Raw genomic sequence first — 72,089 nt, 5'->3', positions numbered from 1 at the left:
TCCAAGGAACCAAGGTGTCACAAAAGGAAAAAGCAAAAAGAGAGGAAGTATCACTTGATCCGAGATATCATTGAAAGAGGAGACACAGTGGTTGCCAAGATAGCATCAGATGAGAACCTTGCTGACCCTTTTACTAAGAGTTTGCCTGAACGTGTGTTCGAGAGGCATGTTACATCTATGGGTCTTAGGAGGATTCCATATTTTCTATAGCTTTAGGAGTTAATTTTTCTCTTTTGTACTTTTTGAGCAAGACATTATTGCATTGTTATTTTTCTGGATGTTATAAATGAGGTATTTTTCATTTATTTCGCATACTATTTACAAACACTAAGGTCCGGATCAATTGTGGAGTATATGACTATGTGGATACATTCATGGAGGACATGGTTATTGGTTCTCACAATTGATGAATAAGTTCACAGCCGTTGATAAAGTTGGGCACTTTATTTAGGCTGCAATATTTTACGAAATGGCTTTGTCCGAATCATTGTAAAATATTTATGTGAATTAATACTCACATTGAAAGGATCAAGGAGAGATTTGATTAAAGTTGTTCTTCTGTCATAAGGAATCAAGTCTCTAGTTAACTGAAGTTATGTAATCGCTCTAATTTCTGAGTTTATTTTAAATAGGTAATTAAATAGTCTTCATTCTTTGATTTACCAACGGGTGAGGTTCGATCAATTGACGGCCAATAACTCAGTATTTTGGTATTGAGATTATCTGGTTATCAGAATTTATGAGATAAACAACAAGGAGTTTATCGGAAATGTCCTCTTAATATGTTTCAGTACTTGGATATTAAAGACACTAGCCAGTGCAATTAATCCATTGGAGAAACTATCATAGTCAAGTGAATAAATAATTGATTGGGTTACAGAAAATTAATCAATCAATTATAGACATTCTGTAAAGGGGCAATGCATATTCATGTTATAAAGGTCATTAATCTTGGAGTTCACGTTCGGGCTTTTAGTGGAGTAGCGCCAAATTAGATAATCTTTCAAAGATTATCAGGAGCCTTGATGAGTGACAAATGGTAGATCCCCGGGCTAGCTTGAGATAAGGGATGGGTTGTATAATCAGATGATGATGGCTTATGGGCTACATAGTCTTAGGTTTATGAACTCAAGTTTGTGTCCAAAAGAGCAAGTGGGAGATTGTTGGGTTTAGTATGCTCGTTTCACTTAAGCCCAATAGCTTTAGTGAGAGTGAGCCCAAAGTCTAATTTTAACCCATGAAGCTTAGGGTTAGTTTTGGATTGGGCAGGGTATATAAACTATCTTTTCTCTCTAGTGCCTCCAAGGGCTATAGACATCAGAAACACACCAAAGAGGCAGACGTTCATCATCTGAACGGTTGCCTACACGACCCCCTGATCCCCTTGAGTCATAGCCTGGAAGATCAACCATAGAGCAGAATTGCGACCGTTCGTGATGCGTTTCTGCAGATCGTGTGGCTTAAGAAAGGGAACTGAACGTGAGAAATTGTCACGCTCGCTACTCCACCCCAGGTAATCAAAACGATGTCTCTCTTCTTCATCACAACGGTACGATGCGCTTCCGAGTTTCTGATGATAAACCTTCACATTGTCGATGAAGTTTGAGTGTACTTTTAATGAGATTATAGAAGTTTGAATATTTTGTAATCCTACTATTTTATAGTGGAAGATTTTTCTGGATTAGGTCACGTGATTTTTACTCCTTTGCATTAGAGGAGATTTTCCACATTAGATTTTGCTGTGTGATTTTCTCTCCATCTCTTATTTAATTTTGTCATGAAAACTCAAAATGTTCACGTAATTGTATATAATTATTATATGATTATACGAGTTGTGTTAACGTAACACCCCGTATATATCCGGTTTGTTAACATATAATCATATTAAGCTGCGCTTAATTAAAAATGCGAAATATCTTTTTCTTTTCAATTATGACGTCATTATACTTAGCCAAGTTGATTACTTAATCATTTTCCAAAATATTGCTTGTATGTAAATTACAAAAGACAGCTAACTGAAATACCTCAATATATAAATAACATCAACATGTCTCTAGTCACAGAACTACAACACGTAGACCGGACAACCCTGATAGATAATACAACTCAAGCTAAAAGTGATAACATCAATGTGGCATAGACAAACCCCATGCTCATCAAATAAGGAAGCAAAGCCCACAAAGAGTCTCAGCTCAAATATCAATAAAAAGGCAAAAAACATAAACAGCATCCAAATACTGTCATGTCAGCAAACAGTATAAATATATCAACTGAGCTCTGGCCTCTTGCCGCCAGAGGCATCAGCCCCCATGTTGCCTGAACCTGAAATAAGCGTCCCCAAACGTGGGGTGAGATCTCTAAACAAGAAATCTCAGTAAGATAAGGGGTCCTCAAGGATCTTTCACCCCAAGCTCACTTACATGTGCAATATAAATTCAAAAGCAGTTTAAACAATATAAGTTCCCAAAACTATGCAGTGCAACAGATATTCATTTCATGTGTGTTATCACTATTCTACTGGCCAGAGAAATGCAGGAACACGTCTATTACCTACAGTTAGTACAAGGAACACCGCTTGCACCTCACCCACAGCCTCACCATTTTGTATGTACCACATACTCAGACTTACCGTATAGGTGGAACACCACATGCATATCATAAAGGCACTCGCATATAACAACTCCACAGCATTTCACAAATCAGTATGTCATGAAAATAACATCATGCTTATAACCATCCCCCCATGGGACATGGCGGAACCAACAATGGCTAAACCGAGGACACGAAAGCTTATCTTGCAAGCTAGCTATCCAAGCCAAGATTCCACAAAATCTCAAAGTCCAAACACAACAGAATCACAATATGTTTCGGACCAACAATATATCAATAGTCATACTTAACAAGCATACTACACAAAGACAACGCTTTTCCTTTACGTTTTACGTCTTTATGCTTCTCACAAGCCACAAGCCCTTAATCACTTAGTTTCTGACTTAGATTAATAATAACATAAGTCCCCTTGGACCAAACATGGATCCACAAACCGAGAATACCATTTTGTATGAACAGTACCTTTATTGTCCACGAAAACCCAGAATATTCAGATATTCCTCGGGACATCTCCGGATATCCATATCCGGATATTCCTCGGGGACATATCCGGATATCAATATCCGAATATTTTCACACCTCATATCCGGATATCCATATTCGGATATCCAGAAACCCATATCCGGATATCGATATTCGGATATCCATATCTCGATATCCATATCCGGATATTTCTATCCAAATATCCGGATATTTTGTGACAGAATGCAGTTTTGCATTTTCGCAAAGATATCTCTTCAAGGTTGCATTTTTACCGATTACAGAAGCTTAAACATGCATTTCTAGGTGTGTTTAACATTACCCAACCTTAGGTTATCATCTTACGTTCATTACATGCATCAAGGCTCCATTTTTAACTAAGAAAACTCAAGTACAAAGGTGGTGATCATACCACAAGCTCAAAACAAAGCAAGAAGGTGCTCTTGGAGCTCTCCCTTCTGCTCCAAAGATGCTGACTTGCTAGTGCACGAAAATGGTACACCACCAAGGCTCCTCCTAACCAACAATGGCTTCTTGGCCAACACCAACAAGACACAAGCTCACAACCAACTCAAACAAAGAAGTCAACCTCACCACTCTACACACAGCAGCTGCACAACCAGGAAAAGGCTACCTCTCACCCTCAGAATGCTACACACAAGTGTTTACAAGGAGAAAGTGTGAAGAATCAAGCAAAAGATGGCAACTTGGCTCACAAGAGGTGGAAGAAGACAATGGAACAGTGTTTTCTGGTCAGCCACCCAAGGAGTCTCACGTAGGAATACAAGGTGCCTAGGGTTTTGGGCCAAACTTGCGTATATATAGCAACTTAAGAATTAAACACACAGTATTATCATTAATTTCTAAGCTTAGCATTTTAATCCCAAACTTAGAATTCTGAACCTACACATTTTTCTAAGATTTATCATATTTTTATTTTATTTTTCGCAGCACCTTTCCGGTACGCGCTTTTCATAGCCTTTATCAGTTCTTGCACTCAATTCTCATTATTTTAACTTGAAACTTGTTTTACAAGTCCTATATAATATTCTAAGAATATTCATGCACTTATTATAATTTTCTAGGATACTTTATCGGTACGCATTTATACCGAGTAGCAGAACCAGTATCTGCACTTTTCGTCAGAAAAGCGACTTTCAGCATTATAAATCACTTACCATAATTATTTAAGCCTCATAATAATTATTAGGGTCAATTATGGAATTATTTCCTTTTTCTCACATTAATTAATTAATTTCCTTAATTAACGGTACAGGTTCTTACATTCACCCCACCTTTTTAGGTTTTTGTCCTCAAAATCAGAAACATACCTATCTCGGAAGTCGGGATACTGCCGGAGAAGCTCGTCCTCACGCTCCCAAGTGCACTCCTCAGGAGTTCTCCCAGTCCACTGCACCTTGACCATCGGAATGATCTTGCTCCTCAGCTGCTTCTCGCCACGATTGAGAATCTTAAGTGGTCCGATGGGAGTTTTCAAGTTTTCCCGAACTTCCTCACTCCGAGTGCCCGACCAAGCCCGGTAACAGGTGAAAGTCTCACAAATACGTGCTCACCCTCACTGAATTCTAGTGGACGATGCTTGACATCATAGTAACTCTTCTGATGATTCTGCGTCTGCTTCAGCTTCTCCCTGATCATCTGGATCTGCTGGGTGGTATCTTGGACAAAGTCCAAGCCAAAAAGCTCCTTATCTCCAACCTTCGACCAACAGGTAGGAATCCGACACCTCCTACCATACAGTGCCTCGTAAGGCGCCATGCCCAGGCTAGCATGAAAGCTGTTGTTGTACGAAAACTTAACCAATGGCAGGAACCTATCCCATGTCGAGCCCTGCTCCAAGGTGCAAGCCCTCAACATGTCCTCCAAGGTCTGGACGGTCCTCTTAGTCTGTCCATCAGTCTGAGGGTGATAGGCTATACTCAGTCTCAACTGCGTACCAAAAGCTCCCTGCAGCGCCTCCCAGAACCGAGATGTGAACTTCGGGTCCCTATCACTAATGATACTCTCGGGAACCCCGTGAAGCCTCATAATCTCGCGAACATAAATCTTGGCCAACTGCTCTGTAGTGAAGCTCACCTTAACTGGAAGAAAATGGGCAGATTTTGTCAATCTGTCCACAATGACCCAGATAGAGTCACAACCCGCCTGAGTCTTAGGCAATCCCACCACGAAGTCCATGGAAATACTTTCCCACTTCCACTGCGGTACCTCAAGAGGTTGAAGCTTACCAGATGCCTTCTGATGTTCAATCTTCACCTTCTGGCAAGTCTAACACTTAGACACAAAAACGACAACATCCTTCTTCATGTCCGGCCACCAGAAATTCTTCTTCAAGTCTATATACATCTTAGTAGCACCAGGGTGGATAGAAAACAGGCCCTTATGAGCCTCTGCCATAACCTTGTCGGTCAACGGACCTCGAGGAACCACGATCCTCTTTTGAAACAACAGAAGTCCATCCTCATTCCAGAACATACCGTCTTGGTTCTTCACATAATCCAGGCACTCTCTCTGCACTTGTGCCTCTTTGATCTTTTCCACTAGCTCATTAACAACATCTGCGACTTCCATCTCAAGAAGTGTACCCCCACACGAAGAGGTCACTGCCAGGTTTCGAAATTTCTCGATCACACCAAAGTTATCAATCAACAAACTAGATAGGCTCCCGGATTTCTGACTCAAAGCATCATCTACCACATTGGCCTTTCCAGGGTGGTACTTCAACTCAAAGTCGTAGTCCTTCAGTAACTCCATCCATCTCCTCTGCCTCATGTTCACCTCTTTCTGATCAAACAAATACTTCAAACTCTTGTGGTCACTGAACACCGCAAACTTCATACCATAAAGATAATGCCTCCAAATCTTGAAAGAAAAAACAATGGCCGCCAACTCCGGATCATGAGTCGGGTAGTTCTCCTCATGAGGCTTCAACTGCCTCGAAGCATAAGCAACAGCATGGCCTAACTGCATCTAAACGAAGCCTAGCCCTTTTCCAGAGGCATCATAATACAATTTGAACTGCTCCACAGGATCAGGAAGGATCAACACTGATGCGGTAGTCAATCTCTCCTTCAACTCCTGGAAACACTCCTCACATTCGTGAGTCCACACAAATGGAGTCTCCTTCCGGGTAAGGCGAGTCAACGGCAAGACCATCTTGGAGAATCCCTCAATGAACCTCCTGTAGTACCCGGCCAAACCCAAGAAACTCCTAACTTCTGTAACGGTTTTGGGTCTCGTCCAATCCATCATTGTCTCGATCTTGTTGGGATCCACTGCAACTCCTTCAGCAGAAATCACCTGCCCAAGGAACTTTACCGACCTGAGCCAAAACTCACACTTTGACGGCTTCGCATAAAGCTTCTTCTCTTTCAACACTTGCAACACAATCCTCAGATGCCTCGCATGCTCCTCCTCTGTCTTGGAGTAAATCAAAATATCGTCAATGAAAACGATCACAAACTGATCCAGGTACGGCTGGAAAATTTGGTTCATGTACTCCATGAACACTACAGGTGCATTGGTGAGACCGAACGGAATCACCAGATACTCAAAGTGACCGTATCTCGAACGAAATGCGGTATTAGGGATATCCTCCGGCTTCACCCGAATCTGATGGTATCCGGACCAGAGATCAATCTTCGAATACAAGCAAGCACCCCTGAGCTGATCCAACAGATCATCAATACGCGGAAGGGGATACTTGTTCTTGATTGTCACCTTATTCAGCTACCTATAGTCGGTGCATAACCGCATTGTCCCATCTTTCTTCTTTATAAAGATGACTGGTGCTCCCTAAGGAGACACACTCGGTCGAATGAAATCTTTTGCTGAAAGATCCTCAATGTGCTTCTTCAGCTCGGCCAACTCTGGTGGCGACATTCGATATGGAGCTAATGAAATAGGCCCCACACCAGGCAACATATCTATGGAGAACTCTATCTCCCTCTGTGGCGGAAACTCAAGAATCTCCTCAGGAAACACATCGAGGAATTCCCTCACCACAGGAATGCCAGTGATATCCTCCTGTGTCCCGCTCACCAAACCTCCCAACATAACATAGCCAAATACCCCTGCTCTCAAGGCTCTCCTAGCCTGTAGGACTGAAATATATGGCGAGGAACTGGCTGAGGAATCACACAGAGACATCACCACGCACTTGGCACAACAATCAATCGATGCACAATTTCTGGACAACCAATCCATGCCCAGAATAATCTCCAAGTTAGCCATCGGCAATCCTATCAGATCTACCAAATACTCACGGCCATCCCACTGAAACACGACATCTTGATGTACAGTGGTAGAATCACACTTTTCTCCGGTGGCGGTGGTCACTCGCAAAGATGGAGAAAGCACATACATGGGCAACTCAAGCCCCACAGCAATCGGGGTTGCAATAAAGGAATGCGTAGTCCCAGAGTCAAACAATACATCAACAAAGGATCCACCAATGGTAACAGTACCTCTGACAAGGTTCGGAGCTCGGTTCGACTACTGGTGATCCAACATGTACACACGTCCAGAAGCAGGTGGCACTACAGGTGCCGCTGTAGGTGGAAGGGGGACCATCTGAAGTAGAACTGCTTGAACTGTTGCAGCTCTCGCCGTCGACGATGGACAATCTCTAGAGTAATGGCCCTCCTTGCCACACTGGAAACAATCCAACTTGCCAAAATGAGTCTTCCCACATCTCGAACATCTGGGGGCGGGAGGTCTTGTTGTACTCCCCAGAGTAGAAGTCCTCTTAAACTGATGTAGCGCTTGCCGAGCCGCCAACTGCTTTCCCTTGCCTTTGCTCCCAACCTTCCTGTCCCTCCAGGAAGTGGAACTACTCGTTCTCTTCATATAAGCAATCTTGGCCCTCTTGTCCTTACTCGAGTTGCAGAAATCCTCAATGTCTCGACACTGCTGCACCAGTGTCCCGAAGTCTCTCGAAGCAGAACCAGCGAGGTAACCAGCAATATCCTCATTAAGTCCCATGCAGAACTTAGCAGCCAAGAAGATCAGAGTAGCCCTCTCCATCCGTAAGTGAGCGAACTTAACCAGCTCATCGAACTTGGTCAGGTACTCGTCAACAGACAACGAGCCCTGTACCAACCTGTTGAACTCCCCCTGCTTCCTCTCATGAGCATCATAGGGAAAGTACCGACCTAGAAAACAATCCTCGAAGAATTGTCATGTCATAACATGACCCTGCATCTCAAAAGCGTGAGCGGTGTTCGTCCACCACTCATGGGCATCACCCTCCAGCATAAAGGTAGCAAACATCAGCTTCTGTGGATCTGTACACTGCATGACCCGGAAGATCTTATCCAGCGCATGTAGCCATCTCGCCGCGGCAATAGGATCATAAGACCCATCAAAGGGAGGTGGCTTATGCTTGCGGAAAGCATTAAGCCGGCGATCAATCACATCACGGTCTTCAGCGGGCTCAAGATAGGGCTCCATCACCCTAGTAACATGACCAGTGCCCTCAATATGGCTCTGGCTCTCATCCTGCAGACTAGGTGGAGGTGGAGATGGAGGTGGCGGTGGCGGTGGCGGTGGAGGTGGTGGCAGAGGGAACTGACCCACAGCAGGACCAGCCCTCATCTCCTCCAACATGACCCTCATCATGGTCATGTTCGCCAGGCGGTTCGCTTCCAAAACATCCTTAGTGGCCTTCTGGTTCGCCTCACGAACGGCATCCATCATTACCACGTTGGCCAATCTAGTGGCCTCCTGCATCTCAGCCAATGCAGTCAGGATCGGGTCGGGTTGACCCTAAGCAGTCTCACGAGTTCTCCTGGGTATTACCATGACTCTGCACAAGTTACACAAATTATGAGTTGATCAGGCCTACGCAATGTGATCACATATGCATTATCATAATAACACTCAACGGAGCAAATACACAAGACAACACTCAACCAAGCATCCTAGTTATTGCAATCCATACAGGCTTTCCCTCGAACCATTGCTTTGATACCATAAAATGTAACACCCCGTATATATCCGGTTTGTTAACAAATAATCATATTAAGCTGCGCTTAATTAAAAATGCGAAATATCTTTTTCTTTTCAATTATAACGTCATTATACTTAGCCAAGTTGATTACTTAATCATTTTCCAAAATATTGCTTGCACCAAACATGGGTCCACAAACCCAGAATACCATTCTGTATGAACAGTACCTTTACTGTCCACGAAAACCCAGAATATCCGGATATTTCTCAGGGACATATCCGGATATCAATATTCGGATATCTCCACACCCCATATCTGGATATCCATATCCGGATATCCAGAAACCCATATCCGGATATCGATATCCGGATATCGATATCCGGATATCAATATCCAGATATCCATATCCAGATATTTCTATCGAAATATCGAGATATTTCGCGATAGAATGCAGTTTTGCATTTTCTCGAAGATATCCCTTCATGGTTCCATTTTTACCGATTACAGAAGCTTAAACATGCATTTCTAGGGGTGTTTAACATTACCCAACCTTAGGTTATCATCTTACGTTCTTTACATGCATCGAGGCTCCTTTTTTAACTAAGAAAACTCAAGTACAAAGGTGGTGATCATACCACAAGCTCAAAACAGAGAAAGAAGGTGCTCTTGGAGCTCTCCCTTCAGCTCCAAAGATGCTGACTTGCTAGTGCACAAAAATGGCACACCACCAAGGATCCTCCTCACCAACAATGGCTTCTTAGGTCAAAACCAACAAGACACAAGCTCACAACCAACTCAAACAAAGAAGTCATCCCCACCACTCTACACACAGGAGCTGCACAACTAGGAAAAGGCTACCTCTCACCCTCACAGTGCTACACACAAGTGTTTACAAGGAGAAAGTGTGAAGAATCAAGCAAAAGATGGCAACTTGGCTCACAAGAGGTGGAAGAAGACAATGGAACGGTGTTTTCTGGTCTGCCACCCAAGGAGTCTCACGTAAGAATGCAAGGTGCCTAGGGTTTTGGGCCAAACTTGCGTTTATATAGCCACTTAAGAATTAAACACTCAATATTATCATTAATTGCTACGCTTAGCATTTTAATCCCAAACTTAGGATTATGAACCTACTCATTTTTCTAAGATTAATCATATTTTTATTTTATTTTTCGCAACACCTTTCTGGTATGCGCTTTTCATAGCCAATATCAGTTCTGGCACCCAATTCTCATTATTTTAACTTGAAACTTGTTTTACAAATCCTATATAATATTCTAAGAATATTCATGCACTTATTATAATTTTTTGGGATACTTCATCGGTACGCATTTATACCGAGTAGCAGAACCGGTATTTGCACTTTTCGTCAGAAAAGCGACTTTCAGCATTATAAATCACTTACCATAATTATTTAAACCTCATAATAATTATTAGGGTCAATTATGGAATTATTTCCTATTTCTCACATTAATTAATTAATTTTCTTAGTTAACGGTGCGGGTTCTTACATGTTATACAACTGCTCTAGTGTCAACATTAAGCTATTTTGGAACTTTTATATTTATTTTTTAATTTCATTTATATTCTATATCTTAAAAAATTATTCTATAACAAATTATTTCATCTTTGACTCCCACCATGCAAATATATTTTCAGAGCAGGGCGAGGAGCTTTAGCTATAACTAAGTCCTGACTAGGAATAAGTCTCATAGTCGGCTCAAAGAGTTGAAGTTTGTGCGGATATTCAAGGGTTCACTCGCCTCAAAGAGACAATTAGGTTCGATATACAAAAGAAAAATCACAAGAATAATTTTAATTAATCATCAAATAGTTTTTCTTTTTTTTTTGAATTTTTTTTATTTTAGCTTTAAAAATGCTCCAAAAATAAAAACTACAAGTCTTCACTAAAATATTATGGGGATCAAAAAGAATAAAAAACAACATTATGCGATAATCAATTAAACAATATATACAAACCAAGCTTCAAGGGGGAGATTTTTGGATCATGACATGTCAGTCACCTAAATATTTCAATTAAATTAAATGATTATTTTCTCTTTACTACTATTAACTTGTATTTTATCTCTTTTTCATCTCTGTCAAAAAAATATGACATTGATTCTTAAAAAGAGAAAAAAAAAGTTTACTATTTACAGTTAATTTGTTATTCAAAATTGATATTATAATAATTAATAACATTGATATTTCGATCCCCTATTTTCATATACAGTACACGAAATTATCACAAAGAGTGTGCAATGAGTTAGATCGAATCCAAAGAAATTTTATTTGTAGGGATACTCTTCAGAACAGGCCATATCATGCAGTGGGTTGGGATACCCTGACTAGTCCAAAGGAGATGGTTGGTCTTGACCTGAGGAAAACAACTTTGATGAATGATGTTGTTCTAATGAAGTGTACATGGCGCTTTCAAAATGAAGATAGTTCTCTATGGACACGTGTGTTGCGTGGTAAATACAAGGCGCAAGTTGGTCAAGTGTTAATCCCTAAAGTTTGACGCTCTCCTTTCTGGAAGGCAATTTGCAATATCATGATCAATATGCAAGATAGCATAGTTTGGGAAATCGGAGATGGGGAGACAATTTATTTTTGGAAGGACAAGTAGATCAGACCTTATATCCGCCTCGTGGATCATGTTCGAAGTAGTATACCTGAAGAATAAAGGGATTGCTGACTCAATCAAGTGGTTGGACAGAATGGTAAGTGGAATTACAACACACTGCTACAACTTTTCGATTTGGAGGAGATTGAAAAGATCAAAAGCATACTCCCTCCTGATATGCATGATGGCCCGGATAGAAGCTTCTAGTTATTGGGTGGAACGACAGTAGTGCAGGTCAGTAATTGCTATCTATATGTTGCAAAACAGTCTTTCCAGCATAACAATATTTCTGATGTGGTTTGGAACAAGTTGTGGAATTGGAAAGGGCCTCACCAGATTCAAATGTTCTTCTGGAGATTAATGCACAAAAGTTTGCCTACCAAAGATTGGATCAGCTTGTGATCGACGGCAGACCCATTATGCCCAATCTGTGACCAGGAGAGGGAGTCTTTCATACATGTTTTCCGAGATTACCCGGTGATCCGTGATATATGGTACTATCTTTTGCCATATGATAGACTAGCTTATTTCCTTGATGCCAATTGGGATGGTACTATCTTTTGCCATATGATAATTGGAGTTGTGATGCCATTGGTTTGGGGGGTTTTGTTTGGAGTTCATTATTTATCGTTTGTTGTTGGTTTATTTGGCGTTGGAGAAACAAAGTCACCCACGCTAGTGCTCCCAATGGGATTGACACATTACTAGACTAATACTCGAGCATTTGAAGGAGATCCAACTTGCTTATACAGACACAAAGCCAAGGCTGCACCTCCAAGTCTCTAGGGATGTTAGCTAGCAGGCCCCTTTGACTCCATATGTTAAATTAAATACATATGAGGCCTCAAAGGGTCGAATGAATGCGACAGCTTGTGGAGGACTTCTACGTGACTAAATGGGACTTTGGCTAGGAAGGTTTGCTGAAAGAATTGGATAATGTGCTGCTTTACAACCAAACTATGGGGTGTGTTTTAAGGGATGAAGTTAGCTTGGAGGCAGTTACAGAAATGCTTTAGTTGAAAGTGACTGTCAAACAGTCATTGCATTTTTTTCTAAGGAAGGCAATGAAGCTCGTGAGTCTCATTTAGTGACTCGAATACGAGTATTTGTTCGTCGTCAATGGAATGTTCAATTTATGCATATTCTACGGGAAGGCAACCAATGCGCCGACTGGTTGGCAAATTATCTGCTTGTGCATCTGGAGCTACCTGATGAGACTCATTTTTTTGATTCCCCCACCCTCCATGGCTATGGTGTCCTCTCCAAGCTGAGAATATGGGTGTGATTTTTGCCAAGCGTGCGTAGACTCATTCGAAGCTCCCTTGTCTTTCTTTTGTTCTCTGTGTTTCTTTTTCTTTACTTTAATGTATAATTTTTTTTATATTTCTATCATATTAAAACACGCAATTTCTATCCTATTATAATGAGACAGAGCTTATTACTGCAAAAAAAAAAAAAATTGAGACAGAGCTTCTCTCCAAGCTTACAAATTTTGATAATTGTATTGTTATGAAATGAATTTGTGCATGTTTCATCTTCTTACCTTTTCATCCCTCTTCCTTTATACTTTTTTGTCTTTACATATTATCTATTATGAGTAGTGTAACCACTTGTATCATCTTTATGGTGATTAACCCTTTGTCTACTCTTCTTTAGCCCATAAATACATATTATTATAAACTTATAAGGTAATAAGAAATTGAATAAAGTCTGACACGAGTTCCCTTCTATTCTCTTCCTCTATTTCTCATTTCTATATTTTCATTATCTCTATAATTTGATTTCTTTCTCTTATATTCCATATCAATTTCATAATATGTTATCAGCATGATAGCCTCTACCAACCAAGATTAAAAGGTTTCCACATAAGTAAATTTTGTCTACGGGGTGAGTATTTGGTAGGTACTCATTTCAATGTTCTTCTAATTCTTCTTCTTCCACCAATTCTCCATTTTTATGTTTGTTTATGCTGGCAATGGGTATAACACCTCGCATTTCTAAATTATATATTAATATATTAAACATGGATTAAAGGGAAGGATTAGTGAAAATCCTGGAAATTAGGTCAAAATACAAAGGAAAGGTAAAACGGTAATTAGCCAAACACACAACCCTAGGAAGGTAAAATTGAGTAGAAGGTCTCAAATGATGAAAATAACCCTGAAAATGGATTCAGAACGAAAAATTGAGTGGTTGGGCAATTTTCAGAAAATTAGTGAATAGTGTTTTTACCAGGTAAAAATATTGCGGTACAGTTGCACCGTAAGCGTGCTGATTGAGTTTTTAGCTCTAGGTTTTGAATACAAGTTATAAATGGAAATTAGTAAGTTTGGGGAAGCGTTCCCACGGCGCGCGTAACAGCTTAATACAGCATTTTCTTCGAACGACCGAAAAACTCCGGATTCATCTGATCAAGGGTAATAAAAGGACAATGGTTAATGTTAAAAATTAGAGTTTCTAAATAGGTTATGAAATTATGGACGTCTTTCCCCTCTTTGGGGCGGCTTCACTCACCTATCAGTATTCAGTGCCCAAAGGCACTTTAATCCAGCCTATAGGTAGCCCTTTCCGTGGCCTCAACTCTCAATGAAAACACCAATTGTTACGGACCTTGAGGTCACCACCCCAAAAGCTAGCTCAAAGGGTGGGAGTGCCCAGTGGAATTGGAGGGAAATTCGAATTAGTTTGAAATCGCGTGAGGTGGCGGTAGGGCCCATCTCACTTAAGTCACTTAAGACACATGGACATAGGACTATTCATCATCACTTCTCCCTCCCTCTCTCTCTCTCCAAACCCGAGCCCTAACCCCCTCCATGGCCAAATTTCTTTAAATTTTCATTTGCTTCTAACTTCCTCCATACATCACCAAATCAACCAAAGTTTGGTAGCATATTTGATGGAAACCATCACCCTAACACATCCCACCGATTAGTTTCCCTTGAAAACCTCTCACTTGTGAGAAAATGGGCAAAGTCAGCCACGAATTTTGAGGAGAAAATTAGAGTTGTTGTTGTTGCTGTTCAAGCTTTGCTTAGGGATCAATTAGAGGAGCCTTGTGACTTGATTGTGCGTAAGTTTCATCACTTGTTATTGGTTGGATTGTTGATTTTGATTTATGAACCCTAAGCTCATGTTGTATGATTTGTGGAGTTAGAGAGCTCAAATGGAAATTGTGTATTACATGAATATGTCTTAGAATGATGTGTTGGTGTTATAAATGCAATAAAAATTATTGGTGAAAACTATGATAACTTAGGAAATTTTGGATGATGCCATGAATTTGTGAAAGTTGAATTGCGTTAGGATTGTGTAAGTGAGTTGTTGTGTGGTTGTATGATGTAATAATAGGATTGTATAAGGTGTGGAGTAGTTGAATTGGATTGAAAAATCCTTGGTGATTGCCTAGGTACAATTCGGCCTTATGTAGAATCATAGGGAATTGATGTTGTAAAAATTATTTGGATGATGTGTTGTGTGATAAATGGTAACTAGAAGGGTTGTGTGATGGTTGGAAGGTTCAAAAAATATTGGATAGCGTGGAATGGTGTAATTGAACCTAGAGAAAATTAATTGGCAAAATGATATTTGAATGATGTAGGATGCAAATTGGCACCTAAAATAACATTGGGGTAGCCTTGGGATGCTTAAGAAAAATGAAAAGAAAATAAAGAAAAACAATTTATAAATTAACACTCATTTGGCCGAACCTCACTAGGTGGGGGAGGAGAATTTGTCGTTTTGTGAATTTGATGGTTTACCGTGTTCTGACGATCCGTATATGGTCGTTGTAGGTTGTCGTACGTGGATTTGAACCCCAAACCGTGAGCTCGGTGGGTTGCCCTTGGTCCCGGACCAAGTGGGATTGTGGTGAGTATTATGGAACCATGCTTGTAGAATTAATAACTTGCATATGTTTGGATAAATGGTAATTAATTGGGAATGTCCTTTGTGTAGGCATTCTGTTGTTTAACTAGCTCGGAAAATATATTGCATTGGAGCTGCTGGAGAGGATTATACATTGGTACTGGGGCTTGATCCCCTTGTGTGTTCCACCATGCCCGTTGAGGGTAATGGTTGGAAGTGTATGTAAATAATATAGGATAACATGTTCATGCATATAGTATGTGTGTTGGTACATAGGATGTACCGTGTCTCTGGCCAGTAGACTATTTGCCTTCGGGCGTTACGGTCTTCCATTGGATAGGTCTCCGAGAGGGAGTTCCAGTTGACCTGGGATCGTGGTATGTGATCAGGATAGGAGCACACTAGGAAGTCTCGGGTGGTTATGGATGGAGGGTGTCGTGGTTTGATGTTCTGGGAACACGCCATGGTTTGAAACCCGTAGGCTTATATGTTGAGCCAATAGGCTGGACGTTGCATGGTATTGGCATTGACCATTCCAGCTTCGTCGTATTTTGTATCCCTATGCTCCCTTATTTCACTAAATTTCTAGCTTTATCCTGTTTTCAGATGTTATGTTATGTTATTTATATGCATCGAAGTGAGCCATTGGGCGGAGTATTCTCCAGAACCTCTGGGTTACTGAGATATATTTGTATATCTCACCTCGCTTTGGGGGCTTTATTTCAGGAGGTAGCAGTGGAGTTGGAGCAGCGGGCAAGAAGCCCGCAAGATGACTGAGAAGTAGGATTATTTATTTTGCATTTTGGTGGCCATTGGGCCTAGGCTAGACTTATGGCATGAACATTGCATATGGATTTAGGAGGAGGTTTACTATCAAATTTGTTCATGTCATTTTTGCCTAAGTCTAGTTGTATATGGATTATGTCATTTTGAGGTTTATTTATTATGTTGCATTTGGAGAATTTACGACTCATGATGTAATTGGATAATTGTAATTATTACATCTGGGTCTTGTGTAATATGAAGCATATGTAATATGATGAAAAGACAATAGACCTATTTTAGGATTATGAATATGTGTATGTTTAAAGAATGCATGCAAATGGAATATGGTGATTGAAATATGTTAAGTGTTAATAAAGTAAGCAATGTGATACGAATTGAGTAATTTGATATAAACTATGATGGATTATAAGAGCCATAAGGCATTGTTGGTCCTTGTGTGTGTCACCTAATGATTATTAGGTACAAATTGAGGTCATTAAACACTTTTGCAAACTAGGGGATTATTGAAAAAACAAAGAAAACTGGCGAATTTTCTAGAAATTGGCAGAATTTAGGTAAACTTTGGGAGAGCATATCTCCCTCTATAGAGGTCCGATAGGGATGTTCCATACGCTGTTTTTAAGCTTGAGATGTTCTTTATCTTGTGTAAAAATTTGGGAATTTTCTGGGTTGGGCGTAGGCCCGTAGAAGGCAGAGAACACTGACTGCCCATTTGGTTACTGCACATGTGACAGTTCTGGATCGAGTTTGGGAAAATTATTCCTGTTTCTTTTCTTGGTCAAATTAGGTCTATGATATATCAAATTGAATCTTGAGGTGTCTAGTTTGTTGTGTAAAAATTTGAGAGCAGTTGGTTGAGTGGAATTTCCAGAATAATTGATTGAGTGAAGGATGTTTGGAGCTGTTTTGGGGTTGGCTGGCAGATTTTCTTGTCCAACTTCAAACAGCGATATCCGCAGCAAACGAGAACTTTATGACTCATGTAATAGCTTCCTAGAAAGGTCATTGAGTCTAGAATAACATACTAAATGATGGGAGGCTTTTCGTATGCGGTTTGTCCATAGAAATTCAGAGAACGAACCATGTTTGGAAGGGTAGAAAACATAAAAGTGAGATTTATGCTAAGTGGGTTTATGGGAACCCCTTAGTGACTTGTGGGAAGTAACATATGATAGAAAAGTAGTTTAAATAATTATTCCGCAAAGAGTTTACAGTTACGGTCACAGCTTTTATTATTACCCTTTTTATTGTTTTAAATACTCGCATAATAAACGGAAAAAGTTTACTCGCATTTTTATAAATGAATTGTTGTGATTGTAATTGCGCTTAATATCATAATTAATGTTAACAATACCGGTGTACAACGGGCTATTACAATGGGCATTGGACAACATATGTGCTCATACTTCTGCAGTAGCAGTGAGCGTATAAAAAAGTTCTTATTGGTATTTGATAGCCTATATCCTCCTGCTCCTGAAGTTGAAGGAAGCGTTTTGTAATCTTTATTATTAATTTAAGGTTTTAAGGATTTTCTTTATATTATGGAAAATATTGAAAAGCAAAAATTAGTCATCCTCGAAATGAGTGGAAATAATTATAATTTTAGACCTATTGATTCTAAAGCATTGCTAGAAGCAAATGTCAACTCTATGAAAGACTCTAACCATTTTGAGAGCTATAAGCGCAGGCAAAGATATAATCCTTGAAGTGATGATAGAAAATCTTACTTTGGGACAAATCATGACAAAGGAAATAAGCCAAACGAAGATAGCTAATGAAATGAATCTGACTAAATAAAATAAAGGCAAGAATGATAAATCTAACACCATTGAAAAGAAGCCTAAAGTCATTTTGTTGGTTATTACTCCTGAAATAGCAAATACATAATTAAATTAATGCTTCTTATTATTTTATTTTATATTGATTTAATTCATTACTTCATTAGTTTTACAATTTTTCTTCATGTTTTTTCTAGAATAAATATTTTATTTATGCTTCATTCATAGGAATTTCATTGACAAAATTGTTGATATGTTTTGTCTTATATTGAGTTTGTTAATTCTTTTTAATTTCTAGAAGAAGTTATATTTTATATATCCCAGAAGGATTGCATAAAATATATGATTTTTCTTTGTCATCATTTTTATGAATATATGTGATATAGTTCCTGAAGAACTATAACTCTAGACCATGATTGAAAAGGTCTGATAAACCCTTGGTTTATAAGGTTTTAAAGCATGAGTTAGCTTGATTTGTGAGATTAAATGGATGGAAAAGAGGGTTAATGTCCTGGAAAGTCCTAAATACAAGTTATGAAAGTTGTGTTGAAAATTTACATTGTTCTTGTAGGAAAATGAAGCTCGAGAAGCAAAAGAGAGAAGGGAGAAGATTCTGAAGAAATTGGAGAATTCAAGTGTTGAGCGCTAAAACGTCCAAAGCAAACGTTTTAGCGCGCTGCTGCAAAATGAAGCCAAAAAGTGCTGGTGCCAAGCGCTAAAACGGTCAAAGCAAAAGTTTTAGCGCTCTGCTGTTCAAAAAGATTCAAGTCTTGAACGCTAAAACATTCAAGTCAAATGTTTTAGCGCTGAGGACAGTTGAAAGCAGTTGGGCATCCGTCAAAGTTGAACGCTAAAACGTCCAACAAGGAACGTTTTAGCGCCCGTGTCAGTTTTTGGATGTTATTCAGTTGGAATTTGTAAACTATAAAAGGGCAAGGGGTCTTCACACTTAAAAAAAAAGGGATCAGATCTGATCTTTTATAGATCTGATCTGACTTTTCATTCTCTGAATTTCCAAATTCCTTAGTTCTTAGTCTTGTATTAGTTTAGTGTACTTTATGTAATTGTGATTGAAGATTAAAGATTCAACATCATGACAATGGAGTTTGATCTTTCCTCTTCTTTTGTTATTTCTTTTCTTATGTCTGAGTAGGGTCCTTTGTAGTTAGATTTCAATAGAACTCAAAGATGAATTTATGTATGGTTGATTGAATATTGTGATTATCTTTTATGTGATGATATGAAATTGTCTTTGTCAATTCTTTTCATTAAGGGAGTGGTGTAGAACAGAAATGTTTACATTATTTCTGTAACTGGCAATTTCATCATCAGTGTTCTAGTATTCAAGGGATTGGAACTAGTACTCTGATGTAATCTTTAAAATCTTAGTGATTAATGTATGTATTAAGAAGGAAATTACCAAGGGATTGGGGTTCTTGATTAATGTATCAACCAAGGTAGTAAGGGATTACATCTTGGTGATAATAAAAAGGTTGATTGACATAACATGGAAGATAATTCATAATGGGATTGATTCTTACATAAGTTTATGGTTGAGGAACATTGATTTCTTACTACTTGTTGTAAAATTATAATTCACATTTTAGTTATTTTATCAAGTCCAAATACAATTCAATTTCTGGTGACAATTATCAATGTATTCAATGAATTCTTTTTTGATTCAACTTAATTATAAATGGTTAGTTGGTGTTTGAACACAAATCCTCGTGGGAACGATCTTTACTTATCATTTTATTACTTATACGACTAGTAAACTTGCTAAAGTCGCAACAAGGTCATACATATTTACCAAATAATTTGAAATAAAATATTGAGAAGAAAATATTTTTAATATTTTATGTCTCTTGAATTTGCTCTAGAAGTAATTTTATAGAGAGAAAAATTCTCATAAAGTTTGGTCAATGGATTGAACCAAATTTCCTAAAGTAAACTATAATTTTAGACATGGTAAAAATTATGGTCATATTTGATAAAAAAAAATTAACAATGACCAATTCATTTTTTGTCATTCATTAAAGTGGATGCAATACAGTGTTACATAATCGTGGATGTGGTCGTGGCCACAACTATTACCATAGGTATGTTTACAACAATATTTGGCATAACAGTGGCACTAGAAAAGCTAGTTATTAATTTAGATGATTCGATTTGATGAAATTATTTTTCCTTTCATTATGGAAGAAAAAGGTGAAAGGCCAAAAAAGGCCAATAAAATTTGTTGGAACTCACCAATATTTTCCATCTAGTTATATGCCCAAATGCTAGTGAACTTGAAGTTCAAACAATAATGGATTTGCAGAATATTGCAAACCATTACAAATATTCTTGTGCGATTGATTGTCCCTAAAGGACATCATGCAAATAAAATGCCTAATGAATCTAAAGTAAACAAATGATATTTTTCCTTGACAAACAAAAATAAATCTCCCTATGTTCCAGATTGTCCCATTTTAGTCCTTTTCCTCTTCATCTTCCCCTCTTCTTCTTTTCCTTTCCCCATCTTCTTCTTCATTTTCTTCTCCTAATTCTTTTTTATTTTATTTTATTTAATTTTTTTACACCACTTTTATTTTTATTTTTATATTTATATATTTTTATTATTTTTTTATCCCTTTGTACATTTCATTTAGGTTCATCTACTACTGACCCAAATTAATTTGGGATAAAGGTATTGTTGATGTTTGATGTTGAAACAAAAATAAATATTCGAAATTACAATCCAAAAGAGGTCAATGTATATGATATGATAGTAGTTATAATACGATTTGATATATGATTATATGATATGTTGTGATATGATATGATGTGATACACTGACAACTTATTATTTCTACGAAGATGACCCCAAAAGTGGTCCCAATATAGAAAAATACGAGGGAAAGATATGAAGTAATGTTTGTGTATTTGTCATTATTTTTAAAAAATGACCATGAACATGATGTTCACTAGATCAATTGCTTTTAAGCATACTCCCTTCTTGAACTTGTACGTGGATAAGAACCTTATATTTCCCATTTGCGCATTTTTGATTATATTATATATGTCTCTACACTTCCTCCACACCGTCCTAAATGGGGCCTCAAAGATGACTGGGCATTTACATTAGGTTTTGAGACTCTGTATAGAATCAAAGATTTGGAGCCTGATGGGTGACTTGTTTACTGCAGATTCGTTGATTAAATATTTAATGAGATATATTTTCCAATATTAAGGGGAGAAAGCCATGAGTGTATTGAATCCAGGGAAATTATTCTGAAAGAAAATCAAATGAATTATTTTGGTGCACGTACATCTATAACTGAACTTGAAGTTCAAAAACATCATTCAATTACAAAATTTAGCAAGACAAATGCCAAACATCATTAAATCATATATTCTTTCAAAGAATGGGTCACCTATATTGGAGATTCCAATGTGACAAAATAAGTTTGAGCCTAGTCAATGCCAAAAGAATGAATGACCTGTAGGGGTTAATGACATAAATTCGAGAAAAAACAAAATAAGTCACTTATCGCGCCTCTTGAAGAGGTTAATCCTAAAGAAGCAAACCCGGTGAAATAAAAGCAGCTGCTAATTATAATAATCTTGGGAATACAATGGCCAATTCTAGATGTCATGGAAAAACCAAGATTTGGTTAAAGTTGACATATGTTATAAACTATATTGATACAAGATAAAATTATGATAATATTATAACTATTGTCGATGACACCATTGCCTTCTCAGTAGCTCTTGTTGTCTCAAGCTATAATCTGGATCCAAAACCTAAAACTATTCAAGAATGCCATAAGTATTCAGGTAGGAATTTAAGAAATGAGGCAATTAAGGGAGAATAAGAATTTTCGTAGATACCTGTCATCAATTATGATGTTTTATATTTTTTCATAATGGATTTTATTACATTTCGTTACTTGATCAGTGTGGCAACGAGGATACATCTTGAGACACATTTAATGGGCATTGTGACTACAATGTCACTTGACTATGATATTTATATGAAAATCTCTGAAGGTTTATTACTGTACTTTTTTTCCTTTGCCAAGTTTTTTTTCCTTTGCCAAGTTTTTTTTCCCAAAGGGTTTTTCTTGGTCAAAGGTTTTTAGTAAGACAATTTTTCAATGTTTGGTAGCGCATCTCATGTACTGTTTCCTTCGCTAGTTTTTTTTTTCATATTGTGTTTTCTAACAAGGTTTTAATGAGGCATGAACTTAACACAATGATTTCTAATGAGATGTGTTATAAATGAGCGTTACCAATCCAATTGAATAGACATTACTATGATTTATTTCGAGAGAAAATTACGAGATAACCAATATGAAAAATTGTAACTGTTGATCGACTTCCTTAACTCCAACTATAGCTATATAATTCAATTGATAGAAAGTTATATGTACTGCACTCTTTTTTATTTTATCAAGTTTTTATCTCATAGAATTTTTTTTGGAAAGATTTTTATAAGGCAATCTAAGTCAACGTATAATAAAAGGTGGACATTCAAAGGGGAGTGTTATAAACTAAATTTGTGAATATTTCACCTCCTTACCTCTTTATCTCCGCGTCTTTACATCTTCTTGTCTTTATATATTATCCATTAAGAGTACTGTAACCAGTTGTATCATCTCTATGGTAATTAACGCTTTATCTACTCTTCTTTAGCCTATAAATACATGTTATTGGTGATGTGAAATTGACTAAAGTTCGACACGAGTTTCCCTCTATTCTCTTCTTCTATTTTTTATTTCAATATTTTTTTTATCTCTACAATTTTATTTCTTTGTTTTCTATTCCAATTTCACAACATGTATTTTATTATTACAAAAAATTTAATTAGTTTCATTATAAAAAAAAATAAAAATAGAAGTCCTTTAGGTACTTTCCAAACGGTATATTTGAACATTTCAAAATCACCCGTGCATTGATATTTCCGTTTTGTTTTTTTCTTTTGTTTTTTTTATTTCTGTTTGTTCGTCAGTTAAAATAAAAGACAAGGAATTCTCTCCTTTCTCCGTAGCAGTTTCATTAGTTGTAGTGTTGCAGAGTAACACGAAAAAACAAAAAACAAAAACAGAAAAGAATTAAAATTTTCTTTGCTTTTTTCTTTAGAAGATTGTAATGTATATTTATACAAAAGAAGAAAAACAAAAAAATCGATTTAACTACTTCACCGTATGCTACTTTACACTCTTCCTAATTTTCTGAAAAAATTTGTGTTACGCGAAATGATAGCAATCTTTATTATTATTTTCTTATACTAATTATTTGTAATTAAAATAAATTATCTTTGTCATAATAATTTAAATTATCTACTTAGTAATTATTTCATAAATATTATTAATTTCTAATTTTAATTAAGAATTTTTTTATATTTATTTAAACTGGAATTCTACAAATTATTAATTTATTAAACACGAAAAAACAAGAAGAAGAAGAAAAAAAATTCTCCCACCTCTCTTCTCTATCTTTCTAATTCGATTTCAACACCTTTCCTAGCAAAACTCTTCAGGAGAGGAACTGAGGATGACGCGGAGATCGCCCGAGTCGTGGCCAAGTCGAAGCGCTTCGAGGACTCGCTCGAAGACGATGACGTGGCAGGGGATTCGTAGCACGCCCTTCTGCTCGTAACCGTACTCCTGAGCCGACCGGTTCAGGAGCTTCACGAAAACCGGGTGGTTCAGCAGCTCGGCGTTCACCACGAACCGCTCCATCTCCTCGCCCACATAGACCGGCACGTGGCCCTTTGGAACCGCCGTGCCGCGCTCCCTGCGGGACTCAAACCGGAGGAGAGTGTACTGCGACGAGTCGGCGACTCGGGAGAGCTTGCGGATCAACTGCTTCATAGCTTTCTGAGTCAGATTGGGAACGCGGGGGTGGAGAGAGAAAGTTAGAGAAGCGTATTGAAAATTGAGAAGAGAATAAGTTGTAAAGAATTAAAAGCGTGGAGGGTGTGAAGCGGAGGGAGAATATATAGAGAAAGGATTTTGCGTAGTTGTGTAGGACTGTAGAGTAATTGTGTGAGGAGAGTGGTTAACGATTGATGAGGGAAGTTTTGAAGGTACATGTAAGCGTACTTGATAGGTACAATGGAGATAGAGAGAGACATAATTTGTATATAATGATATTTATTTAATATGGTATTTAATTAAGTTATTTATTTTGGATTGTTGAATTATTATTATTATTTTCAGCTGGGATTTCCGACTAGAATTCAAGGGGATCTGGAACTCTGTTTCAAATAATAATAAGAGTATACATCTTTTTTTGGTCCCCGGCAATATCTACGAAATCCTTTTTAGTCCCTGACAATAAAAAAGGACCAAATTGGTTCCTAAAATTATGAAAAAAGGGTCACGTTAGTCCTTATATCAACTCCTCTGTCACTAACGTGGCCCTTTTTACATACTGTTAGGGACCAATTTGGTCCTTTTTTATTGCCAGGGACTAAAAAGAATTTTGTAGATATTGCCAGGGACCAAAAAAGATATTTACTCTAATAATAATTGCAGACAGTCAGATCCATTTTCTTCACATATTTTAAATAAAGGTACAAAATATGTTACGGGCAAACCCAATCTATTGAACAACTTATTCACTATTATTTTTAAAAAAATATGTATCCCAATTTTTTTTAAAGTAACTACCATTATTCTTATTTTATTAATGAGTAAATATCTTTTTTGGTCCTCAGAAAATTTCACGAGACCCGTTTTAGTCCCTAGCAAATTAAAAGGCCCATCGTGGTCCCTCAAAAATTCAAAAGGATCCATTTAGTTGAAATCGTGGTCCCTCACAAATTCAAAAAAGAGCCATATTAATTCTCAAAAGGACTAAAATGGGTTCAATTTAAACTTTTTAGGGACCACGATGGGTCTTTTTATTTTCTAGGGACTAAAACGGGCCTCGTGAAATTTTCTGAGGACAAAAAAAGGATATTTACTCTTTATTTATTTTGGATGGATTGTTTTATTTGCAGTAAAATTTGGGTTGAAAGTTGCAGGATTTGAGTGAAAAAGGTTTTTTTTTTTTTTACACCAATCAACCAGAGAACATATTATACCATAAGGAACAATGATTACTCATTATCGCTATGTTTTTTTTTATAAGAGAATTAAAATTGAAATGATTAAATAAATAGTTAATTTTTTTTTATGTTGAAGTTAAGTGTTTAATGCAGAGTCAAAAAAAGAAGAAGATAACATTATATAAGTGACTATGATAGATGTTCTAGACCATGCCTAGGATCTTAGTTCATTGGTCATCGTCTAAAGGCCCAATCAAAGCGTCTTATATTTTCATAAAGTGAGATTTTTATATCCTCATAGCAGATAATCTCTCACCCCTTATATAGCTCGCTATTGGCGCACGGATCACCTAAGAAAAATCTCTAAGATGATCATTGCACTAGACAAGTGCACGCGTTCAAGTAATAAATGAGATTATAATGTCTCATATTATCATTCCCACGAGAAAAATGATACAAAAATAGGTTAGAGAAGTTGTAAGTAAAATAAAATAACTAAAATAACGAGTAAATTAAAGTTGTACAGAGAAATAAGGAACAAAACAACAAGGAACGCGCAATGGGAAATAAGGAACAGAGTACAGTAAACGAGGAACGCTTGTGAGTCACAAAGAATGGATGCAGTAAAAGAGTTCGGCTACTAGATTGGAGTACAAAGCCTCGTGCCACTGATAACTTGCACCATGTACTAAATCTTAATCCTTTGGATAGAATATGTTATTGTTGGCGTTCCACACTTTTGCAAGGAGGAACGATTGTATGAGGAATAATTCAAGTAACTAAAAGTGTTTGATCCTGTGGATCGAGATGTCTAGTTTGGGACTAGGGAATTTCTGTTAGATCTCTGGGCTCTCTCAGATATCTATAGGCGAGATATCGTTGAAGGTGAGCAGATCGTTGTGCACAATAAAGTAGCAACATAGTCAATGTCTGGAGTGTACACATAGTGACGGCTAATATAATAACCTAAACCTATAAAGTGAATAATTCGGGGATTTTCCATAATTAAGAGAGATTAATTAGATAAGAAATCTATTAATGAAATAAAATTACTTTTCAGATAAAAATGCAATCACAATGAGTTTTAGGGTAAAAATGCAGTATTGCAAAAATTACCGAAAACTTAAGAATAACTTAGTGAGATATTATCTTATGAGTTTAGTTAATGTTAAAATCCATCATAGATGATTAAATTCATTGATTGTGAATTAAACACACATTAGTAAAATGTTAAGTCATGGTTAGTTAAAAAAGTGAATAAGTTACCAAGTAAAGAGGTGTTGACCAAGTCAACTAAGTTTAAGTCACTTAAGCAAGTCATTAAGAGCCAAAACACAAACCATCAACCTATTCTTCTTCTTCATTTTTGTGGAAGCCATGGGAGATGAGAGGAAATCATAACTTGAGCTACACTTTATGAAATCAAGTTGTTCAAAATCCAAACTTGCTTAGAATCTTCCTAGGAGCATAAATCAACCCTCATTTTCATGTGGGAAGCACTATAAAGAGATATCTTTCCTCTCAAAAAAATTTGGGATTTTGAGTGGATTGAAGCTCATGAGAGCTTGAAGAGCCTTTCTCCTTCCATTCTTGGGTGATTTGTGGTAAGTAAATCACACTCCTTTCAAGTTTTCATGGAGAAATGAGAATGTTAGGTTCTTGATGAATAATTCCATGGAAATTATGAATTTTGGGTTGACTTTAATAGTTGTTGTGGTGTTATTAATGTTGTAGAGTTGTTCTAAGTAATACATTAGTTGAGAAAAATCCATTGAAAGCTCCATTGGTTCAAGATCAAGTTTCTTGAAAATTGACAAAGAGGGTAAGTTGTGAATGTTGAATTTCATGAGGAAAGACTAGCCATTTACTTAATGTTTGTTGTGTTTATGAGTTATTAATCACCTTTCTATAATATTGCTATAGGTTGTGCTTGTGTTGTGTTGGTGATTGAGTTTTCTTGAGGAAAAGTAAGCTTGGAACCGAAGTCTACAAAAGGGTAAACTTCTGAACCTTGGGGTTATTCCCCTTGTTTGTTCCATCATGCTTTATTTGAGTAATGGTTAAGTTATGAATGTGAATGGTTGTAGCATGACATAGCATGATGCATTATGAGATAAATGATTGATGATATGAAAGTATGTTAATGATGAATGACAATAGAATTATATATGCATTTACTTTACTTGGACATAGCCTACGGGACCTCCTTGGGGCTTAATGCCTAAGAGACACAGCCTTCGAAACCTTTCTTGAAAGTATATTGCATGTATGGATTTTCCTTGGACACTATCTTTGAGACCTCCTTGGGGTACAGATATCTAAGAGACGTAACCCTTATGGACCTTTCTTGGAAGTTCCATATGAGAAAATATTATGTATGATATATAGAGATGTTTGTATGTATATATGAATGCATGTGAACTTCCCTTGGACAAAGCCTTCAGATATCCTTGGGGTACAGATACCTAAGAGACACAGCCCTTGTGAACTTTTCTTGGAAGTTACGTATGAGATGATATGATTAGGGGTGAAAGTAGGTTGGTCTGAGCCGAACTTTGTCCCGAAAAGCCCAAGTCTATGTCAAAAAATTTCAATTTGACCTGGTCCGATAACATAGTACGAGTCTATTCTAAACCCTCATTAAGTCCATTTTAGGGTTTTTATAGTGAATTAATCCATTATGCATGGTCCACCTTACTTAAACCTTAGATTAGTATCCTAATTAGGTCTTGAACTAATTTTTAACATCCTAACCCAATTGGTCCTTAGGTGGCTGAATTGTTTAAGTTATAAAAACTAGGTTTTTAACTTGTTACCATTTCATTAGTTAATTAAGTTTTACACTTAATTAGTCCATTAATCCATCATTTAATTAAATTTTAAACATAAAACCCTAATCATACTATTTAGGACATACTTGATATAATAAATTCATTAGAGTGTAAACTCATTCCTAAATCAAGATTAGCGTTTTTAAGCTTAAAGGTTGCATTTTTACATTTTCCCTTGGTCCTACACATGATTGTCCACACATGATTGTCCACACATAGCAATCTCAAGAACCAATTTTCATCAATTAAACACATCAACCCTCATAAGAACACATGTTGGCCAAATCATATAGGTGAGTGTGGGAGAGTTTTGATAACCATTTTTCCAAGTAACTATGCTTACTTCTTCAAGTTAGCTCCAAGGCTTCAAGCTTTCACTTTTCTCAAACAAAGATGAGTCTTTTTCACCAAGAACACACCTTTAACAAAGACTCAGTTAGAACTCAAGAACATAACTCAAAGGTGGGATTTTTCACACAAAAAAGATTCAAGAGACTTGCACTAAAATTCAAGAAAACAAGCACCAAGGAGTGTTCTTCCAAGAGAACTCAAAACAACATCTCCATGGCATGAAAAACTCCAAAACAGTTGCTTCTTGGGGAGGGATTCACCACGAAAATTTGGCTTCCAAGAACAAAAATGGTATATTCTTGAAGAGGAGGATGAGAGGAACAAGTTTTGTGAAGAAAGTTTGGTGATTTGATGAAGTTTTGGTGGTGGAATCTTAGAGAAAAGGTGGGGAAAATTTAAAAACTCAAACTTAGAGAGAGAGGGGGATGCTAAGATGCTGATCAGAAATGAGGGGAAGGGTCCCTTATATTTTTAGGGTTTATGCCATGTCATTAAGTGGCTTTCTGTCATTTAGTGACACCCGGTGTAATTTTTCTTTGAACTGTTATCAAATATTTACCTGAAAACACCCAAGACTCTAAATTTAAGTAATTAATATTAATTTTTTCTAATTATCATGTTCATAACTTAAAAATTTGTTTAGTAGATCACAGATCCACTTACAGCTGTTTAATTGCACTGTAGTCTTTATCGTGTTCTTAATTGTACCCGGATTTCATAATCTTTTTACTTTAACATTATTGGTATAATTATGACTTGGTAGACATATATTGTTCTTTCTTTCCCTTTTCTCATATTTTTCCAGTTTCGGGATTCTATCGGCTGCTACTACAGCAGTACAAAATACCCGGCAGAAGTGACTTTTCCAAAATACCCCAATATGGGTATCAAACTTCATCAAATCATATACTAACCTCATCTATGATAATCATATCATCAAAATAGTTGTGTAACTCTAATTTGCTAAATTGGAGCTATTCTACTGACTGTTACTGCGTCAGCAGTCAAAAATAATAGATGAAAATTCACCTGTGTAAAATACCATCAATATGGATATCAAACTTCTTAGAATTTCATCCTCATTCCATTTATGACCCTAAGGTCCTCCTAATAATCCTCTAATTTCGAAAGTATGAAATTAGGGTTATTATAACATGAAAATAACTTCTTAGACAATTATTCCAAGTATGGCCGAAATGACATCCAGGAATTTCTAGCATTAACAGTCTGCACTAATTTATACACGAATATTACATTTCTAATCATATTGCGCTGAATTTTTGATATGTTGTATTATAAATGTATAGCTTTAATTTGGTACAAACCACGCTCAATTTGAAGTCCTATAACTTCAGATATGCTCTTTGCAAAACAGAGGCCAGATTTGATACTTAACAATGTTTATGAATCTTTTACAACTCTCAATGATTCGTACTTGTTTCTTTCAACTCCATAACCATTAAATACAATGAATACTTATCAACAAACATCACAAACACATGATACAACATATCCATGTTCATCCAAAAACCTAAAATTATAACTTGAAAACTAACCATTTAAACTTGAGTTACCAATACCTCCAAATCACCTAGAGATCATTCCACAACCTTCAAACATGAAAATAGCTCAACTTTTTCCCAATGAACAGTACCAAAGTCGCTGCCTTCATGAGAAAAAAAAAACAAGAGATTGAAGGCTTTCAAGGAGAAACTAAAACCATAGAAAGATTCCTAAGGTTGAAGGGAAAACTTCTTGTGAAATAGTCATGATATTTTTGCGAGGTTTTCAAAGAGAAATGAGCTCTCAAAGCTCTTCAATGGTGGTTGGTCTATGCAGAGGATGTTAGGAATGTGGCTTCCATACTCAAGAGGGGGGGGTGAATTGAGTATTACAAGATTTTCACAAAAGCTCCCTTCTAGTTTCTAAATAATCATTTCAAGCAACCTTTGATATATGAAAAGCTAATCAATACATTCAAACAATCCTTAATATATAATATATCACAATTATAGAATTTATTCTGGCACATACAAGATATCAAAGAAACAATTAAAGTTCTAGAAATAAAGAGTATAGAGTTTAGAGAATTGCAAACACAATATATCCTGGTTCGGTTACCACCACTTGTGACCTACGTCCAGACTGAAGCCGCTCGATCAACTCTTTCACTAATAGTCAAGCTTCATGGGTGCTTGACAAACCTTTACAATCTTCCAAGACTTCGGGTTCTTGGATAGCTTACAATCTCTAAGTTTACGGGTACTTGGCAACCTTACAATTCACTCCAAATTTACTTAGGTATTTGGCTACCTCTCAAACAATGGGTCTCACAACCCTTTCAACTCAAGAATATAAGGATAGAAATATTTGGGAATGAACATACACTCTCAAAGTGTGGATATACAACTTGAAGCACTATGGGTATGAATTTTCAAGATATGAGCTCAAATATGTTTGATCTTTGAAAGATATGAAAGAATATGCAAATGATAGTGTAAAAGCTCTCAAAATATGCTTAATATGTGTAGGAATGATGCCCAATGCGTTTTAGAGTCATTAGGAATGTATATATAGTGTTTCCATTGAAAACTAACCGTTTATAGCCGTTATATGCATTATGTCACAGTGGTAATCGATTACCAAATGATGGGTAATCGATTACCTCAAATGGTAATCGATTACCATATTATGGTAATCGATTACCAACCTGACAGCAAGAACACTGTTTCGTATTTTGGGCATAATTTGAGTTATACTTGTTAGATTGATGTGATATTGGTGTCGTTGGAAAGATAAAAAAAGATTTACAACTTATATGAAGAACACAAGATCCAAATCCATCATCTTGGATACGAAAAAAAGTATGGAAGTCAGCAGCGAAACGGCTTGTAGATCTTGACTTTTTGTGAAAAAAAATGTTCTAACTTGCTTCTAACCACTTTTTGTTCTAACTTGCTTAATATTTGTTCTAACTTGCTTATAACCACTTTTTGTGAAAGATCTTGACTTGATAAATATGTTTTGAAGTTATAAAATATGTCAAGGATCTTTTCCATGAGTTTTTCAAATTTCTTTCAAGTATATAAAGGTTATGATTATGCAATTCGAAAAACACGTTTACTTTGAGAAAAACTTTGAGCTCATGCAATGCAATCTATCATATACCCTTACATATATTCTAAGTCCTAAAGATATATTCCAAATATGATTTTAGACTTAGCTTTATGTCTTGTGTCTTGGATCTTTACTTGAACTTGATGCTTTGACTTGTTGGATATGACAATGCTTGACACTTTGTTGGTTTTGATCATTGGTGTTGCTCTTCTAATTATTCTTTGTTGCTCTTGATTCAATGATCTTGCCACTTTGATATGACATCACTCTTCTTGTGTGGCTACATCATACATCTTCAATATCCATATATGGTTGATGCTTTTTGCTCTTGATCAAAGCTCTTCTCTTTTTGTTGTTGTCATTTTGTTATCATCAAAATATACCTTGTATCTACATAGGAAAATATCAAAAAACTTGTGTGAAAGATAAGCAAGAAACATGAAGATTTAACTTATAAACATTTAAAAGCTAACTAGCCACTTTTGTTGACTTTCTTTGATTTCTAACCAATTGAATTAGTTAACTTGATGTCCAACCTTCTTTCCCTTCTATGTAAGTCGGCCAAGAGCAATTTTGGAGAGGGGTAATTGACCTTGCTTCATGAACAAGCATGGTAACTTAATAATTAAACTTACTTTGTTGATTTAGTAATTATTTTAACCTATAAGAATTCTTATTGGTTGATTTTAATAGAACTTTGAGCTAATATTAATTAATTATCTAATCATAGTTAGACTAATCTAAGACTACTTTAAATCTATAGAATTTGCTAAACAAATTAATTATGGGTTCGCTTTTTCTACAGTCAATGTAGATAACTTATCTACAGTGAGCCCAAAACGACGTCGTTTTGATGCGGAAATCAAGTTATTTTTGTAATTATAATTTATTTCAGGGTTATAATAATCTTTTTCATTATAATTTTTTAATTTTTCAACGGACGTCGTTTTGGGAACGAATGTAGATAGCTTATCTATTTTGACTTTAAAAACATTAAAGCCATTAATTATATCATCTAAATCAATTTAGACCTAATTTTGCTTATTTGCAAAATGGTTCCTATACTTTATACTTATTTATATTTTGACCCATAACTAAGCAATTTTTTTGTCCAACTGCATCTATACATCTATACAGTGCTTTTGCCTAGATTATTAAGAGATATAAATAGTAGGCATATATCCTTGTCTTCTAAGCAAGACGTATATCTTAATTGTATATTCAATTCCTACCACGCGACCATGTTATCAAAAAGAAAAGGAAAAAATCGTTTTAGAAGAAAGTCAAAGCAATTTAATCTGCAAATCATAGTTAAATGAATTGAACTGCAATCGAAACTAGTAAAGAGATCTGGTCATTTCACTAATTTGCAGATTTTCAGCTGGGTAAATTTTAAGGGATAAGTTATAGTTACTACCTCTTTTTCTTACTACTTGTTACTACTATATCATAACCGTTGATTTCCGCTAATCTAACGGTTATAATTTATTGGAAATTAATAAATTAATAAGTTAATAAGTATGATCCCATAAATTATAACTGTTAGATTGATAGAAATCAACGGTTACAATTTAGTAGTAACAAGTAGTAAGAAAAAGAGATAGTAACTATAACATTCCCCAAATTTTAAATACAAAATATATAATTTATATTGAATACAAAACAATTAAATACTAAACAATTTGTAATAACAAAATGCAAATAAATCATAATACTTATTTAATTAAGAAAAAATATTTTCTCATGTTGCATGACAATTGAATTCTTACATTGTGATCTTTCGATTTATGTGCAAATTTTTTTTTTTGTTAATAAATATGAAGTTCACCATTATTTGAGTCACAGCATGAGACGTGACAAACCAAACCCCTTTAATTAACAAACAAGGAATTGCTGGTTTCCTCGTGGCTTGTTGGATTGGAGTTTATCTTCAATCCTCGAGTGTTCGGTACGAACCAGCACTGTGAGAGAAGCAAAGAGAGCATGCGATGAAAAAAGAAAGAAAGAAAGAAAAACAACGAATTGAAATAATTAGTTAGTCAGTGGATGTACCACGTGGCAATCCTCAATTCGTAAGTGTGAAGTTCGTTACTTGTTCTGTTCGTTTTGGCGGGAAATGCCAATCGACGAATAAATGGGCTTCACACTTTTCCAGTTCTTCTATCGTTCATTTCCAATACTCTCTCTCTCTCTCTCTCTCTCTCTCTCTCTCTCTCTCTCTCTGCTTCCATTTTCAGAATGTCGAGTGAAGAATATGATTCAGATTCCTCCGATTCCCTGTAAGTTCCTCTGTTATTCGGGAATCATTCATGTTAAAAATCGAAATTGATTCCGTGAATTGAATTAAATATTTTCTTCTGGAAAATTGATTGGAACTTTTCTTCTGGAACAGGTTGATACGCCTAGTCGAGTGCAGAATCTGTCGTCGTCGTCGTCGTCGTCGTAGGCGCAATCAAGATCGCGATTCCAGCTTTGAGGGATCTAACGTCGAGGTTATTGAGCAGCTCGGCCAGGGCGGCTTCAGCAGAGTTTTCCGGTGCCGCGATCTCAGGACCGACCAGATTGTGGCCATCAAACAGATCGACATGCTTGGCGTAAATGAAGGTGTTCCAAGTTCCGTCCCTAGAGAAGTCTCACTTCTTAAAGAACTGAACCATGTTAACGTTGTCAGGTACATTGCTATCTTGGAGTCTTTGCCTACTGGAGTTTATGTTTCATGGTATCTTTACTTGGTTTTATATTTCAATACCTTCGCGTTAGGTTGTTGAATGTAATCATCCCCGAAAACAAATACGCGAATCTCGTTTTCGAGCATCTTGATTGTGATCTTCATGATTACATAAGAGATCAACGTTACCCTAAGGATTCGATGACTATAAAGGTATATGAGTTTTTTCTCCAATTATAAATTTCTCCATTCCAGATTAATGAGTCTTGAAAATTCATTTTTATTTTTTTGGTTCTACCAGAGTTTTATGTATCAAATACTCTCTGCTGTGGCATACTGTCATTCTCATAAGATTCTCCACAGAGATTTGAAACCAAAGAATCTGCTGATTGATCATTCTAAAAAGATAATCAAGCTCGCTGATTTCGGTTTGGCTAGAGAATTTGGAGACCCTGACATGTTATATACTGCGAAAGTATGGCAGTGAACCTTTTTCATATTGATTTCCAGTTTTAACGTTTAATTTTTTTTCATATATGCCATTGTTGCTGCCATTATTGCTTCATTGCTACTTTTTTGTTTTTAATTTTACGGTTTTCCTGGATATATGCTTAATTAGATTATATGTTTTTGTCAACTTTTTTTCTTTCAGAATTCACTTTCTTTAATTTTAAATGTAAAATAAGAAAATACTAAATAGTATGAGTGGATTTTTGGGAAATTACTCACGAATGGAAGAAAGTAAAAAAAAAAAAAAGTTTGTTGGGTTTTGTCTTTGGATTTCAACTTCGTTTTTTTTTTTTTTAAAACATTCATGACAGCTTTCATACAAAAGCCACCAAATAGATTACCTTATAAAATAACGGTCATACATATACATTTTTTGTTGGTATACAAATAACGATCTTATTAAGGTGAACAAATCATGGATTCTACTAGTTGGTATTGTACAACTCATGTAATCTTTATTGTCAGGTAGGAACTTACTGCTATAGGGCACCTGAAATCTTGTTTGAATCCCGTCAATATTCAACTCCAATTGATTTGTGGTCTGTGGGCTGTATATTTGGTGAGATGGTAATTGGAAAACCTGTACTCCATGTTACCAATTGCCAGGATGAAATAGAGGCGATTTTCAGGTAAGTTGAAAGACAGAAACCATTTATTTTCCTTCTTTTCAGCAATAGAACCAACCAAGATATTCTATATGAAGACTATTAGGGACCCCGACAGAGGAAACATGGCCAGGAGTCACTCAATTATGTCCTCACCTTCAAACATACGTCCAATTTCATCCATTGGTACTGAATTCTCATTTCTCCAATATGAGTTATTTCACTAACTGTCCTGTTATACAATATTAGGAAGCTATAAAATTTATGTACTTCTCTGCTACTGTGCAGGACCTGTCGACAATTTTTGTTGATCTTGATCCAGATGGCCTTAATCTTCTATCGGTAAGTTCCATTTTCTCTCTCATTTTGTTTTTGTTGCCTGGTGAGACAAGGCGCTTGGGTTCATTTGCAACCTCATTGCATCGTATTAGCCATGCTATGTTGTGGTACAAGACTACAAGGGTATAATAGTCTTCTTATTATAAAACCCTTCTATCACGTTGCTGCAATAATTCACCTCCTTCGATGTGATAGCATATCCTATGATTCCACTATATGTTTGACATTGAGGATGGCATTGTCGTGAGTAGTTATCTTCTACTTGTGTCTGTCCTTTTATCTTCTCCTTCCCCTCTTTTCTTAAAATGCATGTTTCTTTGTGCATTTTTTATTTACAGTTTCTCGTAACTGCAACCTAATGATTTAATAAGTCCTAAATCCTAATTGCCTATATATTTTCATGGAATGTAATTTATAGATGATGTAAAGCTTAATTTATAGTTAGAAAATTTTGGAAGGAAAGAAATCCGTTATTCCTGGCAGATTATTTTTTATTCTTTATTTTTTTTAGTAGGTAGTTTTTTATTCTTTCTTTCACACTTAGTTTCTTTTTCTTCGCAGAGGATGCTTTGCCTGGACCCATATAAAAGGATATCTGCCGAAGCTGCTCTAAAGCATGCTTACTTTAGTAATTTCGATTCGGTATCTTTTCTGCTGCGCTCTTAATTCGTCTGCCTCTTGCTGCTATGCCTTTACTTACATTGCTGCCTGTGTTTAGGGGGCTATCTAACTGATAAAAAATCAAAATGTAGTATTAAGTTAGGGAAATAGTTGTATCATGTTATAGGAAATTGGTTGTGTCATGCTATAGACACAATCAACGTGGATCCCATTTACGTTGGTCGTGTCTATAGCATGACACAATCAATTTCCTACAACATAATATAACTATTTCCCATTAAGTTATTGAATATGTTTGCGGTTTGCTCGTTTTAAATTCTATGGATCTATTAATCTTATTTTATTTTCATTTAGGCTTTTACAGGAAAAGTGTAAGTCCCGGGCAGCGGAACAACTGGGGAGACTCGTTTCCTTCCCATCAATTGCTCAGTGTTGATTTTTTGTTATCAATTACGTTCCATAACCTTTGACCATCCATTAGTTGGAGATCGGATATACAGATAAAGTTGCTCTGTTATTAGCTGGTAGTCCACTTGCTACCATCCTAGCTAATTGTTTCAAGATTACTACTACTTTCATTCCGCATTATAGTCATACATTTGAGTGTGGTAGAATATTTTCTATGCTAAGAATTGCTTATAATTTTTGCAATGGGCTGTTATCACTCGCGTCACTAGTTTTGAAGAACGTAATGGATTCTTACACAGGATTAACACTAGACTGTAGAGACATGATCCTTTCTTTTGTATGTTAATTTACAGAATTGAAGTCACGTTAGGCTTGAGAACTGGAAATACTAAAATTAGCATTCAACATCCTTTGTCACAATTCGAAGCCTTAACAACAACATTAATTAGATTGGTTGTAAAGAACATTACTTATTAAAAGATACTTTACCCATATATTCAATCAATTTAAGATGTTATCAATACGAGACATTCAAATCACCAAAGAAACCTAATAAACTAAGCAACTCTTTAAAAACTCAAAATTATTGCAGACGGTTGGATGTGAAATACATGAATACAACCTAAAGAGTTTGTATAATGACAGGAAAAACACGTTATTCACGGAATAGCTTTTCAGTCGACATGCGGCCTGGTTATTCAAGCAATTGTTTTATTGCTGGGATCTTGTTTGAGATTGAAATAAAAGACAACTACCCTGTTAGGATACCAAAATTCGTAACAGGAGTAATAACACAACGTAAACAAAGATTTTCTTATTCATGCAGACTCAACTTTACACTATTCGCATCTTTTATACAATACAACTATCACCACATGCTACTATACACAACTAACTCGCGTAACAGACTCCTTTTTACTTCCTCACATTCTTATTTACGGCAACAAAGAGATTTTTTCCCTTTTAGTTCTTTTGAAACTAGCAAACTTTATAAGGCAAATAAAAATAGAGATTTTTTGTCTACCAAAAAAAATAGAGATTTTTTTTTTATTTTTTGATTTGATTTATTATTTTCCTTTCTTTTCTTTTATCCGAATTTCAACCTTGGCGACAAGGTTGTTTTCAAGGGGGCGTATTGTTACGACTAAAATTGTAAAAGGGCCTTATATTGGGCCAGGATATAGTTAGAAGCAATTATTTAGTTAATAGCTTAATAGGGAAGCCTAATGATTTATATACAAGGAGAACACACATATATTAAGGGGAGCTTTTGACAAAATATTGTGTTAGGATGAGTATGCTCAGCTGAAAGGAAATGCCTCTTTGACAAGAGAAGTGTCTTTTGTATGTTCATTTCAATTTTTTTTTATCAATAAACATATTTTGCCTTATATTTCCATTGTTTTCTTTCATCCTTCCATCTGTAATACCAGCTCCTATTTCTGGACAAGTAGATCAAATTATTATTAATTTTTCAAATATGAATGTTCTTCATCTTTTATTTATATTTCTTAGTCAACTCAAACTTTTGGAAATTTAATGCCAACCAAATATATCTTATGTTCGTACTCATGATCAATAATTCCGACGGCATCCCTTTATTTATTTCCTACCAATTATATAATTTAAGTTGATTTTTTTATTTTATTCCTTTTTATAATGATGTTATGTATACGTTTCACATTATTCACATAATTTGACGGAAAAAATTTAGGATTTTAAAGTCTTTCCAGATTTTTTGTCTTCTGTAAACAGAAGAATATTATGGGGTCCACCATAATTTTTTTTTAAAAAGTTAATCAAATATTTATTTGAGTTAGGAGGAAGAATAGTTTCTTCCGCAATAGAAGAAACTATTCTCCCAAAAAATTATGAGAAGTTTTTGTAATTTAAATCAAGAACAAAGTCCTCGAATTCCAGCAGTGCGCGGATGAGGCGTATTTACATTTCTCAAGCTTATAATCTCATCATTCAACTTGTTGCTATTGACTTTTGACGAGCCCAGGACATAAAGTCTACTTTAATAATATATAAAAAGCAATTGGGACATTGATTATCTTACCTAACAAAAATATAGCATGACGAAGTAGAATCTGATGAAACACAGCATATGAAATAACAGTACTTTAAAAGAAAAAATTTAAAAATTACTGCCTTTAGATTAATACGATTATCTGCACGTATCAAACAAATAGCTCGACGGTGACCTTATGTTAAAAAAAAAAAAAAACGAATTCTTATGTATTCAATTTTTGCATGTTTAACATTAGCAAATCATTAGGTATTATTCAATTAAGCTTTTTCAAAATGTGTTCTTTGGTTACAATATTCAACAAAGCAATTTTAAAAAACTTAAAATTTTCTGAAAGGAAAATACCAAATAACAAGATTTATTTCTTGCCTCTCTTTCAAGAGAAATAGAGACTAAAGGCCCGTTTAGAGCCCAACATATAATAGGATAGTTTATCATATCTTAGTTTTATATGTTTTTTGCTGAGTCAACAAGATATGATAATCTTATCTAATTGGCTTAATTTATCATGTTGACAACCAAATAGTTAATCATGTAGGAGAAGCTAGGTTATAGTTAATTTCGTAGGAGGAGCTAGGTTAGAGTTCATTAATTCCGTGGGAGGAACGAGGTTAGAGTTTGAAAGTATAGAATAAGAAAATTATTCATTCTCTTTTTACAAACATGTTACCCTATTTATATATGGGTTTATCATCTATCATTTAACATGACTACAAAAAATTTCCTACACACACAACATTTTGTGGGACTCGCAGCAAAAAAAAAAAAACTTCGGCACGCAAAACGAATCTCTATAACATAACACAATCACTTTTTCTACAACATAACTCTTATAAAACCCTTTATATATATAGGGTAAACATTTCTGCAGCTACCCCAAAAACTACGTCGTTTTGATCAACGAAGGGTGTTTATGTAATTTTAGGTGAATAAATGAAAAATGTTGATGGAACCCAGAGAAATACAAGACGTAAATTGATGGAACCCATAGAAATACAAGATTGAATGCATTAACAATGGAGGCATAGCCTCTTTTTACGTACACTGAGACAATATAAATGCAGAAAATAAATTCCAAGAAAGTCTCAACTCCCCCTCAAACCAAATACCTAGGCTCAAGAGTTCCCTGAGGTCTCTCAATTTTCCCACTAAATATTTCTGAATACATGCATAATAAAACCCCACCCTAAACATCTCTATACATTTTATTGAAGTAATGGGCTTGGTTACTTTATTGAAGGCCCATCAGATGTTTTCATAATTTTGTTTATTCTTTTATCATATACATTTTACTAAAACACCCTTCATTAATCAAAACGACGTAGTTTTTGGGTAGCTGTAGATAGGCTTATCTAAAGTGGCTGTAGAAATATTTTTTCATATGTGTGTGTGTGTGTGGTAAAATTATTTCTGCAGCCGCTTTACGTACAAAACGACAGGTGTATGGTTATGATTTTCCATATTTAATGCTTTCATCTTTTGTATGGTTATGATTCCTCGCATTTAATGCTTTCAAGTATATATATATATATATATATATATATATATATATATATATATATATATTGCAAGTATTTAATTGATGCACGTACAACAGCTGCAGATATGTAATATGGGAAAAATGTTTCTACAGTTACTGCAGATAAGTTATCTGCATATATTCCCAAAACGATGTCATTTTGGTATTGAAATCGTAAAAAATTATAAATATAAAGACTATTATAACCCTGAAATAAATTAAAATTACAAAAACACGATGATTTCTGCCCCAAACGACGTCGTATTGGGCTTACTGCAAATAACTTATCTGCATTAACTGCAGAAAAAGCGAACCCATGTAATATATATACATATACATACATATATGCATATACATACATATATATATATATATATATATATATATATATATTATATATATATATATATATATATATATATATATATATATATCTTATATTATAAAGGAATTCCATTCTGTGGAAACCTTGCTGACGTGTCGCACTGTGGTTCAATTTCACCATTGTGTTCACACTACAACATTTAAAAAAGTTTCCTTTAATGGTAAATCGGTGAATATAATAATACAAAAAAGAATTATATTTTCAATTGACAGGATTTGTTACTTTAAATCAATGGTCAAGATTGCTTATTCATTGATTTATAACTACTAAATCACTCTTTGTCGTCATCTTTGTTTTTTAAATAATTGATGTTGATCATGTAATCTAATCATTTTTTTAACCTTTATTCAGTTTAATTCAAATCTTTACGTTTTTTGAAGAAAAAAAACAGGATATTCATTGTTATTAAAACAAATGACTGTTTCATTCCATGAAATGACTGTTAAAAAACGGGATATTCATTGATTTATAACTACTTAATCACTCTTTGTCGTTATCTTTGTTTTTAAAATCTTTATTCAGTTTAATTCAAAAACTTCACATTTTTTAAAGAATACAATTCTATTTACTCAAAAAAAAATTAATTAGTAAAAAAAAAAAAATTATACATATCCCGACCTTTGTTCCTTATTTTCAGATTTTTAAATTTGAATCTTTTATTAACCTCTTGATTCAGTGGAATCAGGTATGAGTGTTTTGTTATTAGAAAAAACTTCTGTTTTATTCCATGAAAATCTCATTTATAACTACTAAATCACTCTTTTGTCGTCATCTTTGTTTTTTAAATAATTGATATTGATCATGTAATCTAATCGTTTTTTAACCTTTATTCAGTTTAATTCAAATCTTTACGTTTTTTTTTAAAAAAAAATGGGATATTCATTGTTATTAAAACAAATGACTGTTTTATTCTATGAAAATCTCATTTATAACTATTGAATCACTCTTTTGTCGTCATCTTTGTTTTTTAAATAATTGATGTTGATCATGTAATCTAATTGATTTTTTTAACCTTTATTCAGTTTAATTCAAATCTTTACGTTTTTTGGGAAAAAAAAACAGGATATTCATTGTTATTAAAACAAATGACTGTTTTATTCCATGAAATGACTGTTAAAAAAACGGGATATTCATTGATTTATAACTACTAAATCACTCTTCTCCTACGCTGTTTATGGCTGTCACGAGTTACATGATACATGGTCCATGTGGTCCTGAAAATTACAAATCTCCTTGCATGAAGGACGGACGGTGTTCAAAAAAATTTCCAAAAAACTTCTGCTCCCGTACTTTGATTGATGATGATGGATTTCCTCATTATAAGAGAAGAAATGATGGGAAAGTTGTGAACAAAAATGGTGTTGAACTTGATAATCGTTATGTTGTGCCCTATAATGCACACCTTCTTTTAAAGTACCAGGCTCATATCAACGTTGAATATTGTAACACCCCGTATATATCCGGTAATGTTATCATAATATCGTATTAAGCTGCGCTTAATTAAAATGCGGAATTACTTTTTCTTTTCAATTATGATGCCAATTACCAACTTGCTTAATACTCAATTAATAAAACATCGCCTGTATGTAATTGCAATAAAACAGCTAACTGAAATACCTCATAACATAGATAAAATAAGTGTGGCTCTAGTCACGGAACTACAACAACGTAGACCGGACCATCTAACAGTTTATACAACTCCAAACTACAAGTACTAACAGAAAGTGTCATGGACAATCCCCATGCTCACTCACATAAGGCCATATGCCCGACATCAGTCTCAACAACAACATATCATAAATAGCGGAAAACATAAACAGCATCCAAATCCAGTCATGCTAACATATAAGCAGAAACAACAAAATCAGCTAAGCTTCGGCCTCCCGCCGCCTGAGGCATCAGTACCCATACTACCTGATCCTGAAATAAGCATTCCCCAAACGTCGGGTAAGATCTCTAATCTAGAAATCTCAGTAAGTCAGTGAGTCCTCAAGGATCTTCCACCCCAAGCTCACTTACATGTGCAATATAAGTTCAAAAGCAGTTTATCATTTATCATTTAAAAAACAATGCAATGCAGCAGATAATCATGTCATGTGTGTCAATACTAATCTACTGGCCAGAGACAGTGCAGGTATACGTCTATCACCTACACACCGTGCAAGTACCACTTGCATTCACCCCGGTACACCATCTTGTATGGCGCTACATACTCAGGCTTCCCGTCAAGATGAAACAACACATGCATATTAAAAGCCCTTACATGTAAAGTTCAACCAACATATCAAATATCCAAAAGCATGTACACAACATGCATAAACCATACCCCCATGGGATATGGTGGAACCACAACATGGCTAAACCGAGGACACGAAAGCTTACCTTGCAAGCTAACTCCAAAAGCCAAGAGTCCACAGCTCAAAGTCCAAACACAGCAGATTCACAATCTGTTATGGACCAACAATACATCAACAACATGCACCACAAGTATACAATATTAAGACAACGCCTTTTCATTACGTTTTCAAGTCTTAAAGCTTCTAACAAAGCCACAAGCCCTTAATCCCATGATTCTGGCTTAGTCCATTAAATACAGAAGTTCAACTTCATCAATCTAGGGTCCACAAACCCCCAATAGCCTACTGTACACACAGCACAGCTACTGTTCTACGAAATCCCAGAATATCCGGATATTCCTCGGGACCATATCCGGATATGCATTATCCGGATATCTCACTGGACATATCAGGATATGCAATATCCGGATATCCAGAATCCCATATCCGGATATCTAGTATCCAGATATCCCAAAACCCCATATCCGAATACACATATCCAGATATCATATCCGGATATCCCATATCCGGATATTCCACGGGCCGATATCCGGATATTTCACGACAGAATGCAGTTTCTGCATTTTTGTGAAGATATCCTTCCAAGGTTGGGTTTTTACCGATTTTAAACACCTAAACATGCATTTCTAGGTGTGTTCAACATTACCCCACAACAAGTTATCATCTTTTGACCTTAACATGCATCAAGCTTTCATTTTTAAGCATTAAACTCAAGATCAAAGGTTGGTATACATACCAAAGGCTTAAAACAGAGAAGAAGATGCTCTTGGAGCTCAACACAGCCCCTCAAGTCTGACTCAAGAAAGATGCACGAAAATGGCTTCACAAGGGTTGGTTCTTCTCACCAAAGGTCACCACTTGGACCTCCAAAATGCCATAACTATGGCTTTCAGCAACCACACCACCCAAAACAGCACTCTCACCCACACACAGAGGATGGAAACTCAGAATACACCCTCACACTTCCTCACCATGCATGTTCTTAAGTGTATACAAGCTCAAAGAGGGAAGAAATCAAGTAAAGGTGACAACTTGAGTTCAAAAATGGTGAAAGGAGGCAATGGAACAGTAAACCACCCTCAGCCCACCAAGTGCCTCACGTAGGAATTCTGGTCTGCCTAGGGTTATGTGCTAAAATGCATATATATAGCCACTTAGCCATAAAACACACAGTATTAACTTTAATTGCTACGCTTAGCATTTTAATCCCAAACTTTGGATTGTGAAACTACATAATTTTCTAAGATTTATCATATTTTTCTTATAATTTTCTGAGCACTTTTCCGGTACGCGCTTTTCCAAGCCAGTACCGGTTTCCAGCACCAGTTCTCATTATCTAGACTTGAAACTCGTTTTACAAGTCCTACATATTATTCTAGTAATTATCATGCACTTACATTAATTTTCTGGGATACATTTTCGGCACGCATTTATACCTACTAGCAGAATCGGAGAAATTGGCTTTGTGTTTTGCTTTCCATTGTGTTTTGCTTTCCTACAAAATTGGCACAATTTTTTTGAGAAATTATTAACTTAAATATTCACCGATTTATTTATTTATGATAGGTATGTCTCCGCATGTGAAGCAGCTTGGAGAATATTTGGATTTGACATTCATTCGAGATATCCCCCTGTTCAGAGATTGACATTTCACTTGCCTAATGAAAAGAACATTATTTTCAGTGATAATGATTCGTTGTATGATGTAAAGACAAGGGCGGAGTCTAGACTGTCAATTTTTGAGTCTTGGATGGATGCAAATAAAAAATATCCAGAAGGTAGGCATCTAACTTATGGAGAGTACCCGACTGAATTTGTTTTCAAAGAAAAAACGCATGAATGGAATCCGAGAAAAAAAGGATTTTCCATTGGAAGGATAAATCGTTTTTCTGCCAATAATGGAGAAGATTCATATCTTCGTACCTTGCTTAATTTTCAAAGAGGTTGCACCAGTTATGAAGATCTTAGAACGATCAATGGCGTGGTTTTTCCTACATTTAAGGATGCGTGCTATTCTTTAGGACTTCTGGATGATGACAATGAGTACATTGATGCAATTAAGGAGGCAAGTTCCTGGGGATCTGCTGCTTATCTTAGATGTCTGTTTGCTCTGTTGTTATTTGCCAACTCAATGAACAGACCTGAAAAAGTTTGGGAAGAGTGTTGGAAATTTTTATCCGACGACGTTGTTTATCGGCATAGGAAAAGAATAGGACGTCAAGGTACGTGTTATAATAATATTTCATACAATTTTTTTTTTTTGTTTAACCGAAATCAGCATATGCTGCCTTAGTACTTATTAGCTTTTATTGCCCGTATTCAGCAAATGTTGCTTTAGTGCTTATTTTGTTTTTTTTGCCCGCATTCAGCAAATGATGCTTTAGTACTTATTTCGCTCTCTTTCTTTCTTTGATTACTTTATCTTTTTTAATTTTTTAATTTTTTTTCCTTTGAATTTTATGCTTTGTCAGATGCAATTCTTACAGAAGAGTCTATAAAAAACATAACTCTTGAAGAAATTGATAAGGTACTGCAGAGCAATGGGAAATGCCTCTCTGATTATCCGTCAATGCCACGCATCAATAGTGAAACTTTGCTTGATATGCAAAATCGATTAGTGTTGGATGAATTAATGTATGACATATTTGCTTTGGAAGAGGAGCATAAAAGACTAATTAATTCCCTCACTGATGAGCAGAAAGTTGTTTATGATAAAATTGTTTCAGCAGTTACGACAGGTAATGGAGGGTTATTTTTCCTATACGGGTTCGGTGGTACAAGAAAAACATTTATTTGGAAAACTCTTTCAGCATCTATTAGATCAAAAGCTGGAATCGTACTTAATGTTGCTTCTAGCGGAATTGCTTCCCTTCTGCTTCCTGGAGGACGAACAGCGCATTCTAGATTTCGTATTCCTATTCAAATCAATGAAGATTCAACGTGTAATATAAGGCCGAAATCTACTATAGCTGAGTTGCTGTCAAAAACAAAGTTAATCATTTGGGGTGAAGCTCCAATAGTACATAGATTTTGCTTTGAGGCTCTGGATAGGACACTGAGAGATGTTCTTAGAATTTCTGATACAAGCTGTGTTGATATGCCATTTGGTGGAAAAGTTGTTGTTCTAGGAGGTGACTTTCGGCAAATATTACCTGTCATTTCTCATGGCAGCAGACAAGATATAGTTCATGCAACCATCAATTCTTCTCATCTATGGTCCCATTGTCATTTATTAACTTTGACCAAGAACATGCGTCTTAATTCTGGAAGTAGCGCTCACAATTTAGAGGAAATAAAAGAATTTTCTGAGTGGCTACTTAAAGTTGGGGATGGTAATCTTGGAGATGATGTTGATGGAGAATCTATTATAACAATTCCAGATGAATTGTTGATTAGAGAATCAGAAGATCCGCTGTCAGATATGGTTAATTTTGTTTATCCGAATCTCTTGGATAATATTTTGGATCAGACCTTCTTTAAAGAACGTGATATTCTAACTCCTAAATTGTCCGATGTTGCTATGCTAAACGAGCACCTAATGTCTATGATTCCTGGTGAAGAAAGGACTTTTTTGAGTTCGGATAAAATTCTTAAGCAAGGTGGGACTTCCTCTGTTGAGGATGATGAAATCACCCCTGAGATCTTAAATACATTATCATGCTCAGGGATTCCTGATAATAAATTAATCTTGAAAGTTAAAGTTCCAGTAATGCTATTAAGAAATATTGATCAGTCGAGAGGTTTATGCAATGGCACAAGATTGCTTATTACAAAATTAGGGAATCATGTTGTTGAGGCAATTGTACTTACAGGAAGCAATATAGGGGAAACTGTGTTAATCCCTAGAATGACGATGAGCCCATCGAGTCATACATTTCCTGTAAATTTCCAAAGAAGACAATTCCCCCTGATTGTATCATTTTCCATGACTATCAATAAGAGTCAAGGACAATCACTTTCACATGTTGCAATTTATCTCCCTAAGCCTGTCTTCACTCATGGGCAATTATATGTGGCACTGTCTAGAGTAAAGAGTAAGCATGGATTGAAGATATTGATACTTGATGAAAATGGCTGCGTTACGAATAGTACCCTTAATATAGTTTACAAGGAAGTATTTCAAAGACTGCTATAGTATATTGGGTTCTTTCTTCAAAGATATAACTTCGTTGTATGGTACAGGTAAAGACAAAAAAAATGACTGTTTATTCGCGTCTCTTTTCCTTATCTATCTTCAAAGATATGACCTTTATTATCCTATTTTCTTTCCTATTTTTAATGTAACAATAAATGATTGTTTTGTTATTTAAAAAAATGACTGTTTGGGACCTTTGAAATACTGACAAAATGAGTTCGGCCCGGAGGGCCGACCCACCATGCCAAACAAACCAATTTTTTTTCCCGTGCATCGGCATGGGTAATTCACTAGTATATATATATGAGGTAAACATTTCTACAGCCACTTTAAATAAGGTTATCTATAGCTACTCAAAAAACTAAGTTGTTTTGATCAATGAAGGGAGTTTTTATAATTTTAGGTGAATTAATGAAGAATGTTTTCATAATTTTGTTTAAAAATTTTAGGTGAATTAATGAAGAATGTTTATTCTTTTATCATATACATTTTACTGAAACACCCTTCATTAATCAAAACGACGTAATTTATAGGTAGCTGTAGATAACCTTATCTAAAGTGGCTGTAGAAATATTTTTTCATATATATATATATATATATGAGCTTATTGTTTCTCAAGCTGCTTGAGATAACTTTATCTCCGGCTACTAAATCATAACCGTACAAAGATGGATCAATTGTAATAAAGAAAGAGAGAGAAAAAGGGAATCATGGCCATATTCAAAGGAGAATCAATTAATATAAGAAAATAAATAAACAAAACGACGTAATTTTGGGGCGACCAGAGATAAATATATCTCAAGCAGCTTGAGAAATATTTCTATATATATATATATAGAGAGAGAGAGAGGTATGATCATTTGACACCAGTGTCAAATTTGAATTTTGACACCTCATCTGAGAGCCGTTAGATCAAAAAAGATCAATGACTATGATTTGTAAGCATGTGACACCATTGATCTTTTTTGATCTAATGCTCTCAGATAAGGTGTCAAATTTTAAATTTGACACTGGTGTCAAAGGATCCTGCTTTATATATATATATATATATATATATATATATATATGGCTTAAGATAGCTTTAATGACTCTCTGCTTGAGATAGCTTTATCTAATGACTTGATCTTCAAAGTTGCTTGATCTAATGACTTGATCTTCAAAGTTGCTTGATCTAATGACTCTCTGCTTGAGATAGCTTTATCTTCGACCACTAAATCATAACCATACAAATATAGATCTAAAGTGAAAAAGGAAGAGAGAGAAAAATAAAGTTATAACCATCTAAAGGTAAATCAATAAATATAAGAAAATAAATAAATAAAACGACGTAATTTTGGACTGACCTGAGATAAATATATCTCAAGTAACTTGAGAAATATTTTTCTCATATATATATATATATTATTTAGATGAAGGTTATACTGACAATTTTTTTTTACAACCTCTTACAACCATATCTTAACACTGTTGATTTCTGTCAATCAACAGTTATGATTTTTGCAAATTAAACTCATTAATTAATTATTAATTCACAATAAGTGATAATTGTAACATCCCGAGTGCTGACGAGGGCAGGGAGTGATCGCCGGTGCAAAGAGGCATGGACAAAGAGCGGCTCCTGACAGGCTTCCAGCTGGGGGTTACATGCATGAATGAATTGAATCGACACCCGAAAGAGAGGGATTCCAAAGACTGTGCAGGTATAAGGCTGCACAGTTTGGGATAACTGATAATAATTAATTGGTACTACCTATACTAACAAGATGCATCTACTTTTCGGTAGCCCGGAACGGAAGAACTCTACAGTTAAGCGTGCTTGATTTGGAGCGATTCTGGGATGGGTGACATCCTGAGAAGTTTTCCCGAGCAGTGTGCAAGTGAGGAAAAGACACACTGAAAAATCTCGTGTTAGTATGTGGAGATAGTCATTGATTCTTGAAGCGGCCGGGCGTTACAATAATCGTTGATTGACGAAAATCAACGGTGTTAAGATATAATTATAAAAAAAACTGTAAGTATAAGTTTCTCTTTTATTTATTCGATAAATAGCTATGCCACATATTAAGTATTCGTAAAAATAAATTTTCTTTTGGAAATAGTGTTATTATATTATAATTTGTTAGAGAAATTGCTGTTAGAACTTAGAAGAGATTATGAAATGAAGTCATTATTATACTTGAATCCAGCACGAGGCATAATTTTTAAATTTTTTAAAAATTACAACTTGTTATTTATATAATAAACCATTTGCAATTTTGAATTCAGAGTAGAGAGAGGGAGAGAGAGAGAAGAGATTGACGGTACGTTCACACGCCTTACAGGACCATTCTTCAAACCCATCACTATCATCTCTATCCATTCTCAACTTTCTCCATTTCCTCTTCCTTACTTCTCATCTCTGACAAAGCGGTTCCTCTTGTGAAATTTATTCTAAGGTTTGTTTCAGCCATATATTGCACTTCTTTAATCTGTTTTCATTCCGTTTTTTTTTTTTTGTTTTTTTTTTGGGGAAAACGGTAATGCTTTTGGTTTCTGAGACAGTTGTTGATTTCTGATTGGTGTTTTTCTGTTGCTATGAGTAATTTTTTTGTGATTTATTTATTTATTTTGTACTTGTGCTCTAAATTTTGTTCATATTTTTCTTCTCAATATTCTTTGGAGATGTGAAAAACAGCACAAACTGAACCACTTTGAAGATGTTAAGCCTAAACGTTGGCTGAGATACAACACCGCGGAGTTTAGGGCGAGTGAAGTATATAAACAAAATAGAATATGGCAGAAAAGAATGGTTTTCATTCGAAATTACCCTCTTTTAAGCAACAATACTTGTGGAAATTTTGAATTAGGATGTTGAGATACAGATAACTAGTTCTTGATGAAAGATTGGAGAGGTATTGCAATTGCGTGGGAAAAAGACATTGCAAGGTTTAAATTGAGAGAAAGCTTATGCGCGTTTGATCAAAATTCCATTATTTTGTATTTTTGTGCTTCTCTGAGCAAAAGTTTAATCAAATATATTTTTACAAAGCATCTTATTATAAAGAGTTTTTTGTTATAATGAATTTAAAAAAAATCTAAAAGCTCCTTTCAAGAGGTTTTTCTTAAGATATATAGAGTTCTCATATTTATTTTCTAGTTTCATCCTTATTTTAAATTTGTATTTATCAATTTTACTCTTTACACTAATAATTCATTCTAATAACAAATTATTTCATTTTCTCTCCTTCAAAAATAATCATCAAATATCTTTTAGTTTTATTTTTGAAGTTTTTTTTTTTTAAAAGATAAAGATGTGCCCAGATAGGCTTTTCTTCTTATGGCTTTGGGAACAATCAAACATACTCATGTCTTGGTCACACAGCATTTCATAAAATTTTCAAACGTATTTTCCTTTTGCACAAAGTATTACTCTAATCTGTTATTCTTAACTTAAACAGCAACATGATGCTGATATCTGTGCTTCATTGCATTTTAGTTATGACTAGGCATTCGTTTCTTTAGCATTACATCTTTTTTTTTTACTGGAATTTCTTTTTTGATATCATTGGAATAGTAGAGAAAAAGTTGGAGCTATGATATGAATCATTACTTTTTGTATATAGAATCCCGTGAATATAGTCTGTCAGCTCTTGTAAGACTTGATTTTTGTGCGTTGTCGTTAACATGTTCTTCATATCAGTTTTCCACTTTATTATTCTTTAAGACATTACTTTTATATGGTTCAGCCAAGTGACCTTGTAAGTGGTTTCATTTGAAGGCATTGATTCCATTTGACATCACAAGCCGTGTTCCAAAACTGCATTAAGTCATGACTTGTTTTCATTTTGTATTCGGTAAGAAAGTGTCTTCTACAACAAGAAGAGATCCAGACATTGATGAAGGTAACTTAATTATATTTGATTAATTTTTAAGAATATTGTGTCATTGTGTAATTAAGATACCTGTGATATATAATACATGAACAAAAAATCTATTTATATGCTAGGTTTTAATTGACTATACTTGTGAACAGAACTTTCAGGCATGCAAAATGTAAGAGTCTATACCTACAAAGAACTAAGTATTGCCTCGGACAATTTCAGTCCAGCTAATAAAATCGGGGAAGGTGGTTTTGGTTCTGTCTATAAGGTAACTATTCAACTTTCAATTATTGTGTGCTTCATCAAATCGATTGGCTTGTTCATTATTTTTTCCTTTCTTTCATTATTAATTAAACCTAAACAATATTATGGTTGATGATCAGGGATTGTTAAAAAATGGAAAATTTGCTGCTATAAAAGTTCTTTCAGCTGAATCAAGTCAAGGGGTGAATGAATTCATGACAGAGATTAATATGATATCAGAAATAGAGCATGAAAATTTGGTTAAGCTATACGGTTGTTGTGTAGAAGGAAATCACCGAATATTAGTCTACAATTACCTTGAAAACAATAGCCTTGCACAAACTCTTCTAGGTAAATGCATTATATATTTTTGGTAAAGTTTTCTGGGAAAATTTAGGAACAAGGACTTTTATTGCGTTGTTTAGAACATCATGGACTTGTAATATTAAGTAGTCTTTGACTCTCAACTTTATCCTAATTCTTTTTGAATAAATTATTTTCTCTTTGCTTGCAGGTGGAGGTCACAGTAATATCCACTTCAATTGGCGAACACGATCTAGGGTGTGCATTGGGGTTGCACGTGGGCTTGCTTTTCTTCATGAGGAAGTAAGTCCACATATTATTCACAGGGATATAAAAGCAAGCAATATTCTTCTTGACAAAGACCTTACACCAAAGATTTCAGATTTTGGTCTTGCAAAGCTTATTCCATCATACATGACTCACGTCAGCACGCGTGTAGCAGGAACAATGTAAGTATTTTAATTCATGGTCTGACAGAAATTGGAAGCTTTTGTTTTGTTTTTCCTGTTGAAAGAGTAGGGTAGCCTTCCCAAAAGTAAGAATTGATCCTTCCACTTCATTATCCTAGTTTTAGATCCAACGTCTCCAACTTATACACGAACTTAAAAACTACTGTAATATGTTGAGCGGTCAGAGTCATATGGTACAATAGTGAAAGATTAAAACTAGTTGACTATATTGATTTTATTCTGTATTTATAATTTATATCGATTCATTTTGGTGTCAATCCATGACTTTGATACAGCCCTAGAAATCTGATGTGTCTTCACAGAATTCTCAGAATTGCACATGGGAAATGAAACAGATATGTCTAACTTTTATAGATAAAGGCAAGTTACAAGAAGAATCCACTTCCCAAAGGAGCACTCTCCTTTCGCAGAGGCTTCCCGCATTCCTAGATCTCTTCATTTTACAATTGCCTGCCTACCCAGTATGAACCCACCTACTAAATAGCCAGATTACACAGAACAAAAAATTGTCTAAACATGCTCAGAAAAATGACTAACAGATGCAGGAAAAATAGCTATCGACTACCCAGCCTTATTTGTAACCAACTAATCTACTGGCTGACTTTATTTGAGAAATAGCTAACTACCCAGCTTTATTTGTAACAAGCTGATCTACTGGCTGACTTTATTTCTCAACTTGACTTGGTCATATTGGCTAACTGACTTACTGCTGCAGTCTCCTATGTAAACTCTGAACATTTGGAAACACTTAATATCCTTGACCATATCAATACCTCCAGGGGGTAAACAACCTTGTCCCCAAGTTTGAAGCTGGGAAACTACTGTTGAATAGCAAGCACATCTTCCCATGAGGCTTCTTCAAGTGTGTGATTCTACCAATGGATGAGAACCTGTTTGTTTGGTTGTCCCTGACGAAAGAACAGTACAAGAAGCCAGCACTTTGGCAGGGACAAATAAGGGGGCTTGATCTTGGAATTCCGCCAGATAAGGAATGTTCTACAGGTCTGTTGCCCACTGCCTTCTTGTATTGTGAGACATGAAAAATGGGATGAGTACGGGCTTGAGGTGGAAGCTGAAGGCAAAAAACTGCTGCACCAAATTGTTTGAGGACTTCAAAAGGGCCGTAATATTTGGCTGCCAACTTAGGACAGATGCAATGATTAGCCAACAAAACGATATCAGCAGGTTTACTGCAGAAGGGCAAATTTGGGATCAAATCCTGAACAACTAAGTGAACCAGATCAAGGATAAAATCTTATCCATCAAATAGAAGTAGATAAGATAAATCACACAAATCAGCATCTTATCCAACAAACAGAAGCAGATAAGTCACACAAATTAGCGTCCAGTCCAAATCAGCAATAAATATGACAATATCTATCAGTAAAAACCGGATTAGGCAACAAACATATTAGATCTGCAGTTTAATTAGGAAGTTTTGTTATCTCAACTAAATTAGGAAATTTGTAGGACTCACACTTGAAGGGGAGATTGTTGGGAATTCAAGTGTGTGATAAAAAATCCCGCATCGGGAAGGAATGAGCTAAGCATAGTACATATAAGTGAAAGTCCCCATAAACCCAATGTCAGCTTTTGGGTTAAGATGGTTTTTTACATGTGGACAATTTGTTTTTTTATAAATAGGTAGGACCTAGATCAAAAGCCTTAACCTGGATATCTTTAGGACTTTGGTTTAGGAGAGTGGGGTCTCTCGAACACTTCGGATTGCTTAAATTTCTTTTGTGTATATGCTGTCAAGGCTGTTAAGCTTTCATCTCATTTAATAAACTTGTTAGTTTTAGTTTTTATACCTCTTTATCTGATCCAGTTTCATCAACTAGTATCAGGGCTTCCGATAAGGGAGCCTTGAATGGTCCACATGAACAATAGAAGCCCACATCAATGCTTTTGAACAAAATATTCATAGTTTGAGGAGCCAACTTGGTTCATGATCGTTCGTTTGAATTTCCTATGCTGGAATCACCTCCTTCATTCAAATTCTCAGGTAATTATGAATGTTCTTCCCCAACCTTCTTACTCATCCACGCTTTTAGTAAAATTCGAATTTATTCTATTCCTTCCAATTATTTTTCCTGAGACTCCAACCACTTACTCTTTTCGGTGGTCTCTTTTCGTAATAATTCAATGGAGACTTCCAGAGCTTCAATAGACACCATTTTGATGGATCCGGTAGGTTGGACCAATTTGATACAGCCCTAGAAATTTGACAAGTGTCTTCACAGAATTCAGAGAGTTGCACAGGAGAAAAGAAACAGATATGACTCACTTTTATTGATAAAGGCAAGTTACAAGAGGAATCCACTTCCCAAAGGAGCACTCTCCTTTCACTTAGATTTCTCCCAGCCCAAGATCTTTTTAGTTAACAATTGCTTGCCTACCCAGTATGAACCCACCTACTAAATTGTCTGCCTGCCCAGTAACCCACCTACTAAACAGCCAGATATCAGAGAACAAACAATTGACTAAAACATGCATAGAAAAATGATTAACAGAAGCAGGAAAAATAGCTAACAACTACCCAGCTTTATTTGTAACAAACTAATCTTCTGGCTGATTTTATTTGAAAAGTAGCTAACAACTATCCAGCCTTATTTGTTACAAACTGATCTACTGGCTGACTTTATTTCTCAATTTGACTTGGTCAAATTGGCTAAATGACTTCCAGCTTAAGTCTCCTAGTGTAAACTCTGAACAGTTGAGGGCCCTTAATTTCCTTAACCATGTCAGACTTTGAAGTTTATATGCATATTATTTTGCATCATTGTTATTACAGTGCTTTAATGTTGACATAAGAGATTCCTTTGGTGGAGCAAGTACAGAGCAATGGATTTGTAGTCCAAAAGTTGCAACACACACGTAGTCTGGCTGGTGTTAAATTCATGTGTCAACTATAACCATGAGATCATTGACAATGCTGTGAAACTGCACCTAATGGAAGCATGAAAATGTTATTGTGGATTATGTCCATTCATTCTTTACCTTTCCACTCCTTACCTGTGAAAGAGGAAAGCCTCTCTTTTTCTGTTTACGTTTGTATATTATCTCCCTTATCTTACCAATTATTTATATCAGGAATTTAATGCTGCGTATTTTATCTCAGAGGTTATTTGGCACCAGAGTATGCAATAAGGGGGCAACTGACACGTAAAGCAGATATTTACAGTTTTGGTGTCCTACTTGTGGAGATAGTCTGTGGGAGAGGTAACACAAATACACGATTACCACTAGGAGATCAATATATTCTAGAGAAGGTATGTCTGTCCTATGTTGCCAGTTGAATTGACGTATCTTGCACTGTTTAAAAACACATAGTTAGAGGGGAAGAATAAAATAATTTCTTGTGCTCATCTTATTAATAAGCAAAAATCTTTAGGCGTAGTACATTAAATGTGAAGTTACTTTCACTGCTAAGATTGGCGTCACTTCCACTAATATCTTTTGTTATTAAACTCCACTAATCAATTCTGTCTTTTTTATTATACTCATTATTCTTTCTACTTTAAGTTTTGCCCTGTGTTGTCTGTTTATTGTTGATGTCGAAAACACTTTAATGATTCTCTCTAAGACTCATTTTTAGTGGAAGTTAGTCCATACCTTAATTTTCTTTTTTTTTTGTTTTTATCTTTCTTGTATTAGCAGTCATAGCATTAAATTTTCAAATTTTTATAATATTTTTTAGATATTAAGCCCATTCAAATTTTTATAATATTTTTTAGATATTAAGCCCATTCAAATTTTTATAAATTTTTTTAGATATTAAGCCCATTCAATTTTCGTAGTATAGCAAAGTACTTGCTAAACCTATTTCAACTTTTTTCTTCAACTGGGGTCCAACATAAAATTTCGTACGTATTTCTCAATTGTTTCTTGAAAGATAACACGAGTAATTTTACTTTCATTTTGAATCATTGAACTGAGATACCAAAATATGACTCTTAGTATTGTTTGCCCATCAGTTCTAACAACCACGTTGTTTCTTCAATCTTCATCTATTCTGAACAAACTAAAATTCCCAATTTTTATTTTTAATGACTTACCTGAAGTCACTAGGTGTAGCATTGGAACTGCTATGTAGGCTTTTTATTTACCGAGAGTCATTGGGGAGTGAAATAGAACATGAAACTGTAAGCTCCCAAGCAGGGGAGGAGCCCAGCACTTCGTTTTTTTAGTCAATATAATCACCGATTATAGGGTACCTTAGGATTAGTCAGTTCTATTTCTTGATGAGGGCAAGGGAAGGGATATAACTCAGCGGTAGAGTGTCACCTTGTCTAAGTGGAAGTTAAACTACCTTTTTGATTTGAACTGCTAGTTGAGCACAAATATTGTATGCAAAAGCAGATGACAAGTGGGACCATTCATAATTTCTTCTGTCCCCTTAAGCATAAAGGACAAATCGGAATGATTGTAAGGTTATGCTCTAAAATTTGAAATGGAAGTCATTGAAGCTTTATAAAATATCAGTTGTCGAGGCCTACTTCCAGTCTTAATTATATTTGGCAAACATATAAACAATTCTTATAGAAATACTAATGGACGGTATTTGTTTCTCCTCTCTCAGGAAGAAAGTCCTCGCTATGACTTGTAATTATAATATGGAATTGTAATCCTCACATTTTTTCTCAGCATGACACGCTTTGGCATGCATTGCATTGCATAACAGTAATCATATTCTACAGCATTATGAGATTTTTTTTTTTAGTAAAAGCATTATGATTATTTTATTTCTTTTAATTTTATTTTTAACCTTTTTTTTCCCCAATTTTTATTTGCATACTTTTCATTTGGGTTCATCCCCCATTGATCCAACTAATTTGGGATAAATGTGATGTTGATGCTGTAGAGTAAAAGTATTATGAGATATTTGTACCCGCTCTTATTTAGGCTTTATGTCCTTACAGACATGGGAACTTTATGAACGAAAGGAACTGATAGGGTTGGTAGACGTATCACTAAACGGGGAATTTGATGCAGAGGAGGCTTGTAAATTTCTGAAAATTGGCCTTCTTTGCACCCAGGAGACTCCAAAGCTAAGGCCGTCCATGTCTTCTGTGGTCAAGATGCTCACTGGAGAAATGGAAGTTGATGAAATTAAGATAACAAGACCAGGCTTGATTTCAGATATTATGGACCTTAAAATCAGAGAACACAAAAGTAATCTTGATATGAAGACTTCATCTTCATACAATGCATCCTCTGACTCAGACAGCCAGGGGACAATTGTGTCATTAGCTGCTTCAAGTGCTGCAACAACAACCTTTACTATAAAATACGATGAAAGCATGTAAAAACCAGCTGTCAATGATTTGCCCTTTGATTTAAATTTATTTATTTATTTTTCTGAGGCATGTTATCTCATGTAAGTTTCCAACGGTCCGCTAGTTTGTGTTATTTTATTTTATTTTTCTTTTTGTTGTGATGCTGTGTGACTATAAACTTCTACCAAATTGTACTTTATTGTACATATGACCATAAATTTGGAGATCTTTTCATTTTTATGACATTTTGTGTCGCCCGTGGAAATAAGCTATGCAGGACTGGCTTTGCTAATAAAACTGTCAACGTAATGTGGCCTATCATGGACATGTTACGGTTAGATGGTTAAGGGAGGTGTAATAGATATCTGGTTAGTAAGTTAGTTGTAATGGTTAATTGTGGAGGCCATTGTATATGAAGTTTTCATTTGTAATTCAGTGAAGTTTTCTTTTTCAACTGCCTTTGTTCGTCCGTGATTTCAGCTCTCTTGAGAGCTTACCTTCCCCATCGTACCATTAGTGTTTTAACCTTTGAACAACATCTCCAGAATGAGAGTCAATGATTCTGCTAATGAACTTGCCTCGTTACAATAACGGGTTGATGATGAAGTTGCTTCCTTGCAGAATAGGCTCAACGACAGCCATAACCATTTTTCGCTACTTGTAGCTTGAGAGCAAAAAATTTATGAATCTCTACTTACGTTAGAGGCACGCTCCAAGGAATCAGTTAGTCATCGACCTTTCCACCCTTCAACTAAGACAAATTCGACCCCAAACACCTAAAGCAAACCTTATATTGGGTCACATGCACTGAATCAACACTTGATTCACAATCTCAAACCATTCCTTAATGTTCCTTGGTTCTTTAGGTTGGCAGCCCAATCTAGGTTTAACCCTAGGCCACAATCAAAAACCCTAATCTCATTAGATATTGGGCCCACCATGAAACCCTAGAGCCCTTGATGGGTGGCGATCCACAACCCTAATTAGGGTTAGCCACACATGGCAGCCCTTGCTCCTAGCAAGGTGGCGACCAAACCCTAAATAGGGTTAGCTGCCATGTCCTTTCACAATCAATAACTCGTAGCGGTCTTGCCCTTTCTTGGGTTGAACGGTACTTGTTCCTTTTTCAAACAAGGTGGCGGCCACCAACCTACTCTAGGGTGTGCAGCCGCCTTCCCCATCCAAAAGGGGTCAATTGCCAACCATGATCTCATCATGGTGGCGACAAAATCATAAGAAAAGAAAAAAGGGGAAGAAGAAGGAATAACAAGATTAATGCATGCATCAAAAACCTTGAACTTTGAAAACCAATAAAAAGACTAAAGATAACAAAAGATAAATGTCTATCCTAACTCATCCTTATTTCCAGCAATCAAGATAAAAAATTTGAACTTAAAGATAAATCAAGATCATATTAGGATGCAATTTTTGAGGGATTTCAAATACAAAAAGGTTACTTAGCACCCAAGTTAGCTTTTCTTATAAATATAAAAGTCCATATACGTTCAAAAATGGATTGGAACCATTAGGGAATCACTCATGACTTAGTTACGAGGAATCCATGGGGTTAAAAGGAGAGACTAGGGTCCAATAAAGGGATCATTGGGCCTTGTTGACCCTATTGACTGTTCATGGAGTTTAGATCCAGAGGATAATGGTAGCGTGTGGAGTTGTTGCAAGAACAACAACATCGCCTATGTCTTTCTTTATTTGTGTTTCTAAGGATCTTTCTTCTTTCTTTTGTGTTTATTTCTTGTCAAGTATGAGCTAAATCACCTATGATTGGGTGATAGAGTACCTATATTGCAATAGAGTCGTGGTTGCCTAAACTCTATTATTGTTGTTTTCCTTTAGTTGTTTAATGAAGTATTTTATTCTCAATCCTGTTGACTTACTAAGAAGGAATAATGAGTGTTTTAGGATTTGGCTGTAGGGATACAGGTGAATCCAAAACCTTATTAGACAATGCAGATTAATTAGGTTGAATAAACCTAGTTAATTTGTGGTATATGGATGGTCAACACCATATAGCTGTATGGAACTTTTCTTAATTGAATTCACTAATTAATTTTGCATAGTGATATGGGGATCAATTGTTGGGTTATACATGTAAGGTTAGAGGGAGCCCCTACATGAAATTATGTTTTTGGTTATTGATAAAGGATTAATATCATATTGTTCCAACATTCAGGTAAAGTTACAATATTTGGGAAATTGATCCAAATCTTCCTTTAATACTTGAATCTCATATATTTTAGTGCGCTTTTATTCTTAGTTAGTAATCTTAGCTTAACTTAGTTATTAGTTAATAGTTTGTTAGTAGTTAGCCTTAGTTTAGTTCTTAATTCCTATTATTGCTACTCTTATTGCTTCACATTGATCTAGATTTTATTGTTTTCTCTATGGGAACCATATATGGATTCATACATCCTATATTCCTTGTTGATAACACACACTTGCGTTAAGGTGTGATTATTATAAGGGTTGCAAATTGCACAAGATCTATCTTTCCCTTTAAATTGTCATGCCAATCCATCCCTTCATCTTGTTATCCACCTTTCATTCAAGAGTAAGAATATTGTATCAACTCTTTAGTAGCCGGAAGAAAACTTTTTCAGAACTAAGAGTCTTCTTCCATAAACTCTAAGGCTGGTCCATAAACTCCTTTTATAATCCCTTTTTTTTTTGCGCAAATTACTTAGTGTCTATTTGGGAGGTCTTTTTTTTAGCTTCTCTTCTCCTTATATTTATAAGTAGAAGTTAGGCCAACCAAGTTTTTACAAAAGCTCTTATAAATTTTTTTTTTATAATGAAGAAAAAAATCAAAAGCCAAAAGCTCCTAGGAGGAGCATTTTTTAAATTGTTTCAACTTTTTTTTAAATGTGTGCTTTTTTTGAAATGAATAGCTTTTAAGCTAAATTTTTTATATAAAAAGCTTTTAAGCTAAATTTTTTATATAATCATCAAACGGCTTGTAGCTTTATTTTTAAAACTCTTTTTTCAGTTTTAGCTTAAAAAAGAGAGGTACTAAACAGACTTTTAATCATATGGAAGTCATCTGAACCCCATCTGTTCGTTATAGACAAACAGTTCTCTTGATTTCTGCCGAACTCAAGATAGGGTCTGGGATGACTTCGAGTGCAACCTGCTATTGGCAAAACTGAGCAAGAACTTTTAAGAGAAGTCCTTGAATGAATTGATGGGATGTTGGGGTAGGGCATTAAACAAGTGTAAGGTTAGTCCAATGAGTAGGGAAGGAAAGACTTTGGTAGTGAATGAGTCTTTGGCTCCAGCCAGGTACATGATTTTCTTGAAAGCGTCCAAGTGCTCATATGAATCCTTGGTTCCAACTTATGGAGCCAAATAAGGTTGTTGCCATCCTTTGGGAAATGACACAACCATAACGTGATCCGTGAATGGGCTGTCATCTTCCTCGTCTTGGATGAGTTGCTCTTGCTGGATGACCTGCTTCTGGGTGACATTAGCAATGGGCTCATGCATTTTAACTCGTTCTCCTTCAACACGGCTCTACACATTGTCGTGATGCCATACTATTCACTAAGGCGACGTTAATGTCATCCAAATGCTACATTAGCAATGCACTATAGCTTAGACTATATCATGCTGGTGGGTAGCAATGTGGGGATTAGGCTAGCTCATTGGGATGGAATCTCCTTGATTAATGCCCAAATTGTTAACCATTTGTGCATTAGGGTTTGGTGTTGACATTAACGGTTGTTGGCGCTGCGATGATTGCTGATTTTACGCTACGTTGCACATGTTCACCATGGTTTGTTGAGAATCGAAGTTTATCGTTTCTCATAGGCAAAACCAATATTCGATCTAAGTGGATTATGATTGATGTGGGATTTGAGGATCAACGATATCTATAGAAGAGACAACTGCAAAGGGTGGCAGATCGCATTGCACAAGAAAAGCTAGAAGCCAATAGGAGTGATGTGTGTGTATAATGGTAGTAAGGAGGCAAGAGTTTTAAAAGTGTGTACCTGTGGAGTTTATTTATAGTGAGGTTTACCTTTAGTGGATAAATCCTAAGGGATAGGTTATTCTACCTACTCTTAATTTTCCTACCTTTGCCTACCTCTTTCAATACCGTTCGATTACAATCTCATCTAACGGTCGATATCTGCGATATAAAATAAAAAAAAATTCCCCCTTCTTTCACCTCACTTCTTCCCACACATTTTCTCTCTTATCCCCTTTCTCTTGTCAGCGTGTACCTATTTGCCTCGAACAATCATGCGATTGCTAATGGAATTAAACTGATATTCCTCCTGTTTTCCTTCCAATTAATTGGTTTAGTTGGACAAAAGTCAAGTCCTTTGTGCCAATCTCCAGCGATGATTGACTAAAAAATAAAATATGATAACTACAGAACTTGATATAATTTATCTATAAAGAAGATGTTTCTAATTACACATGAGGAACCGAAGAAACTAAACGTCAAAAGGAAAAAGAAAAAAGATTCATTGTTAACAATAATGATAAGAAGGAACACGCTGAGAAAAAAGATTTATTGTTAACAATTTTCTTTTGAATTATCATATGAGAAAAACTGAACCGATTAATGGAATTCTAATGTCGTTATTGCCAGACGATTTACAACCTATCTCCAAGCTTTCGACAACTAATGGAATTCCAGTCTCAGGAACTGAACCGATTAATGGAATTCCAGTGTCTCAGGAACTGAACTAGTAATTCAGATAGAAGATAATTTAAAATAGGTATAGGTATTGGTGACCTATGTAACACCGATACCGACACGGGACACGTGACACGATACGACATGACACTCTGACACGTTAATTCTAAAGAATGTTAGATTTCGACACGTTATGGCACGTTTTGATATTAAATAATATTTTTAATTTATGTAATGTATATTATATTTAATATTCAATAATTTAACAAAAAAATGAAACTAAACTTATAATATTCATCAATTTTTGCAAAGAAACATAAGATTTCCCAATTATTTATATTAAACTCAATAAAATGGTAATCGTAATCTAATAGTTAGAACTAAAAACTCAATGCAACGCAACCTTTGAACCTATTTTGAATTTCTACAATGCGTGTTGGAGTGTCGGAGAGTGTCGGAGTGTCGGAGAGTGTCGAGAAGTGTCGGACACGACACGTCAGAGTTTTTGAAGTGTCGGTGCTTCATAGTTGGTGACAGAGAAAGAGAGAAAGGGGAGGAGAGAGAAAGGATGTGAGAGAAAAAAGAGAGAAAAAAACGATTTATTTTATATCGCAGATATCGACCGTTAGATGAGATTGTAATCGAACGGTATTGAAAGAGGTAGGCAAAAGTAGACAAATTAAGAGTAGGTAGAATAACCTATCCCAAATCCTAATATCTACGGGACTTTTTATAATATGGATCCAAAACATGATTCGATCTAATTAATATATATATATATATATATATATATATATATATATATATATATATATTTAATTTTTTTAAGTTTTGAGTCTATTTGATTTTTGATATTTTCGATTAGATGTCTTTAATTTTAATTGAAATAATTCAATTTCAATTACCACAACCCCATTTTACAATAATAAAATAAATATGATATTTAATTACTCGAGCTCCGCACGGAGACTTAAAAGGTTTAACAACAAAAAAGCGAATCAAGAAATAAAAATTGTAAAACGAAAAATAAAAGTGTGAACAACTAAGGGCAAAATAGACATATGATGCCAACATCTCTCTGACCCCTATAAAACTGCACCCAAATCCAAGTTAGGGTTCTTATGTGCCTTTGAGAGAACCATGCGCCGCAGATAAAATATGGCGTCTGAGTTCCGTTGCGGGCACAAATTAAATCCTCAATTTCTTTCTTGCCGTCTGCAATTAGATCTTTTTGTTTCTAATTTGCCAAATGGTGGAAAGAATTTGTACATAAACTCTACTTTCTGCTTTCGTAATGTTGTTAAGTTTTTCTTTTTTCTTAAGTTGTGCTTTCGGCCGTTCCAATGGGCTCTTAACTGAATGATATGTTAAGAGTTCAATTTCACCCGGCCACGTAACGATCTCTGGGGCGCCCTCAAGTTTTGACATGTGTTTTTTTCTTATCTCATGTTTCAATTCAGGGAAAGGCCCTATATTTGTCTATCTTTTGTAACTGTTTTCTAAAACCATTTGAGTTGTTCCCCTGTTCTGATCGGCCCTAGTTTTCTAAAATGGATGCTGCTTTGTGGGGCTACATTTTGGGATCGAAAGTTGATTGTAATCCTTTTTTGTATCAAAACTTCAAACTTGTTGGTGAGTGTTTAATTTAATTTAATTTTTTTTAATGTAAAATAATCGTGTAACGAGGATTTACAGTGTCTCTGTACTATGTTTGAAATTTGACTGCATTCCTATTTTATAACCAATCTTCTAACTTGATGGTGAGAAGTCATTTATTTTTCTAGTTATTTTTATCAATTTTCTTTTATTTATTTATTCATTCTGAAAGTAGTAGGATATACGACAGTCTCACTGTAGCAAAATTGAATTTGTACGGGACTGATACTGTGTGAGGCCCTCCCTAGCTCAAGCCGAGGAGCCTTGATCCGCATGCAAATTCATGATCAACAGCTCTGCTTTGATTTAAACAAAACGGGTATAGAACACCGAACCAAATTAAGAAGTCATTTGGATGGGCTTCTCCATAGAAAGTATTTATTTTTTTATTTTTATTTTTTTTAAAATAAAGTGTTTAACAGTGTTTGGATGATAATTTTTTTAAAAAAAAACACAAATTAATGAAAATGCTAAAATTTTTTTTTTTTTTAAAAGCTAAATTTTTTGTCCTTTTTGAGAAGCAGTAGCCAAAAACAAGTTGCAGACTCTCGTGAATTGCAAGTCTCGTGAATAGTTTAACCTTTCATCTCATGAGCCATTTCTGTTGCCATCTTTCATCTTCAAGTTCAGAGCTTCTTTGCTTTGAGGTACTGATTTTTATCTTTTCACTCTCTTTCTTTTGCTTCAATACATTCTCGAAGGTATTGTTTGCATTACCTAATACAGGTTTCATCACGAGTTAACCCCTTTTTTTGGTATGGTATCTACTTTTTTTTTTTTTTTTTTTTTTGGATACATAGAATGTATCTACTTCTACGAAGGATTAGTTTTTCTATGTGATAAATTTATACAGGACTTAAATATTTAGATAAAGTAATCTTAATATTAATTGTTACTTGTATATATTCTTATTGTGGACTCTAATCTAGGATAAGAGATAGACAATGGCTAAAGGCTGATTCTATCATACTTATCTAGGCCTGTCAATATATGCATATGGATATATTTGTTGGCTGAATCTAGAAAAACAAAAAAATGATAATATATATGAATTTATGCACCGATTTTGGCTAGTTAGATGTGTGAAACTCTGATAAATAATTTACTAAAATTCTGTATATTAATTCACTAAATAACAATCATAGGAAGTAGCACCCTCGACAATTCGAAGATGACGTCAACTTCAGAAATTTAACAGAGAAAAGGAAGTATATTAATACAAGTTTATGACTAAAAATCCTAAAGGCGTGACTTAGCCCCTAATAACCGAAAAGGTAGATACTAGAATCTATCAATGGGCCTCACAATGGTTTGGCCATGTTCCGGATGGCCCAACGCCTAAACAGCTCAATTGCTCAAGCCCAACCCCTAGCTCCAATTCACGTCAGTCTTAAGGGCTGACGCGGGCCCTCACAGCCCCCAACGTTGCGACGCATCCAAGGAAAACACCAAAATGTCCCACTTAAGGATCTCAACCCTCAAAGACGATCGTCACACGCACCATAAAGAGAAACTGCACATTTGCCCAACGCTGACATCGTCAGACGCAGAAGGCGCAGCGTTGCCACAACGGCAGCGCCGCCACGCCTAACACTGCCACCGTGGGGTGAATCCCAAGGAGGGTTGACCCCCTCCTCACCAACCCACACCTTTTTTCCTATAAATAGCCCCTTTGGGCACACGAGGAAGAGACATTATGTATCGTGATTCTGCCCATTTACTTTGAGTCATATAATCCTTTAATTATCCATTGTTGATTGTTTGCTTATACTTGGCACAGTACCTCTTAGCCTGGTCTGTACCTGAGTTAAGGGTATTCTCCATACAGTGACTCATCCGTGAAGGGAACATAGTAGGCTTATAGATCCCAACGGTACATTGGCGCCGTCTGTGGGGAACTATAAACTTCTATTCCCATTCTCCTACCAAAGAACCATAAGACGCAACCTACGACTGAACATGGCTGTCACCACCAAAAGAGCAGAACAAGCTAGGGCTACAACGCCAGAAGGGCACGTACAGACAGTACACCCGAACTCCCCACCATCCATGCATTCAGCCCCAGCAGAGCGAGCGGCAGGCGAGGCCCCTCCCCCAGTGCTACATTCTGTTGGTCCACAGTTGCCAACAACTGGCGTTAGATTAGCATAGCTGAATCATCGCGTAGCCATACAGGAGATGCAGGGAGAAAATTTGGTCCTAAACCAACCCCCACCGCCAGGAGTTCATTTTGGTATGCCATTTCCCACTGCTGTTCCACAAGCAGTCTAACTCGCCCAACAGCTACCGGCCCTAAGTCAGCCGGTAGCAATGTACAATGACCATTGAGTCCCTTTGGTTGCCCCGTATCTTCCTGGACCATACACACATAACGTGGCTGCTCCTTTCCAACAACCTTACCACGCTGGCTTCCCATTCCATGGTTACGCCATGCAACCTCATAACTTGGCCTTTCCACAACCCCAGGCATCTTGTCCGAATCCTGACCAGCAACTATATGGCGCCCACCAAGCCTTTCACCAAGCCCCAGCCCTCTCTTACTCTGTCGAAGCCCCACAAATACCTCATCCTCCACCAGACCAGCACGCTCGTAACCCCAATATGAGAATAACGCCCGCTCACACCTCAGGGCGTAACAAACCTTTGACTGATAGCTTGAGGTTGACCCCATACCCCTCGGATTCAAAGGCCCCTCTAACATCGACACGTATGTGGGCGACACTGATCCCTTCGAGTGGGTCCAAAAGTTTGAAGCGGCAATGACCCTTCATGGCGAGACAGATCTTCTCATGTGCAGGACCTTCCCAACGCTTCTGGGAGGGAGAGCGCTGACATGGTACACAACCCTACCAACCGGTAGCATTGCGTCTTAGGATGATTTGGCAAGCAAGTTTCAGTCCCATTTCGTAACCAGCCGCCCTGTGCCTGAGTCCGTCCATTCCCTTGAAAAAATTCGACAACAATCTGGCGAGTCCCTCAGATCCTTCCTAGACCGTTTCAATAAAGAGGCTCTGCAAGTGCAAGGCTTGGACCCAAAAGTACAGGTGCATATACTCCTGTCAGGCTTGCGACAGGGAGCGTTCGCATACGAGCTCGCCCGCCATGAAATTACTGACTTAGAAGAGGTGAGGAAAAAAGCCCAGGAGTTCATGAGAATTGAAGAGTACAAAGGGAGCCGAGACGATGACTCCCACAACCAAGATAAGACGATCAGTAAAGGTAAGAACCACACTAATGAAAGTAGGAAGGGCCACAAATCATCTAAGTATGTCAGTCGCCCTACAGGGCGCGACACATCAGGACGCCAATCACACAGTGTCCTGCAGACTGAATACAAAGAGGAACCTAAAAGTAACCAGCGGCCGACTAGAGAAGCCGCAGCGTACTGCAAGTTTCACCGCAACAACGGCCACAACACGGAGGAATGCAGGCACTCAAAGACGAGATTGACGAACTCATTAAAGGCGGTGCTCAAAGACGGGGAGGAGATGGTGCTCGCCCTGCAGGAACTGGAAGGCGACACCGTGAGCGTAGCAAGTCGCCAGAGAGGAGAAGAACCAACCAATCCAATGCACGACCCCGCCATGAGCGTGACAATAGAGAGGACTCGCCAAGAAGGCTCAGAGGATAAACAAGCCCAAGCAGCAGAGGGAGGCGAGAGGACGAGGAGGAAGACTCAACTGTCATCAAGCACAAAGTGATAAACATGATCTCTGGCGGATTGTGCGGAGGAGGAGAAACAGCGAACGCCAGGAAGAAACACTTGAAACAGTGCTTGGGGGTCGCAGGCAAAGTCATCAGCAAAGCAAAAGACGACTGTGGTCCAACCATCCCTAAAATCGTTTGGGACATTAGCGATCTAGGCGACGTCCCCCAGGGCATGACGATCCGCTCGTCATTCAAGTAATAATCGCCAACTTTGGCGTTAATCGCGTGTTTGTTGATCACGACATCTCTACTGATATTTTGTTTTTGCCATGTTTTAGGGCATTAGGATTTACAGTTAATGATTTAACTCCTGTTGCAGGTGAACTTTCAGGTTTCAATGCTACTACCACTAAGCCGCTGGGTGTGATCAACTTGCGTCTCTCCCTTGGAACGCCACCCACTTCACGGTCTGCGGACATCCAGTTCGTAGTGCTTGACACTCCATCAGCCTATAACGCCATCCTCGGCAGAAGGATGTTCGTCGCCTTTGAGGCGAGCGTCTCACACCCCCACTTGGCGATGAAGTTCATAGCTAGAGATAATAAAGTCGCAACGGTGCGAGCAGATCAGATAGTAGCCCAGAGCTGCTACAACATATCCTTGCGAACAATGGCCAAAGTCACCCTCAAAGATGAGCTGACACCCCAACAGAGGACAACCCCGCCAGCTGAAGGAGGTCCTGGCGAGATGGGGAAGGAGCATAACCAATGTTTCTTAGTGGAGTTTGACGCTCGGGACGATCCTAGGGTGGAGCACGGCAGACCCACGCCCGATGGAGCATTGGAACACGTTTTGTTAGGCGATGCAGATCATCAGACAACAACAATCGAGGCGACCAATGACCCCGAAATGAAAGGCAAGTTGATCAAGCTGCTGAGAGACAACAAAGATGTGTTCGCTTGGAAACCGTCAGATATGTCGGGTATTGACCCAGAAGTATGCTGCCACCGTTTGTCGGTGGATCCCAAAGCAAAGTCAGTTTCCCAGAAGAAAAGGAAGTTTGGTTCAGATCGCCAGAAGGTCATTGATGAGGAAGTTAAAAGGCTCCATGATGCCGGGTTCATCAGGGAAATCAAGTACACTACTTGGTTGTCCAATCCAGTATTGGTGAAAAAACTGAATGGCGCGTGGAGAATGTGTGTCGACTACACAGACCTAAACAAGGTCTGTCCCAAGGACGCCTATCCTTTTCCAAGCATCGACCAGCTGGTCGACAACGCATCAGGTTTCAAAATGTTATCTTTCATGGATGCGTATTCGGGTTACAATCAAATCCTGTTGCTGGAGGAGGACCTAGGACAAAACGGTGTTCATCACCCAGAACGCCAACTACTGTTATACAATGATGCCTTTTGGTTTGAAGAATGCAGGAGCCACATACCAAAGGATGATGAACGAAGTGTTCAGAGACCTGATTGGCGACTGCATCAAAGTTTATATTGATGACATGATCACCAAATCTAAAACGCCAGAGCAGCACTTGTCAGAACTTCAAGGCGTGTTCGAAAGATTGAGAAAGTTTAACATGCGCCTAAATCCCAGCAAGTGCGCTTTCGGCGTCCCTGCAGGAAAATTCCTAGGCTTCATGCTTACTGAGCGAGGTATCGAGGTCAATTCTGACAAATGCAAGGCAGTCATTGAAATGCGAAGCCCGCAAACAATCAAAGAGGTTCAACAGCTGACTGGAAGGTTAGCTCTCACTCGTTTTTTGGTAACTCGGCACATAAGTCTCTTCCCCTTTTTAGCCTACTCAAAAAGGGGACCACCTTTCGGTGGTCAGACGAATGTGAGAAAGCCTTCCAAGAGTTTAAAAGGGCTCTCTCTTGCCCACTGGTACTCGCCAAACCAGATGAGGGAGAAATGCTATATTTATACCTCGTCGTGGGCGCCGAGGCGATCAGTGCAGCACTAATAAAGGAATCAAAAGAAAGGCAGAAGCCAGTCTACTTTATTAGCAAAGTTATACAAGGAGCGGAGCTTGGATACCAACAAGTGGAAAAGGTAGCCTTGACGCTTATCTTTGTCGCGCGGCGATTGAGACCCTACTTCCAGTGCCATCCAATCACCGTCAGGACCAATCAACCGGTCCACCAAGTTTTGCATAAGCCAGATCTGGCTGGAAGAATGATGTCCTGGGCTATTGAGCTGTTGGAGTACCAAATCACCTACGAGCCAAGAACCGCCATTAAGGCTCAAGCCCTTACTGACTTCATTGCCGAAATGACGCAAAGTCCCCCACCCAACGTCCAGGCAGCAGAAACGCCTTTATCTGGGGTATGGAAACTATATGTTGACGGCTCATCAAACGCCAAAGCTTTAGGTGCAGGAATGATAGTCGAAAATCCAGAAGGCGTGGCTGTCGAACATTCCTTGTCTTTCGAATTCAACACCACTAATAACCAGGCGGAATACGAGGCCATGATTGCTGGCTTAATCCAAGCGAAAGAAATGGGAGCCAGACGCCTCAAAGTCTTCAGTGATTCCCAGTTGGTAACATGTCAGATCTCCGGCGAGTACCAAACCAAAGGACCCTTGATGTGCAGATACTTAGAAAAGGTCAAAAAGTTGTGGAAAGCTTTGAAGGCGTTGAGGTGGAGCATATCAGGCGTGCTGAAAATACCCGAGCTGATATCCTTGCCAAGCTGGCGAGCACCAAAAGCTCTGGTAACAATCGTTCAGTAATCCAGCATAACATGCCAAACCTATGCATAGTCATGAGCATTTCCGAATCAGCCCTTGAAGTCGCCAAAGAAGCCTGGACAACACCCATTGTCGACTACTTGGCTGAAGGGGTCCTACCCGGTGATCGAAAGGAAGCTCAAAAAATAGTGCGACGAAGCGCACATTTCTGCATAGTACAAGGGCGGTTGTACAAGCGAGCACATTCAACCCCACTCTTGAAATGTTTGAATCCAGACGACGTTCAATACGTGTTAGAAGAAATCCATGAAGGAATCAACGGCCACCACATGGGCGGCCACTCGCTGGTAAAGAAAGCACTAAGAGCTGGGTTTTATTGGCCTACTATGGAGCGTGATGCCCACGAGCACGTCAAGAAGTGTGAAATGTGCCAGAGGTTCGTTTATATACACAAAGCACCGCCTGAAGAGTTGATGTCAATCACCCCGCCATGGCTTTTCTACAAATTGGGAATCGACATCTTGGGCCCTTTCCCCATGGTGGCTGGTAGGGTCCAATTGTTACTTGTCGCCATAGATTACTTTACCAAATGGGTAGAAGCAGAACCCTTAGCCACAATAACATCCCAGAAAGCAAGGAGGTTCTTTTGGAGAAGCATTGTCTACCGCTTCGGCATCCCCGGAGAAGTCATTACTGATAATGACACTCAATTCACCAACGCTAAATTCCGTGAGTTAATGAGCAGTCTACAAATCCGACATCACTTTGCCGCAGTTGAACACCCCAAATCCAACGGCTTAGTGGAGTCGGCCAACAAAATGCTGGGAAAAGGAATTAAGAAGAAGCTAGAAGCACACACAGGGGCGTGGATAGACAACCTTGACAACGTCCTGTGGGGGTACAGGACAACCGCCCAATCATCTACTAGGGAGACACCATTCAGGCTAACTTACGGCACAGAAGCTATGATTCCTGTAGAAATTGGTGAACCCTCCTGGCGACGAGAGCATGTAACTGAGATCGCCAACACCCAAAATATGAAAGAAGCTTTGGACTTGCTGGACGAGCTCAGAGGGCCGCACAGTCTGATTGCCAGTCAAAGGAAAGCTTTGCCGCTTATCACAACAAGAAAGTCATCCCCCGGAATTTTGAAGAAAAAGATTTGGTGCTTAGAAGAGAAGACATAGGAAATAAGAACGCCCGTGAAGGAAAGCTCGCCCCTAACTGAGAAGGACCGTACGGGATATCCAACAAACTGGGGAAGGGAGCTTACTTCCTCGAAACACTTGAGGGAAAAGCGATACCAAGGGCGTGGAACGCAGATAAACTTAAGAAGTATTATAGTTAAACTATCATGTAACACTTCCTGCACTCTTTTCCTTTCCTATGCTTTTGTCCCAATGGGTTTTACTAGGAAAGGTTTTTAACAAGGCAGAGTTTCACACTTTCAATGAACTGATCGCCAATCCACCAACTCTTAGTCAATTAACGTGATCAACTAACAGGACGGTTCTCACCCCCGCTTAACGTTGGACTGAGATGGTTCTCACCCCCAGCCAACGCCCAACTAACGGGACGGTTCTCACCCTCGCTAAACATTGGACTGGAATGGTTCTCACCCCCGGCCAACGCCCAACTAACGGGACGGTTCTCACCCCCGCTAACGTTGGATTGGGATGGTTCTCACCCCCAGCTAATGCCCAACTACCGGGACGATTTTCACCCCCGCTAAACGTTGGACTGGGATGGTTCTCACCCCTAGCCAACGCCCAACTAACGGGACGGTTCTCACCCCCGCTAACGTTGGACTGGGATGGTTCTCACCCCTAGCCAACGCCCAACTAACGGGACGGTTCTCACCCCCGCTAACGTTGGACTGGGATGATTCTCACCCCCAGCCATCGCCCAACTAACGGGACGGTTCTCACCCCCGCTAAACGTTGGATTGGGATGGTTCTCACCCCCAGCCAACGCCCAACTAACGGGACGGTTCTCACCTCCGCTAAACGTTGGACTGCGATGGTTCTCACCCCCATCCAACGCCCAACTAACGGGATGATTATCACCCCCGTTAAAGATACACATGGGAGATCCCCACCCCAGACAATGCCCAACCAATGAACGGATACATCAAGTCAAAATGCTGGAAAGGAAAACAAAGGGAAACAAATTCATTGAAGATTAAACGAAGTACAAATCCACAGTTGACATACCAACCATGGCAAAGTTAATAAAGCT

The 72,089-nt window shown here is 36.8% G+C and overlaps 4 protein-coding genes across 5 annotated transcripts; 3 read left to right on the top strand and 1 right to left on the bottom strand.

Moving 5' to 3' along the window:
- Positions 1-23,619: 23,619 nt before the first annotated feature.
- LOC133297283 (auxin-responsive protein SAUR71-like) lies at positions 23,620-24,075 on the bottom strand. Its single transcript, XM_061496397.1, has one exon. The coding sequence runs from the start codon at positions 23,968-23,970 to the stop codon at positions 23,620-23,622; it is 351 nt and encodes a 116-aa protein (XP_061352381.1). The 5' UTR covers positions 23,971-24,075.
- Positions 24,076-33,688: 9,613 nt separating this feature from the next.
- Positions 33,689-50,514, top strand: LOC133297280 (uncharacterized). The gene is made up of 8 exons (XM_061496394.1): positions 33,689-33,729; positions 33,843-34,121; positions 34,211-34,331; positions 34,420-34,593; positions 35,094-35,257; positions 44,461-45,116; positions 45,366-46,696; positions 50,467-50,514. The coding sequence occupies exons 1-8, from the start codon at positions 33,689-33,691 to the stop codon at positions 50,512-50,514; spliced, it is 2,814 nt and encodes a 937-aa protein (XP_061352378.1).
- LOC133297282 (cold-responsive protein kinase 1-like) lies at positions 49,311-57,493 on the top strand. Of its 2 annotated transcripts, none has more exons than XM_061496395.1 (7): positions 49,311-49,464; positions 50,787-50,910; positions 51,042-51,157; positions 51,273-51,483; positions 51,647-51,884; positions 55,027-55,177; positions 56,828-57,493. In XM_061496395.1, exons 2-7 carry the CDS (start codon positions 50,838-50,840, stop codon positions 57,212-57,214), a joined length of 1,176 nt encoding a protein of 391 aa, XP_061352379.1. In that variant the 5' UTR covers positions 49,311-49,464; positions 50,787-50,837; the 3' UTR covers positions 57,215-57,493. The 2 variants fall into 2 exon arrangements, with proteins under 2 accessions (XP_061352379.1, XP_061352380.1); XM_061496396.1 differs by having other exon boundaries at positions 50,755-50,910.
- Positions 57,494-67,209: 9,716 nt separating this feature from the next.
- LOC133297279 (uncharacterized) lies at positions 67,210-69,893 on the top strand. The gene is made up of 4 exons (XM_061496393.1): positions 67,210-67,406; positions 67,490-68,436; positions 68,582-68,900; positions 68,957-69,893. The coding sequence occupies exons 1-4, from the start codon at positions 67,210-67,212 to the stop codon at positions 69,891-69,893; spliced, it is 2,400 nt and encodes a 799-aa protein (XP_061352377.1).
- Positions 69,894-72,089: the final 2,196 nt, after the last annotated feature.

Source organism: Gastrolobium bilobum, unplaced genomic scaffold (genome assembly GCF_033153095.1).
Source record: "Gastrolobium bilobum isolate Gb01-03AN ecotype WA unplaced genomic scaffold, APGP_CSIRO_Gbil_v1 utg15060, whole genome shotgun sequence".
In the NCBI taxonomy this organism is placed as follows: Eukaryota; Viridiplantae; Streptophyta; class Magnoliopsida; order Fabales; family Fabaceae; genus Gastrolobium; species Gastrolobium bilobum.
The sequence above is the reverse complement of the archived record's forward strand: the minus strand, read 5'-3'. Positions and strand labels throughout refer to the sequence as shown.

Bases quoted from the DNA above. Each gene is read 5' to 3' on its own strand.
- LOC133297283 (XM_061496397.1), bottom strand. From the start codon at position 23,970: ATGAAGCAGTTGATCCGCAAGCTCTCCCGAGTCGCCGACTCGTCGCAG.
- LOC133297280 (XM_061496394.1), top strand. From the start codon at position 33,689: ATGTCGAGTGAAGAATATGATTCAGATTCCTCCGATTCCCT. The intron at 33,730-33,842 runs GTAAGTTCCTCT...CTTCTGGAACAG, and splicing joins TCAGATTCCTCCGATTCCCT to GTTGATACGCCTAGTCGAGT. The intron at 34,594-35,093 runs GTATGGCAGTGA...CTTTATTGTCAG, and splicing joins ACATGTTATATACTGCGAAA to GTAGGAACTTACTGCTATAG.
- LOC133297282 (XM_061496395.1), top strand. From the start codon at position 50,838: ATGACTTGTTTTCATTTTGTATTCGGTAAGAAAGTGTCTTCTACAACA. The intron at 51,158-51,272 runs GTAACTATTCAA...GTTGATGATCAG, and splicing joins GTTTTGGTTCTGTCTATAAG to GGATTGTTAAAAAATGGAAA. The intron at 51,484-51,646 runs GTAAATGCATTA...CTTTGCTTGCAG, and splicing joins CCTTGCACAAACTCTTCTAG to GTGGAGGTCACAGTAATATC.
- LOC133297279 (XM_061496393.1), top strand. From the start codon at position 67,210: ATGATCTCTGGCGGATTGTGCGGAGGAGGAGAAACAGCGAACGCCAGG. The intron at 68,437-68,581 runs GTTTCAAAATGT...TGAAGAATGCAG, and splicing joins GCTGGTCGACAACGCATCAG to GAGCCACATACCAAAGGATG. The intron at 68,901-68,956 runs GTTAGCTCTCAC...TCCCCTTTTTAG, and splicing joins GTTCAACAGCTGACTGGAAG to CCTACTCAAAAAGGGGACCA.